Here is a 72,089-nt window from a genome sequence, read left to right on the forward strand (position 1 = left end):
ATAAATATAATCTATTAACATGTCTATTTTTGAAAGCATTCTTACTTTACAAAATTTTTTCACACCTACCTAAAACTTTTGCACAGTACTATATATATATATATATATATATATATATATATATATATATATATATATATATATATATATATATATATATACACAGTGGCTCTCAAAAATATTCACCCCCCTTGGACTTTTCCACATTTTATTGTGTTACAACATGGAATCAAAATGGATTTAATTAGGAGTTTTTGCCACTGATCAACACAAAAAAAGTCCATAATGTCAAAGTGAAAAATAAAATCTACAAATTGTTCTAAATTAATTACAAATACAAAACAGAAAATAATTGATTGCATAAGTATTCACCCCCTTGAGTCAATATTTGGAAGAGGTACCTTTGGCAGCAATTACAGCCATGAGTCTATTTGGATAAGTCTCTACCAGCTTTGCACATCTGGACACTGCAATTTTTGCCCATTCTTCTTTGCAAAATTGCTCAAGCTCCGTCAAGTTGGATGGGGACCTTTGGTGAACAGCAATTTTCAACTCTTTCCACATATTCTCAATTGGATTGAGGTCCAGGCTTTGACTGGGCCACTCCAGGACATTGACCTTTTTGTTTTTAAGCCACTCCAGTGTGGCTTTGGCTGTATGTTTGGGGTCATTGTCCTGCTGGAAGATTAATCTTCTCCCAAGCCCCAGGTCTCTTGCAGACTTCAGCAGGTTTTCCTCCAGGATTTCTCTGTACTTTGCTGCATCCATTTTGCCCTCTATCTTCACAAGCTTTCCAGGCCCTAATGCAGAGAAGCATCCACATAGCTTGATGCTGCCACCACCATGCTTCACGGTAAGGATGGTGTTCTCAGGATGATGTGCGGTGTTAGACTTGCGCCAAACATAGCGCTTAGCGTTGAGGCCAAAAAGCTCTATTTTGGTCTCATCAGACCATAGAATCTTCTTCCACTTGGTCTCAGAGTCTCCCACGTGCCTTCTGGTAAACTCTAGCTGAAATTTGATGTGAGTTTTTTTCAAAAATGGCTTTCTTTTTGCCACTCTCCCATAAAGGCCAGTTTTGTGAAACACCCGGGCTATTGTTGCCATATGCACAGTGTCTCCCAGCTCAGCCGTGGAAGACTGTAACTCCTTTAGAGTTGCCATAGGCCTCTTGGTGGCCTCCCTGTCTAGTGCCCTTCTCGCCTGGATACTCACTTTTTGAGGACGGCCTGTTCTAGACAGATTCACAGTTGTGCCATATTCTCTCCATTTCTTAATAGTGGACTTTACTGTGCTCCGGGGGATATTCAATGCCTTGGAAATGTTCTTATATCCTAGCCCTGATTGGTGCTTTTGAAGAACCTTATTCCAGATTTGCTTTGAATGTTCCTTCGTCTTCATGATGTTGTTTTTGTTAGGAAATGTACTAACCAACTGTGGGACCTCCCAGAGACAGGTGTATTTAACCTTAATTGCACACAGGTGGACTCCATTCAACTAATTATGTGACTTCTAAAGACAATTGGTTGCACCAGAGCTTATTTAGGTGTGTCATAGCAAAGGGGGTGAATACTTATGCAATCAATTATTTTCTGTTTTATATTTGTAATTAATTTAGAACAATTTGTAGATTTTATTTTTCACTTTGACATTATGGACTTTTTTGTGTTGATCAGTGACAAAAACTCCTAATTAAATCCATTTTGATTCCATGTTGTAACACAATAAAATGTGGAAAAGTCCAAGGGGGGTGAATACTTTTGAGAGCCACTGTATATATATATATATATAATATATATATATATATATATATATATATATATATATATATACATAATTGGAGCCTGTTCAGTAAATTCTGTATACTGCTGACAGGAAGAATTACTGTTCTGTCAATGATGTGCTTCTTGAAGCTCTTGTGTGCCTGTTATTTCTTTCTTTTTCTTTTTTTTCTACAACAATGAAGAGTCTCAACAATCATCTTTAAGGAGCTAAACAACATGTGACATGTGACGCACAAATGTACATATCCTCAGGAATTAGCAATATCAAGGAAGAACTTAAATTACATGCTAAGTAGGGGAACCATCAGCAAAATAAGAAAAGCCTTTGTATCTAATGTGCTGACACTCACTAAGAGAGACTGTTACTAAAGTGAGGTTATAGGAAATAAAAAAAGAGTAGATATTTATCAAGTTTTCTTTTTCTATTATTAATAATTGCGAAGATAAAAGCAAAACCTGTAATAAAAACAACAAAAAAGGGTTTGCAGGCGCGTACCGTCCATTGAGGCTGCCGAGGCGGCTTCCTCGGTAAAAATCGGCTCAATTCTTAATTGTGTAGACGAAAAAAAAGGTAAAAAAAAACCAAAATGTACCCCCTTTATTTTTTAAGAGTGTAAAATTGAGATATATAAAATATTATTTTTAATTTATTCACATTACTGTGATCTCGGGCTGTACTGACACTGGGGTATGTCAAATTCGCGCCACAAAGACGTTTCTCATTAGTCAGTTTCCCAAGTTACTCTGTACTCTGGTTTACAGTGCAGCACTAACATGAAATGAAGAAAAAACCAACCAATTACACATTTCTTTCTAAAGAAGCCAAATCTTGGTAAGAATCAATGTTAAGTCATTTATATTGTTGTTTTACCCCTGCGCAAGTTTAGCTGCAATACGTTTTGATAAATCTTTTTTTTTTTTTTTTTTTCATGTAGAATGTTTTAACGCCAGCACAGCAAAAATCCAAGTACCTGTTTTTATGATGACATTAAATGTGTAGCTAAACCGGGATAGCTGGCTGTATGGTGTTTTTTTTTTCTCGTCACTTTAACTGGACAGTCAGCTCGTCCAAGTATCACCCTACCTGCCATAGCATAGCATTTTATTATAGCATAGTGGCTGTGTACTTGCATCTATTGACCCGGCCTGTGCGCTAGGCAGCACCAGGACCTCTGCGACCGGTTTCCCCCGCCTGAAGTACTGTACTACTTCCTATCGTCGATTTATATTGACAAAAGAATATAGAATTGAGTGAGAAACTGTGTAAACGTTCAAAGGAGATCTAGCGTTCAGAGGTGGGAACATCACATTATTATTATTATTATTAATAATAATAATAATAATAATAATAATAATAATAACAATAATATCATTGGTGAATACCTTGTCAAAGTACTATAGTCATACAAATATTGTACGCGAACACCAGTCCCAGTGTCAACACCAGTCCCAGCAGTCCCAGCACCAGTCCCAGTGTCAGCACCAGTCCCAGCAGTGTCAGCACCAGTCCCAGTGTCAGCACCAGCCCCAGCAGTGTCAGCACCAGTCCCAGTGTCAGCACCAGTCCCAGCAGTGTCAGCACGTCCCAGCAGTGTCAGCACCAGTCCCAGCAGTGTCAGCACCAGTCCCAGTGTCAGCACCAGTCCCAGCAGTGTCAGCACCAGTCCCAGTGTCAGCACCAGTCCCAGCAGTGTCAGCACCAGTCCCAGCAGTGTCAGCACGTCCCAGTGTCAGCACCAGTCCCAGCAGTGTCAGCACCAGTCACAGCAGTGTCAGCACCAGTCCCAGCAGTGTCAGCACCAGTCCCAGCAGTGTCAGCACCAGTCCCAGCAGTGTCAGCACGTCCCAGTGTCAGCACCAGTCCCAGCAGTGTCAGCACCAGTCACAGTGTCAGCACCAGTCACAGCAGTATCAGCACCAGTTTTACCAGTCAGCAGCAGTTACCAGTCCCAGCAGTGTAAGGCAACTTAAGTAGCAGTGAACCAAATGCATGTCAATAAAGGTACTTATTAATATTGATTTTATATTCTTGTCCTTTTAAAATCATATATTTCTTACAGTATGAATATGGTCATTTTAAGTTGCTGTGGTTTTGCTGGGAGACAATTAGTTTTAATCTTTGAAATAATATGGATCACATTTTAACATTAACATCATCATCCAAGGGACTTAATATTGCTTTGCTGTTTGCAAAAAGTCTTCAGGCTTTATAAGATGATAACTTTTTCCTTTGTAACATGAACAGGATCTGCAAGAGGTTTGTTCAACTTTTTTTTTTTTTTTTTGCCTTAGTAAAAATCTAATCCTAGCTACGCCCCTGGTTTGTAACCTCTGTATTCTTTACACGTGGTAAAAAACTCAATTTGTATTAAAAATGACAAGTTAATGCATTACTCTAATCTTCGATATCACAGACATCAATATATAAATTCAAGCTTATCATTTTTCACTGTTATCACTCATGATGAATTCAGAAGAAACCCTTATTTGATACTGAAATGTCATCATTCATTTTGTTCTTTTCTGCTTGGATATAGACAGGCATTTTTTATTGTTCACTCACACTTAAAATATAAGGTTTTCCTTTTGTTCCTAAAACCTGTGTGGATGCTTGAACTGTGATCAAAATGACTCCTTATGGGGCTGTCTTCAAGTCTCACTGCTGTAGGGGCACTAAGTCGAAATTGTCTTGTTTCATTTATTTGAGCACCCCTCTCATGGAAGAGGGTGGTCCCGGTTTGCTGTACTAAATGTTTTATACAAATTAAAAGGTCAACTCGACACGACCCCATGTATTTTTCCAAAAGGATTCTGGGAAGCCAACACCCATAAGTGCTGTAAATATGTACTGAAAATGTGAGGCGAGTACCAAAATAGGAAAAAGAAAGTTTATAGTTGATAAGGGGAGCACAATTCAGGTAAGATAAATATAACATATGAGACTTCCCCTCAAAGGCTTCAATTTAAAAGTAATCATCAAAAAGGCAACAGCATTCATTAAATGTGTTGAAATTCAGCTTCAGTAAATATGAAAGTAAAATACAAAACACAATGAAAATAAAAACAATGCCTGTGAATAGTAAAAACAAAAACAAAAAAATGCTGCATATTTATAAGAATTAAGTATTAACACAATTCACATACCATTTGAATTTCTTCTGGTGAAAGCTCATCCTCCACTTTCCCACCTTCCCAGAGGCCAAAACCGGTGTCTTGCACATCTGTAATGTTTTTGTCTAGGAGATGATCATGAAACAATTTAAGGGACCATTACCCCTCAAATTGCTTTGAAAAAAACAAATTGTTATGAAGGAGACTTTCTGAAAAGAAAATAGGAATAGTATCTATTCAACAGCCCATAGGCACAGATGGTATTTCAATGCATCACATTTTAAAGATATTCCAACAAACTGCTCAAATATAATTTTGCTTTAGATCTTCAGTTTTAGTCTATATGGTTGTTTTAGCTGTAAACACTGAAGCTTTCCAGCCCCTGGAAACCAGATTGTCACTATGTGAGGATTCTCCAGGAACTACTTATAACAGTAGGGGTTTGGAAAGTAACACACAAATACAATTACACTGTCATTTTTGCCACAAAATTCTACTGCAAAGATTTGTATTTTGTCTAAATAAATACAGTATCCACCACTTACACCGTACAGGGTTATTTTGGGCAGCCGTTTATTTCGGACAAACGCGTTTCCCGTTTACCATCCCCATTGATTTCAATACCAAAGGCATCGTGTTAAGCACACCGTGTATTTTGGGCAAACTCAGCTGTTTGTATCTCGTTATGAGCCATTCACATAGATTTAAATAACAAATGCACTGCTTATTACTGCAGGAATCGCTCTTAATGATCCACCAATCAGCTGTTTTCACCTTGTTACCTTGACATTCACATAGATTTCAATACAAGAGGCAGCACTTTACTGTTTTAAAAGCTTGACAGATCGATCAATCAGCTTTGCACCTCTGTACTGTACCATGGCTATTTAATCCCTGTACACAGTGTCAGGTTTTTATACTTTGAAAAAAAAACAGCACTTACTGCAACAGCAAGCATGGCTGGAAAGAGAAAAGTGATGCGCATCAGCACGAAAATTCAGTGTAAATAAAATTACACTGTGCTAAAGCATGCCTGGAACTCTTTCAGTCAGCCAGCAAACAGAGTTAATTCAAGTGACTGACCTGCTTTAGTACGTGGATTTGTTGCTGCTTGCAGTCGGAAGGAAGAAAATAGTGATTTGGTAAGTAACTTTTGAATGCTTGTTTGCTGAGGTAACTGCATCAGCTGGTTAAAGTAATTTAATTTTCTAAAGTGTTCAGAGCTGTGGTAGATTGAAGTGAATTTTGATAGCATGTAAACTGGACCAACTCTAGACCTGCAGGACAGTATAAATTGGCGAACAGTGTCTTAGAACGCCAGCCATTCTAAGCGCCAGCCAGTCGAAGGGCCACTTGTTCAAGGGCAGTCTGATCTGTGGCAGTCAGAGCGAGGACAGGTAGAATGAGGACCTTTTCCAAATCTCTCCCAATGGCTACTAGAGGCCTCATTCCTACCTTGACACCTAACGTCTGGATCCCTCTTTGACAAACCTCGCCTCACTGGCCAAGGCGGGGGCAAGGCTCTTATTGCTAATTCTGGCTTGCTTCCACAGTTCTTTCTTTGTCTGCCTTTTCTTCATTTGAGCATCTCGCCATCAAGCTTCCCTCTCCCATGTCCCTCACCCTTGCTGTTATCTACCGTCCACCTAAGAGCAACTCTGCTTTTATTGCTGAGTTTTCAGAATTCCTCTCCCTCGTCTGCACTTCTAATGACAAAATCCTACTCCTAGGTGACTTCAACATTCATGTTGACTTGCCTTCTCCCCTAGTGACCGACTTCAACACACTTCTGGACTGTCTTGGGCTCTCTCAATCTGTCAATGTCCCCCACTCACACCCAAGGACACAACCTGGATCTGCTCATCACCAAGGGTCTTGACCCCTCAAATCTCTCAGTCTCAGATATCTCTCTTTCTCTGACCATTTCTCAATCACTGCTAATATTAATCCCCCTGCTCCTTCCTCCGCTACTGATACTGTTATCTCCTTCTGTCCCAAGAATCTGCTGAATCCTCTGAAACTCTCTACTAACTGGTACTCTCCCATCCTCAGTTGACGATGTGGTTACCCTCTACAATTCCACTCTTACTCATATCATCAACACTTTTGCCCTACTTACAACCAGAACTGTCAAGAAAGATCAACACTGCCCATGGTACACCCTCGAACTTTGACTGCTTAAGTCTGCCTGCCGCAAGCTTGAGCGCAAGTGGTGGTCATTTGGACGAACGGTTCACAGAGAGATCCGGACCGTCCATCTCGGTTGCTACAGGCATGCGCTCGCCACTGCCAGGGTGAAGTACTTCTCAGAAATCATAACTTTGGGATACAGTAAACCCAATGTTCTCTTTAAGACCATTGACCAAATCCTACATCCAGCCACCGACAGATCCATCTCGCGTTCATCCTCCTCTCTTACCTGTCATGATTTCTCCTCTTTCTTTCTGAACAAAACTGACAACATCTATTCTACGCTCTCCCACCACAAACCCAGTTTACTACTTGACCACCTTGACTCTCCTCCGGTTGCCCCTCCCGCCCTCTCCTCTCTCCATTGCTGATGTCTCTGGCTTACTGTTGAAATCAACTACTGCCACGTGCCCCCTGGACCCCTGGCCGACTAACCTTGTCCATCTCGGTGCTTCTGATCTTGCTCCCTCCATTATGCACACTCTCAACCTGTGCCTGGACTCTGTTCCTGCTGCCCTTAAGCTTGCCCGAGTTACGCCGGTACTCAAAAAACCCTCCCTCGCACCGGCTGACTTATCTAATTTCTGTCCCATATCCAATCTCCCTTTTTTCTTCAAAACTCTTGAAAGGGCTGTAGCCAGTCAGCTGATGAAACATCTCACGGATAACAATCTGCTTGAATCTCTACAGTCTGGCTTCCGGCCGCATTACAGTACAAAAACTGTAATTGTTTGAAACAATGCAACGTTGCTTCAAAAAGCCGGGGTTTCTGTAGCTGAGGAGGAGACTGGGGAAGGGGATGGGAGTTGTCTGTAAATAATGTGTGTTTGTAAACTGTGTTATTCGTGTTCAGATCTGTTAGCGTTCTCTGTGTGTTTTGGTGCTTGTGTGACTTTGAGCTGAAAGACTGCCTGTGTGTGAGTGCATCACTTAGGTGGGTGGGAGCAAGTCTGACACGACCAGTCAGAGATAGGAAGTGTTGGACCAACGAATAAGGAAAGGGGAGGGACTTGGGTGTGTGTGTGGAGATGACAGTTTGAAAGAGAGAAGCGGGATCTGGTGTCGGGAGAATTGAGAGAGAGAGTTAAGAGAGGTTGAGTTTGCGAGTGAGAGGAGAGGAATGAGACCCATTGTTCACCAACAGCTAAAAAAAAAAAAATAAATACAGTGGTTTCCTGCTTTGAACCGCAACTGTTGTCTGTCTCATTATATCCTGGAAACCAGGCAGCTCAGCGCTACAATATGTAAATAAATCATGTTCGCCTGTGGGGTGTATCAACTTCAACCTCCGGCTCAATCTCCTGCCTGTCACTCAGCAGCGAATGCACGCATACTCACACGGCAGACGGGTACTCTGTCACAAGCATTAATACCCTATATCTTTCTAAACAAGGGATTTATGGGGAGCTCCCTAATAAAAGCTGAAAAACAATAATAATATAGTACAGTAATTCTTACATCAGTGTATAATGGTATTTAAAACAGGGTTCATTTATCCACCTTTTTACATACCCGCCCTTACTCTGGTCCCATCACAGTCGGATACACGACAGATTACTGTATTTATTTACTAAAATCATTAATACATCTTTTTTATTTATTAATGTAATGAGTGTAAAGATTTTTAACCGCATACACACTTGTTTGTTTTGATTACTGTACTGGTGACTGGTGGACATTTTGAATGTCAGGTTATTGTGTGGGAGTTTATACCGTCCATCGCTTACTGCAGGTGATTCACGTTAACACAAACAAGCCTGTTCTAAGCAGTGGCGTAACTGTCAGGACTGCCAAGTAAACCGTCAAGACTGTAAAAGACACTAAAAATAAAACACAATACAACAAACTATAAATCAAAGGTGCCGTGAAAACGGCAGGCCTTGGAGCAGCCCCGATCATAGTGATCTCTATGTTTTCATACTGACGCTCCGCTGAGACACGCCCACCTGCCTGCTGGAACAGCTCATTTCTTTCAGCTGCTGCTCCATGCAGACAGGTAATCGTCCCCGGCAGAGCGCCACAGCAGTTAAACAATTAATTAAATCAATTTACAACAAGTAACGCAAAAATATACAATAAAACTACATATTTCCCCATGTGTAGGGCTTCCACCCTGCCACACGACTGTACTTTAAAAATATGGTCCCTTTGAAAATATAGGATTTCCAGGTTCAGTAGAATTGCATGTGCATGGTGTTCATGCATTGGTGGATTGTTTGAAGGAATAGGAGCCCTACATGGATGGGCTCCTGTTAACACCTTGTTTTACATTAAATAAGTACATTTTTGCAGCATTATCAAGCACAAATTTAGAATAATCCTGTATTCAGATATGTTAATCATAGTGGCCAATAAATAACCCAAGAGAGTAGCAGGGCGGCAGTGTTTTAATCAGCCACAGTTTAGAGACAGTATCAAGTCAAATGTGGGCCTCCGATAAACTTCTGCACCATTGTATAAACTTTATATATTCCATTTCACCCATGGATACAAAACTGTTCAGATTTTTAAAGAACAACACTGCCAAGCATTTTCTGATATACATTTCTCGCCTCAGAAAGTCTTCACCTTGAATTGTTCGGAAGCTGCTTACTGCTGCTTTCATCTTTCATGACCCTTTCATCTACCTGCTCTGTGAAGGTCTGTGTGGTTCTTTTGGGAGTTGTGGAAGCCAACTGTTTGTTATTTTGCTCAGATTCAAGTTTTGATCTAGAAGAAAGGACTGTATTTGTTGGTGTGTGCATTTTTTAAATATCACTCAAAATCCAAACAGGAGAAGAATCAAATAATTTAAATCCTTTTATGCACAGGTTTATTAAACTTTTAAGCTGTCAGGCAGGCTTTGTGACTATCAACAGAGCAATCCGAAAAACAAACAAACAGGACTTTAAAGCACTTGAACTGTAAGGTCGACCATCCTTTTCATGAAATTATTCTTTTGAAAGCAATTCACTGGCTTATTTCAATTCAAGTAGCTTTCCATCTGAATGGTATAAAAAAACACAGTTCTATTCACCCAAGCATAGCCTGCATTCTGCGGTAAAGAGGAATTCAATGATTACATACAGCGAGTTGGTTCTGATTTACATAAATTTAAAAATTCAGCCATATTTTTTCAGTTTATGGTTTTTCTAGCAGGTATTTAGAATGAAATACTTTCATTTTACTTTCTGTCTGTGTTTTTATTTGATAGGAATCTACTTTAACTTGGATGATGATGAAATACTAAATTGAAGATTATCGGCTAAAAATGATAGGGTGTTAACTCCCATTAATTAATTTCTCTCAGTAGTTTCTTTTTTTAAAATAAGGCCATATATTCTGATGCTCAGTTAATTATGTGGAACTGCTAAACTACAGAAGCACACAGGTACATTGTCTCACAGTGTATAGGAAACATGGTTACATTGTAAATGAAAGAGGGCAAAATAACCACAAATCTTCATTTGAATTTAATGTTATATTCTTTTAATGATTCTTTAAATGCATTATTAATTACTGTTCACAGAGAAAAACGACAGGAAAGCTTAACTTGGATGGTTCTGTCCATTACCCAGTTCTTTCTAAACAAAAATTACATGAGAAAATGTTTCTTTAAAACAATTAAGAGCTTGACTTCATTGTGTTCCTTTTGTTGCCTTCCTGGGTTTATAGAGCTACTGCAGCACAGTATTTCCCAATTACAATACTTACAATCTATAAGACATCAATGTGTGGGTGCTGAAGTTACTGTAACAAAACCACATCCAAGCATACTAAAAAGAGGTGAGCCGAGGACACCCTGGCCGACCCCCCCCGGGCGGCGCTCGGCCAATTGTGCACCGCCCCCTGGGAACTCCCATCCACAGTTGGCAGTGGAATAGCCTGGACTCGAACCAGCCGACCTCCAGGCTACAGGGTGCATCCTGCACTCCACACAGAGCACCTTTACCGGATGCGCCACTTGGGAGCCCCAGATTCAAATGTAATTTGATGTAAAATGGATATGTAAAAAATGTATGATCTGTATACTTGATGTTAAAACAATGTGAAGTAAAACAATGTGTAATTAGATTCATTTTTAATGGACAACACCTGTAATGTAACACTAAATGTAAACAATAATTCAAAGTGTATGGTCTATACAGCAGAAATACGAGACATCACAACTCAATACGACATTTAGCATTCATGCAAATATGAAATCAGTGCAGCACACTAAATGGTCTTTCAGTTATGATATATGCTTTGGAAAATGAGGCAAATATTTAAAAGTGTTATTTCATCCGGAATACAAAAAGTCATGTCTATAATATGGCAGCCACCTTGGGTTGATTTAGTGCTATATTTGATGTGGAGATTTGAATGCTGTTACTTTGTCAAGAGCCAGAATACATTCTATTTGAAAAAAAACTAGCAATAAAAAGGAACATCTGACAAGGTCAAACATCTTTGTCATCTTCCATTTTTCATACAAAAGCTGTCATCTGGCACAACTGCAATGTAGTCTTAATATAACCAGCATTTTAATAACTTGTCCAGGGAAGAAGTTTTTTTCTGCAGTATAATTAAACCGATAAACATAAAATACAGAATATACTGTATATGGAATATGGGGTTCGACAAAAAAAAAATGTGATATAATACAGTGACACCGAGGTTCTTGGTGGATGAGGAGGGAGAGAGGGTGGTGGATTCAAGAGGAATAGAGATAAAGAGATCAGCAGTGGGGGAGGAAGAGGGGAAAAAAGGAGGTCTGATTTGGAGAGGTTGAGTTTAAGATGATGCAAGTGCATCCAGGGTTTTAGAGGGGAACGGGAGAAGGGAGACAAGACGGTAGTTCTGGAGGGATGATGGATAAAGGAAGGGTTTTTTAAGATGGGGGTGATGCAGGCCTGTTTGAAGGCAGAGGGGAAACAGCCAGAGAGCAGAGATGTTTTGAGAAGAGAGGAAATGAAAGGGAGTAGAGCAGGGGCAGCAGCCTGGTAAAGGTGAGTGGGGAGGAGGTCCAGAACACACATGGTGGGTTTGTGGCCCTGGAGCAGGGAGCAAAGTTCAGAGTGGGGCAAGGGAGGAAAAGGAGGGTCAAAGCTCGAAGTTAATGTATGTTTGGTAGCATTTTGCTAGCCAAAACTCTTAATTTGCTACTATTTTTTTTAATGCAGTAGCATTTTCTGATACCTTATGCTGCAGTTTATATGACCGATCCTGAGCGAACATGTACATAATTACTGGTATTCGGTTTTTTTCTTTTTTTAAACACTTACATTATTATTATCTTTCATAAAGCAGGAAACCATTGCTAATAGAGCTTCACGATTTGTAGATGGCTGACGTTTGTCCCGTCCCATGTAGATATGCACGAGGCCCACAATGCAAATCTTACTGGACAGTGGAGTACAAATACCTACAGTACCAGAACAACATGGATACAATTTCAAAAGTAAAATTAAATAACTGTTAAAAACACTATGATTTTATAAGATAAAAGGCAATGACATAACAGGATATTAAGTTTATTTAGTGTCTATAAAATGCTAATTTAATCTGCCATGGAGAATCATTTTCATTTTCAAAAGTACCCAACTTTCTCTCTCTTTTTATTTTTGTCTGTGTTTATTATTACACAAAGACAATGCCTATTACTGTCTAGTATACTGCCTTTATGTTCTGCTATATAAAACAAAACATAATTGTTAGCAAAAAATAATTGTATTGTACTACTAATTGCTTTTATGTTTTACACTAAATACAAACTAAAACAGTTAACACAAATATATAGTATACTGCACTGCATATTACCTTAGATTCTACACTTAAATCACTTATCACCAGTTGTTTTAAACACTAGCATTTTATGTATGTTGAGTTGAAGGGACTTTTACAATGCCCTTCGTTCAAGTATCACAAAAGTATTTTACTAAATAAGTATATAACTGTAGAACTATGAAAGAATCAGGGCATAGACATGCTTACTGCAGCACACAAAGCCCCCCCCCCAAGCTACTTAAATTATGCAGTTCATCTTTCTTTTTTTCTGAGAGTTAATACCAGCTGCACTCTGCTGCAATACAGTGACTGACAGCAAAGTCTCATACAGGTAAAATGTGTATATAAATACATGTCTGTTTTACCAGTGGGTCTTACACATTTAAGAATACAATGTTACAAATACTAACAGGCTTTTCCTGTAAAAGGCTACATGGTAAAATTCACGGTATTCAACTATTACAACTGTAAGCAGTAGATGGACAATGCCTCACAGAGAGACACAATGGGAAGTAGGTTTTAAGTGGAAGGAAGTTTGAAAATAACTGGGTAATGTAAACAATTAGTACTGTCAAAGCAGAGTCCATGAACTACGGATGCCACAGTTCCATGACCAAGTTTCTCGTCATTGACAATGAAAAGATTACTCAACTCTGTTTAGCACTTTAACTAGGGGTGTGCAGGACTCAGAAGTAGGTGGGGATAATCAGATAAGGGCATGGTTTAAACTAGGCAGGGCCAACTTGTGTTTTTGTGTGAAAACTAGTTTCTGATCAATAACCCGTGTTGTTAACCCTCCTATTAGGTTTCAGGTCTATTTGACCCGACTCTAGTTTCCAATTAGCTTAAACGCTATTTTTCATTTCATTTTCTGTATAATATTTTATGACTTTTCCTAAGTTGGGGTCATGAACTTATACACAGAAAACAGAACCTTTGAGATGTTTATTTTTTTAGAACAGTTCATGTATACAAATAAGATGTTTCGGGTCACTGTGACCCGTGGCATTTATCTATGTAGATTTGTATGCAGGAATTAAACAAACTTCTTTAATTTGTTATTTTATTATTATTATATTTGTATTATTATTTCTGGAAATGGCTGTACCTGTCTGGAGATATTTATAAACAAAAAACAAACAATATATAGCTACAAGGTAGAGCCTAATTTTCTCTGTCAGTATTGCAACAGCATCTCACTGGTAAAGACATTCCCAGGTTGGCAGTCAAAGAAGTTTTATCACAGCTCCTGGACTAAAAGAGCTTAAAAGAGCAAAACCTTTGCAAATAAAAACATTTAATCAATTTAAGGCTGTTTAAATTGGTTTGAAATTGCATCAGGTCAATATGACCCAAAACATAACAAATGTACCTAAATTCCGAACATAACAGGAGGGTTAAACAACTTCCAATTTTGATATGACGAACTCCAATTCTGGTTGGCACTGCCCATTTCTGAATCCAGCACACCACTACTGTATCTTTAATGTCATACTTGTTTTCCACTAAAAGTTTTATACGATGAAAATTGTTCAATAAACTGAGTTTATTCTTCTGAGCTTTTTTTCTAACAAAAGCCCAGTTTGTTACAGTCAGTTTACCAATGATCCTACAGCACTTTCCAGCATCCCTTTAATGTAAAGGAATTTGTCATGAAAGGACTAGAGAAAATGTCAAAGCAGTCATTTGTAATGATGTAAACCTTTCCTTTTCATATAGTACAAATACACTGGCAGGCAGGAGTTTGTAGATGGCAAAATAATCTAAAATGTACTTTGAACTGTGTACTTCATGATACCTGTATGACTGGTGTTTTGAGAACTTTAAATAAAATAAATGTCTGTGGTAGGAACCTTAAAAAAAAACAAAAAAACACCAAGTCTGCATAAGAACATGCATATTTCATGTCTTTCTTGTTATTAAAAAGGTTTGAAAACACAATTTATATACTATATAGCAGTACAGGAGTGAAATCAAGAAAGATTTGCAGAACAGAAAGATATATTAAAGACACACCCTGTAGCTCTCCCTCCTCTCACTTTAAAACCTAATGCTCAGTCAAAAACCAAATGCAATGAATCACTCTAGATGACAGCCAGGTAATAAGATAAGTAGCAGATAGTAATGGACAGGAGAAAGCAAAATTTATTGGCAAATTCACAGACACATTAGAACAAACCTTGGTTTTAATAATTTTTTAAACCAACAGTGCCCTCTTGTTAGCAACTGCAGTATTACTACCGGTCGTATCTTGTCTTTATTGACCATGTGAGTGTGTAACACTGAATGTTCTATCAAACTGTTCTCCCAAACATTACCACAACACAGGTAAGTTCCATTGAGGAGTGTCCAAGTTCAGGAGAAAAATACTGCATTTTGATAATTCCCGTAAGCTCCATTGTAAGGCAGATACGCTTATTTATATACAGAACCCTATTATGCTATTCATGAAAAACATATTCCTAAAAGCTTTGAAATGCGGGAAACAATTAATTTCAGAATCATACTGTATCTTTAAAAATGCTCTTATAAGTAACAGAGTGACATTTAATAGAGAAAAGTATAAGGTACTGCACGCAGGCAACAAAAATGTGCACTATAAATATCATATGGGAGATACTGAAATTGAAGAAGGAATCTATGAAAAAGACCTAGGAGTTTATGTTGACTCGGAAATGTCTTCATCTAGACAATGTGGGGAAGATATAAAAAAGGCCAACAAGATGCTCGGAAATATTGTGAAAAGTGTTGAAATCAAGGGAAGTAATGTTAAAACTTTACAATGCATTAGTAAGACCTCATCTAGAATATTGTGTTCAGTTCTGGTCACCTCGTTGCAAAAAGGATATTGCTGCTCTAAAAACAGTACAAAAGAGCAACCAGAATTATCCCGGGTTTAAAAGGCATGTCGTATGCAGACAGGCTAAAAGAATTGTATCTAATTAGTCTTGAACAAAGAAGACTACACAATTCTAAAAGGTATTGACAATGTCGACCCAGGGGACTTTTTCGACCTGAAAAAAGAAACAAGGACCAGGGGTCACAAATGGAGATTAGAAAAAGGGGCATTCAGAACAGAAAATAGGAGGCACTTTTTTACACAGAAAATTGTGAGGGTCTGGAACCAACTCCCCAGTAATGTTGTTGAAGCTGACACCCTGGGATCCTTCAAGAAGCTGCTTGATGAGATTCTGGGATCAATAAGCTACTAACAACCAAACAAGCAAGATGGGCCGAATGGCCTCCTCTCGTTTGTAAACTTGCTTATGTTCTTATGTTCTTATGTTCTTACTGACTTTTGTTCCAACTGCTACAGAAGATCCAGTAAAAAGAGCAATTTCAAAGCCAGTGAGTCATATTTAAATGCAGAGAGTAAGCTAGTTTCCTTGATGCAGCTTTGAGAGAATGCTATGAAAGGTCTAAATATGATCATGTTACCTTCCAGCATTGATGTAATCTTTCCGGTGCTCCAAGAGAAAATCTTTCAATTTAGTGATGTTGGCAATCTGAAAACATAAAATGCATTTACGTAAAAAAAATAATTAAAAAAATCTAAGATAAGCATTAGAGGACCAGAAGAAAATGATTGCTTCTTAAAATATTTCATATTGTTTACAGTTTCAGAAACCTTATGGCACCACACTACAAGATTAGCAGATACCACCTTTAAAAATAACACATAAGATACCCTCTAATAACATTGCTAAAGATTTTTTTAATTATTATTTTGTCTACTCTTTATAGCGTTACATATCTTCATGTGTTGCTACGACTATTGAAATAACATACCAGTAATGTTAGCAACCCGACAACGTTTTACAGGCTGTTTCAAAGCTCTTTTCAAAATGTCCGCTCTAAAGCACTGACAGTGTAAGGATTATTGCCCACATTGTCAAACAGGTAACACAGCAATAACAATCCATGATGTGGTACGGAACAGAAAAGCTAGAGCACAGGATATGCTTTTTACATTTTTTTGTATTGCTCTTCCTGCACTACAGTGGCCATTTTGAAAAGAGCTTTGAAACATACTTTAAAGTTATAAGTGTAAAAAGAAAAACAATGAAAAGAACAATAAAGGTACTAAAGCAGTTGTAGCAACACATGGGGACTTATACCACCAACAAAAAGTTTCTTGTTTGCTCATAAAAACTGTGAAGATACTTTGGGTTTTAAAGCAAGTTATATTTTCCAGATTCAGGTGAACTGTCTTGTGTATTCTAGTTAACGTTAAGAGATCTGGAACACAATAAGGGGATTATATGAGGCAGTTAACATGGGAAATGCTGTGTATATATATATATATATATATATATATATATATATATATATATATATATATATATATATAATTATTTACTGTTTCTGCTGTACAAAAATTGGTAAAATTACAGATACAGTAGGAAGCCCAAACTGACCACATCTGTAAAGTTTAACAGCATAAAGCTTTGAGAAGTATCACAATGCACCTTGTTTTTTTCTTTCAAATGGTGAGTGTAATCTGTTTTAATTGCTGTCTGCTTGCTGCCTGTATCTTCCCTTGGGCACTCAAACACTACACACTCATAAATAAGAGGCACTCATAATAAACACAATTCTTTTCCTCTCAAGAGGCTCCTCTGGTAAATCATCTAAAATAAACCCATACTTCAAATGGAAACATTCCTGACGTACCCCATGGTCTGATGTTTGAACCAAAATTCTCATTGAATTATCCTTTTTTGAGAGATATCCAAGGGCTGTTGGTGTTTTTCAAACAGATCAGGTTGTGAAAGAGACTTTTCCTGGCAATTAGATTTACACCTTTAATCACATTTTATAAACCAGTACCAGCAATTCCTTAGTGTATTTTACATTCATTGCTCATTTGGTATGAAAACAGAAACTCCCTGACATTTCTTGAAAGGATGTGAAACCTATTTGCACAGCATTTTTCTAAAGGCAAATAAAAATAAAAAATAAAACCCTCTCTATGCTGTAAAAATCTTTCTAACTGTAAGAAAGATCACCTTGTGAGAAAGAACATTAAAACATTTTCTTCAATGCAAAGGATATGTTCCACAACTTAAAATTTATCTTGGACAGAACAGACAAAAATCTTGGCAGGAAAGCCAGCAAGTTTCTTAATTATGTTTTTAAAATTAAGCCAATACAGTTTTTGTCCATAAGATGGTGCTAGAATAAAGTCTACTGCTTTGAGATACATTACAAAACACAGTCTATAAAACAGAAAGTATGTTCACAGAACTAAATTCTTTGAAAAAGTCTTAAAAATAATAACAGCATACTTACTATAGAGGAATTTTCACTTTTGCTATGATTAAAAGCACACCACACCCATACAAGACACCTCTACAGTAAAACGCTGTGAATCCTCTATAATAAAGCAATTGAAATATCTCTTTATCCTAATTACTGTAATCACGCAATTGCTGCAGCTATGAAGTAACCCCCCGTTTGTAATATGAATTCCTACGATTTCAATAGGATTTGTGTAGGTCTTCTATGTTATTTGAAGGAGGAAACAGCTGACTGTACGGTATAACAAGTCTTTGTTACTAAGAAGACCACAAGCGTGGGATTCAGTTTATATATACAGTCGGCGCCGCTTTATAGGGACTCCTCGGGAGAAGTAAAGATCTCGAATAAGCGGCTGTCCTAATTAAACGAGAGGCATTTGAGACGACCTTAGTCACACTTTTTTGCTTTCAAATGAAAAGAAAAAGAATGAAAACACATCACATTATGATTAAATATTAAATACAGTATTTAAAATACGAGTCAATTGTTTTGTTTTTTATTTTTTTATTCCTAAACAAAATGAATCGCTGCTTTTTATTTCTACATGAAATTAAAAAGAATGAAATCACATTTTATCTCAAGGTGAGGCACCTGCAATATTGACACTGCAACTTTCTTTGCAACAGCAGCCTGAGAAACCACAGGAGACTCCCGCTCCTTCAAGAGTTCAATGTGGTTTAGGCAATCTACGCAAGTCATAGCTTAATCACGTACTCACTGCGCTGTGCTACGCGAACCTGCCTTGCTCTGAAAAGAGATCTCCATTCATCATTTGAAAATACTGTATCCCAATTAAACGAATTTATTTCCCAATTAAATAGCATTGGGAAGAACCGTCTCCCAGAGTTGTATCCCATTTAAGCAGAAATCCCGATTATGAGTATCCCGATTAGGCGGCGCCAACTGTATACATATAATTAGGATCCCAACAACCAAAAATGTTATTGAGTCAAACAAAAAATGCAACCGTTCTGAGGCAGTATCTAATCTAATAATTTCAGCACAACTACAACAAAGCTGTTTCATTAAACACAGTTAGATACAGTGAAACCTGACTCATGGGACTGAAGATGATTACATATTGTCTTAGTCGTTGTGCAACACAGATTAAACTTGCAACACTTTGGGGTCAAGGGAGAATATGTCTCCATGTCCATCTTTCTGCAAAGGCACCCAATGTGCCCAATGGTAGTTTTGTGATCTGACCACTGAGGGCTAAGGGCTATCAAACTTATTTCACTTCAAAACATGGTCAGCAACTATCTCCTTTTAATCCCCATCCTTGAGTCACTGTCACAACCCCTCTTTGGTGTTTCCACACGTTCAAATACTGAGCAGGCCCAACCTGTCTTCAGGGATCATGTTCAAAGGCTTATGTGTGTTTACTAATGAGTAAGGCCAGTTTATTCAAAGCTTCAGCGATCTGATGAGATAAGGACACCAAAATTCTGTCCAATTACAGTAGTGTGTTCATTCAAACAAACAAAATCGTGTAACTACAGTATTAAATGAACACACGTACACAAATCTGAAAGGTAAGGCAGACAGATTTGTAGAAGGGAAGACTTCCTTTACCTTCTAAAGTTGCGTTGTCGCCCAAGAGACTTACAATTGCCAGAGGGAGATGTTTCATACAACAGGGAGATCAAGATAAACTAAAAAGGGCATTTGTATTTCCATGCCTTACTAAATATACCGTAGTAGTATAAGATTATCCAAAACCTGAAAGTAAAACACAAACCCCTAATTTTAACCCATTCAGATTTTTCTGACTCTGGATAATGTTTACTGAACTAGACCATGTTTTAATTGTCTGTCTGCAGAGCTGTAACTGCAGGAAGATAATTCAACCCTCCTGTCATGCCTCAATCTCAGTAGATGATGCTGGGTGTGCTCCTCTCAAAGGCAGCCCTTTCAAAATGTCAAGTGCCTGGTTCTCAGTTGATTTGTCTCCTGTGTGTAGACATTTCGGCTCGATTTTCCTCTGCAACTATGAAGGCCTTACATTAGGTCACAGGGATCAATTGCTCTTGTAATTTAAGATCCTAAAGAGCAAGTAATACCTAAACAATGAAGTAGGGGTGGCCTTGTGCTTAAGGGGGAGCTGAAATTCAGGAGACAGTCAGCCTGGCTACATCTAATCTCATCATCGAAAACACTTGCCTTTTCAGTTTCTGTTTTTTTTATCACCAGCTACAACAAAGCAAAACAAGAACAACTGTGTATAAACTCTTATAAAAATTAAAATATGCGTTTAACTGGAGGGTCCACTATTAAGTGGCTGTGCCATAGCATTTTGCAAGCCAGTTCAGACGCTTTCATTAAGATCTCTGCTGCCTAATGTCTGTAATTAGGTTTCTAGGTTAGTCTAATTTAGATTCCCGGTTTGCTTTCGGTGAAACTGTTTTGAATAGAGATGAAAATTAGGCAGGCAAGATTTCTATTTTTTTTTTATTGAAGTAAATAAATTATGCAAATGATTTGTTTGATCCAATTCATAAACTTTTGTTGTTATATATATATATATATATATATATATATATATATATATATATATATATATATATATACACACAGGGTCATTAGAAAGTAAGTTTACCACAGCAACACAATATATCTCATGTTCTGTTTTGGTTTAAATACACGTTTAAAAATGCAAAACTAGTATTGATGCCAAACACTGAAAATGCAATTTTCATATTTGTATAACATTAATTTCTTTTCATGTGAAATAAAGACTATAGTAGTAAACTTATTAATCTATGTTTTGTTGATCAGTGTAAAATTTAAAATCTGTTGAACTGTATAATATTTTAATGAAAATCTACAAAAAAAAGATGATTTTATTTTAAGTTGAGGTTAAGGTGGTTAACATTACCCCAATTTGCAATTAATTAAAACGTCTACGCATTGATATTATTACTTTTGTATTTATTTCAAATTGTACAATAATTTATATATTTTGTATTAAAAGTACAACATTTAATGACAAAAATAAAATAAAATTAATTAATTATACCTACAATACAATACATTTTCAGTGAAACATTTATTGAAGTAGCATGGCATTTAAGATTTTTATTTTAGTTAAATTATTATATTAAAACTTGGGGAATACATTTTAAAAAAAGCACTTAAAAACAAATGACCATAACCTAAAACCATTGAGCCAACCTCAAATTCAGCAAAATGCCAGTTTGATATGCAATGATCTTTAATTTAATATAAAGATTATTCCATGGCTGAGCAATCTAAAGGATTTTTGTCCAGTGGCACTTTTGACCATTGAAACCACATAGTTCAGATAATGTGTGGATCGCAATCTATAATGGCCAAGGGGTTGTAACAAGCAGCAGTACTTTACATTTTTAAAACATCTGTTAAAATAACTGAAAACATCAATACAATGGCACAAATCACAATGTAAATTACTTTCTTTATGAACATAAAAATCTACAATAAAACAGTGAAATATAGCTTTGAAGGTCAACCCAACGCTGTGTGGTGCATCTTTTGAGATCTGTTTATATCTAGAAGGGTTTTATGAATACACAGAAATACACACACCTGAAATAAACTGCTTTGCTACCTGCAGTGTAGTAGTAAAGAAGTAAACTACTGCAGGAGTAAAGCAGTAAGCATAAACTGAGCATGTCATAATCATTTTCATTTGTCTCAAACTTGTATTTACTTGTCAAAAACGAAATATAAAAGTTAAAATGCTAAATAAATACTTTTTTGTCATTCAAACTTGCACAAATCCAGTGCTTTAAAAGTCACTTTTGGCTGATTTAACTAGACAACATTATATTTTAAGGAAAACAATGTTTGGCATGGATCAAAATTTAGGAAAGAATTCCTTGCAAATTGATTCCAAAGTAAGACAAAATAATCTATTTATTGCAAATGGATTTTTAGTGGCATGTGTATCAAACTTTAAAAGAAATTAGGGTTTGATTATTGGATTAAAGGCATGTCGGGGGGGTGGGGGGGTGGGGGGGGGGGGGGGGTAGAACTATTATCTTACTGTTATAGGGCATATGGAGCTGATCACAACACGGTAGTCTGATAATATCATTACTACATGACCTGCAATTTCTTGACCCCTACACTGAACCTTGCTGCAGGCAGAATTGTGTCTATAGTTTAGTACAATACGCATTAGACTGTTTAAATAAAAGTACATAAACATCTATAAACATCGAGTTGTGATCTTAAAGGATTCATTTTTTGTGAATTTGTTGGTAAATGCCCTCTTTCTTTTGTTGCCTAATCTTCTCAGTATTTCGTAAGTGCATGCTTCTGCAAATTACACTGATGAAAGGATGAATTCCTATAATGTCAACAACCTTACAGAACTACAGTTTTTACTTAATGTTAGGAATGCTGGAAACTAGTATTTGGGAAGTCATAGCAACCTTCACCACAATTGTATAGAAAATAAATATTATTATTATTATTATTTATTTCTTAGCTGACGCCCTTATCCAGGGCGACTTACAATTGTTACAAGATATCACATTATTTTTACATACAATTACCCATTTATACAGTTGGGTTTTTTTTTTTTACTGGAGCAATCTAGGTAAAGTACCTTGCTCAAGGTTACAGCAGCAGTGTCCCCACCGGGATTTGAACCTACAACCCTCCGGTCAAGAGTCCAGAGCCTTAACCGCTACTCCACACTGCTATTGAAAGATAAACCAAATAATAAGTAAATAAATGCATACATAAACAAACAAACTAGCACACATCTAATGTCAATTCATATTACAGCAAGGCAAACCAGTTGGTTACTTTGAATTACGCTATTTTCACTTTTTCTAGTTCAATAAAACAAGTCAAATAATGTATATTCATTACAAAAAAACATTACAAAAATAGTTATGGGTTAAGCTTAAAGCCACAGAAGTCAGGACATTAAAAAATGACAATTTAATGCTGCAGCTCGAAGCCTCAAAAGTCAGGGAGTCCCATTCCACCCATAACTCAGTGGGATCCATTAGACTTAGCATAGATACTGAGATGTGAGATACCTTCGCAACACCTTAAACAAGGAAAAGTTCAACTATCAATGATAAGGGGAGCAGTGAAAATACATATTCAACTACATTTTCACTGCTCCCCTGATCATCTGCTGTTGCACATTGCTGATATGCTTTATTAAGCATGGTTTTTAAATTAATTTTGCCACCTCACTAGCTTTAGTAACATTTCCATTTAAACTTCCCCCTGCTAGCAGGGATACAGGGGAGGCGCCTGTATGTTTGTTTTAGTATACATTAAGAATCGCTCATTCAGTTGTGAGGAAACTTGTTATGGGCATTCATTAACACAAGTGCTTGGGAGTATCTAAATCTCTATCACTGTGACCTATGTTTCATGAGTTCTGGCTTCTGATTAGTTGGGCTAGTGAAGACTATAGAAACATTTGCCCAGATCTGATTAAACGTTGCATGGTCACGTTACAAGAAGTTATTCCATACACTGTGTGAGTGTAGCTACACTACTGACACCAGATTGGCTGACCTATTGATAAATCTTTGTATTGACTTTTACTGCAGCAATTTATTCCACATACTTTGAATATAGCTCTCTTTGATATACTTCTTCACAGTTTTGACACCTGACAAGCTGAGATATTGAAGGATATATCTTGGCAACTGCTTGCTATAATTTGATTACATTTTGCATCTGGCATTTATTATGATATATTGTACATGCTGTGGATGTTGGTCACTTATTAAATATACCGATACCTGTAATGTTATTTGCATCCTTGATAGGGATACCTGGTCATTATTGCTTCATTGAACTTTTCATTCTGTTGCTAAAGATTTCAAAAATATTTTCCTTATTAAAAGGTGTTGTTGCAAAGGTTTTAAAATACATGCTCTTACCTCTGCCATTTTCACTGATGCTACCCTGCCCATCACATCTCAGCATCTATGCTAAAAGTCTAACCAGGATGCAGCAGAGTTATGGTTGGTATGGCATTTCCTGACTTTTGTGGCTTCAAGCTGCACCATTGAAACTTGATTCATTGTGATTTTTTTAATGAGTTTCTTGACTTTTGTTGCTTCAAGCTTAAACCCTAACAACATTTTGGTGTAATGAATGTCCTGACTTTTTTAAACGCATACTGTACTGTACCGATTAGGGTTAAAGGGTTTAAATAAGAAACTGCTGCTAATAAATTAACATTTATAAACAGCAAAGCGCTACTCCAGTTCTGAACTGTGACTTTATATTTACTAGGTGGGCCAATTCAAATTAAAACAAATCACTACAGTATATCACTTGGTTTAATTATGTTGTTTTACTACAACAAAATTACATTCAAAGCGTGTATCTTTTTTCACCTCATTTGTACTGCAGTACTGATGATTTTGTGAATACTGTAACATATTGCAATGAGTTTTATTTTTTAAGATATTCTACATCCAGCTTTAATTACCCCTAAAGCTGCTGTAAGCCTATTTCTTACATTTGCAGGAAATCCACTGATTAAAGAATGCTCAGATGTCAAATGACTTCATCAGCATTTAAAGGGGTTGCATGTTTTCAGTAAATAAAGGGTACATTATTGGAGTTATGAAAAACATACCACTTGTGATACAAATACTGATAAGCAGCCAAAGGCAAGTTCAAGTACCATTCACTGAGCTTTCAATAAAATTCAAAGTAGAGTTACAATATGTGACTGGCACATCAACTATGAGAATCTACAAAGCCTGAAGAGCCCAATAACTTTTCTATTAGGAACAGTCAGCAGTGACAACAGGAAATTAATCTGAAGTTTGTCAGGACAAAAAAAAAAAGTGTGTGACAGTATTTACTTTTTTAAAATATCATTTTTAACTATGTGTATACAGTATATACTATAAGCAAGTAAAACCTTTTTTTTCTTTTTTTTTTTTAAATCTCCCACTTCAAAATGTAATTTTGGGGAAGCTTCTCAGCAATGTTTGCATAGTACATAACTTAAGGATTCAATGATACTATAAACCATAAAAATGATTCCTGTGTAAAGGACTACATCAACTAGAAAAAAAAAAGAAATTGCATTTTGGTAAGTTAGAGGGATACGCCACTTGAAATTTAAATGTAGGTGGACCATCACAGGTAACACAACAAGCATTGCAGCACACCAAGCCAGTCAAGTAAGAGAATATCTGATGGAAAATCATGAAAACATTCATCTTTTATCTCTGCCACAGGACACCTCTATGATGTTACTGTACATCTCAGTTAGTTTTCTCCTCTATAAATATACTAAATAAATAAAACAAATCAGTGAAATATCTATCTTTATCTTTAGGGGCTGTTTCTTGAATGTATTTTTTTCATACACTTTTAGACCATTTTACATTTAGGTATCGATAAACTGTTAATTTTATTAAAAAAAAGAAAAAAAAGAAAAAAAAAAGATGTTTTCCATTTCTACTAGAAAGATAATGAGGACCCTCCCAATTGGTGTGCTTTTTGGAAGATCCTTATTAAAATAAAGGCATTTTTTTAAAGACTATGACAAATATACTACAATGCATTGCTTTTGCCATAAAGATTAATTTGTGACTCTAAAATGCAACTGCTGGTAATAACTGGCAATTTCTAAACACTTTTGTTTTCTTCTTTCAGCATTTGAATACCACTGATGTATGCTAACTGATCAATGATCATGTACAGTAAAAGAAAACTGCCCACAGCTGTCATAAAGGCTTAGTCATTTCTCGAGCGTTTCACAGGCCAAATTTAACATTAAAAAACATTTACTGATGCAACAACAGTTTCCCACGGGGTACTCAATTGTGGTAACAGAATTAAATTGCAGGTCACCATTCCAGAAGACTATTTTCCTAACTACTGTATTTAGAGGCCTCCACATCAGAAAAGCTACAGTACAACAAAATCCAAGAATCCTTTAAATAAAAAAAATTAGGTAATCTTCAATTTGGAATTTGAAAAAGTGACCCATGACTGCAGCAGATACAAATTCAGCTTTTCTTGATGGGCACATTGCCTATTTTATAGGTTTAATATCTTGCAGTATCATAAGTTTGATGAACTATAATGACTCTCATGGAAGGTATTATAAAAATTATATTTGTTTATTCTTTTAGCAGGACCCCTAAAACAATGGTTGATGGAATAATGTTGACGATTGCAAACTCCAAAATGCTGATTGTGACTAAAAATACTAAAACCATTACAAAACCACAAAAGGATTGTTATAGTAATAAACACTATGGGGTAGATGTATTAAGATGGTCCAGTCGCAGGGCAAACAAACCACAATTTGCATTTTCGTTGCGACAATTCACAAAGTAGGCCTATACATTTGTATGTACTAAAAGAAAATATGCTAATTAAAAGAGCCGCAAAATACTAATTTAAATATTTGTTGCGTCTTCTTGGTGAGGTCTCTAGCATACATTGTGAGAGTCATGCGACATTGTTCAAATAAATAGTGGGAGTTGAGTTAAGTTGAGTTGAGTTGTGATTTGCTGCAGCAGAGGATGCCTGAAGGATAACGTTTATACATGCAAGGGTTCAAGAATCAAAATAACATTGTTTTTGTTAAATGTAAATTTCAGCTGTACAATGCATTCTGTTCTGTCTTCATTTTACCTATTTTAATACTGTTATATATATAAATAAAAGGCAGTTTACCCCCATCACATTCTATAGTGGGGCCCCAACCTTCAACCCCAAAACGCTTTTCATAATCATAGAGTAGCCCCTTGCTAAATTGGACATGTTTGTTTATTTTATTTATTTATTTATTTATTTAGCAGACACCTTTATCCAAGGTGACTTACAGAGACTAGGGTGTGTGAACGATGCATCAGCTGCAGAGTCACTTACAATTACATCTCACCCGAAAGACGGAGCACAAGGAGGTTAAGTGACTTGCACAGGGTCACACAATGAGTCAGTGGCTGAGGTGGGATTTGAACCGGGGACCTCCTGGTTACAAGCCTGATTCTTTAACCACTGGACCACACAAGGAGGTGTCGGGTTTAAAAACAATACAATAAAACCGCACACACATACATTTACAGTTCTCGATGTATTTTAAACATAAATCATTGCGCTGAAATGTTTTGGGTAGGCTACACATTACATTAAGTGAAAATATGAATCTGTACAGTAGGCCTATACAGTATACAGTACAGTAGTAAAATCAATTGAATACCTAGCGCACTTTTTTATTTTACTTTAGCCTACTGGTAACACAAAATAAATCATGCTGCTGCATTTTACACATTGGTGTACAATGTGAATAAAAGATTATTTTAAATTGAAACTAAATGTTTTTAGGGTTTTTTATTTTATTTTAATTACTATTATTTTTAACTTGGCCTACTTAGTAACCTAGACAATTAACACACAATAGATCATGGTCATATACAGATGCTCAGAATGAGCTGGAGGGGTTAGTGGCACATGTGTGAAGTCCACTGCTCCCAACACGCTCTGAAAACCAGAAATGTCATAGAAATTTGTTTTCAAGGCTTGTAAGTACACCCTGACTTTAGTGAAAATTAGGTACTTGGGTGTTCGCCTCAAAAATGCATTGAGCATAACTGGCGACACACGAGAAAAAGCAGACTGGGAAATGCCAGCAACAATTGCTTTCAAAAGTTCTTAACAAATTGATACAATTGTAAGTGTCGCAATTGTCTGCAGCTTTAGTACATCTCATTATAATATTTGTGAACCCTCATTTGCACTATCGCCGCCACCTTTTTGCGAATTTATGCAGGAACGCCCATAATTACATATTCATCTAAGGCTGAACCGCAAAGAAAAAACGCTGCCGCAAAGCATGCCCTAAAAAGTCGCTAACAGCATTGCGCATGTTTAGTACATTTCACCCTAGACTTCCGACTCATTTGCAACTGGTTTACGACTATTGAGACAGCCACAACACTTTAGTACATCTACCCCTGTGTTGTTAAGCTGCAATCAGGAAAAGTCAACTACTACACACAAAATGCTTAAACTGTTTAGTATAAACTTGATAGATCACCTTAGCCAATCAGGTTCTGGGTAGAGTGGTCATTATCCCAGTTGTAGATTCTCTAATAGCCAACATGACTTTAGAGCTTAGTTTAAAGCACAACATGAATTTGAAGCAACCTACAGGAAGCCCTCCATATCCAAATATAACATAAAAACGTCTTCATACACAAAAACATTTTTTCTGTTTATAATATCTTTAATATACTCTTTAGCAGTCATTACCTGTAAAGAACTGACCTTGTCTTTCGATGTGTTTCCACAGTCAATAACCCTTACAAAATCGGACATTAATGCTTAATTGGACACAGCTACAGCTGATGCTCTTCATAATTCTATTTACATAAATGACGTAAAGGGAAATGTAAAGGGGATATAGGACCTTACTCACAGAGATGTAACTCTGTGTTACGTAAAGACCTGTTCTTGGTGTCGTTAACAAAAGTGTAAAGCTGTTTCAAGAATTATTTGGGGAAAACAATTGTCTTCAAATAAGCTCATGAGTTAAATATTTGCGCTCATATAAGAACATATTACTACATATACACTGCCATAAGATTCAGATGATACAGGCTATAAAGGAATAATATGAAAAACATTAACATTTTAAAAACAAGAAAAGTTACCCTGACGTGGTTTTCATTATAATCATGTGACTATGTCCAGAAACATTACAGAATTATTATACTGGAAAGCTTTAGGCTTCCATGAAACCCAGCCATGTGTTACTTATTTGATGCATGTTTATTTTGTGCTTCTTAGTAAAATCCATTTGACCAAATATTGGGCCACATGTTATCATATGCAAAAATTAATTACTGTACCTATTTCAGCATAATGTAGCAAATCTATAAAACTACCAGGTCATATTTACATAGTACAACCCAGGGTTAAATTTATTACATGTTTTTACTTTATATAACACTAAGTAACATATTAGACATCTTATTAGTAATGTAATTAATACATTATTAATTGCTGGTCTGTTTACTAGGTCCTAAGTCTTTTTTAAAAAAAAACCTTTTCAAGTCTTAACTCACAATAAAAATCACAATAAAACCCACCCTTACCAAAAACAGGGTACATATTAAAAAGGATGGTGTTCTCCTTTTTTTAATGTTTACAGGGTTTACACAACTTAACTTTCTGTTTCTGTTGACTGGTATGTTCCTAAATTAATGTTCCAATGTATCAAATTCACAACTGCACATGTAATGTTAAAGCGGTTTTAAAGACGTCACAATAAAACAGAAAATACGATTACACACTCTGGAGCAAATGCAAGTGAATCTTTAAAACGAGTGAAAATGGAGACTGTGATGATAAAGCTGTATGGAGTAGCGAAACATGTCAAACACTGCAGAATAGTACGCTGTTCAAAAACTATTAAACCTATCAAATACAGGAGAAAAAAATAACAACATTAGAAATACATTTTTAACTTTAGACTGTGGTCAATTTGTTGTCTAGACAAAACCCTAAATGTGTGCACTGCCCAGTCTCCAGTCTGCTCCAAGTTTGAAAAGGTAATTGAACTCTGTCTATAATTACTGGATTAGACACAGATGGACTGTGTGTACTTCAGGGGGGAAAAAAGAACTGTTTTGATTCATTTTTATGATTGCCTGTAAGGTCAGACTTTTCAAAATGTACTTTCATCTGTTTAATGGTTTCTTGATTCCCAAGGGTATGTCTTTAGTAATTGTGATGTTTTTTAGCAATTTGGAACAATTGGACCCTACCTTTTTAGTATAAAGTTAGTCATTTTAAAAAACTAAATAAAATAAAACTGCAAACAGGTTAAGGGTTTCATCTTCTTTTTATATAAAATTAAGAAAAGCTTAGGTTGTACAAATGATGTTTGTGTTTACTGTATCGTCAAGAGACTCCAGTGTCTTCAGGGAGACGTCAATTAAAAAATACACAGTACTGTAAATAGCTGAATAGTTAAACATGACAACAAAAAGAAAACTTTTGCTTGACTTCCGTAGCCTTTTACAATTCAAGCTATTCAGATGTTCTTTTCGGATATACAAATCTTGAATGTAAGCATCCCTCAAAAGCACATATAAAAAATACAATATAAAACACACAGGTCCACCTTGACAATAAAAAAAAGAAATAATAATAAAAAAAAATAATACAAAGAAAACTTCATCAAAATCCTATTTAAAAAAAAAAATCTAATTGTCATGAAAAAAATACAATTATAATTAGCTATAAACAAAAGAAGAAGAACATAATTCAACAAAATAGTTATTAATGTAAAAAATGAAAATGAAATGACCAAAAGCAATATGCAAATAAGCCTGCAGCTACAGGCCAATGCCTGAATGCCCAACCAGAGTAGTATAATACTGATCCATTGCAACTGTTTTCTACATGTGCTTTATGTATATTACCTGTTCTGCCTAATTACAGTTCAACACTGTTTTTAATAATATGAATACAATTACAGAAAAATAAAAATAAACCTTGAATGGAAATATTCCAAGCTTAAAACACTTCTCTTGTTGTGTATCTCAACACCACAGTGATCGACTAAATCCATACTGAATTCTTCTCTAGACCTTTCCTCTCCCATAGCTACGGGACTAAGAAGCTAACCCAAGTTCTCGTGTATTTGTGTGACCAAATAATAATGTGGACCAAGGTTACTGTGTGACCATTCATAGGGCTAGTACAACAATGAATTAAACCACAGCTCCCTTGTTAAGCAGGACGCTACTGTACAGTGCAGAGATATTACTAGAGGAAGTACCATCATGCCTTCCAAATTAAAAGCACTACTATAATCAACTACGCTTAAAGTGGTATTGGAAGCACGGCCAAGTGTATTTAGTAACAGTACACATTAAGCTACATCCCTTTATCCATTTATACCTTTCCAAAGATCAACAGCAGCTCAGGCAGGGTGGGACACATCACTTTGTGTGCTGGTGGCCATGTGACCACTAGCTTTCAAAACGTGGTTGGCAAGTGAGCTTTTATGCTGGCCAAAATTTTCAAATGGGGACAATATGAGGAGACATGTATATTTTGCACACACATTGCTTTTGCATGCTTTGTTTTCTATTAACTTTAATTGTGGGAGGGGAACTATATACAATTGATGTGCCAGGGAACTAACTACATACATTTCCAGTGAACTATTTACATAAAATGCCAGGAAATATAACTATATTAATCTAAAGTCATGGAAGATAACTATATCAAAATGCCATGGAAGTAAACACATTTCTTTATTTTGCTGTTACTGTCACATTTGTTATAACTCCCCAAATGCCAGGTAAGCAACACAAAATCTGATTCCTAAAAAACAAAACCAATGCAATTTATAGCAGATGTTACTTCAGCTCACTTTGCTTGAAATTTAAATTGACCTTATTATTTTAACCGCCTCAGATGGGGCTCGAGTCCCAGATTCTCTCTCTCTCTCCTCCCCCCAAAACCTAGCAACTTCTCCAACTGCAAAAAGGCATGTTTTTTTAATTTCTTGTGCAGTCTAAAGCCCTTTTCACACTGGCACTGCAACCCGGGTCCCAACCCAGGTTCTGGCTACCCGAGTCACAATCCCGCGTAGTGTGAAACCACGTATCCAGGTCAAGCGAGACAAAATGCATGATGGGCGCTTGTAAGCAGAGGAAGTAACAAACAGCAACATAAGCGTGAAGGTTTCACTTCCGCAAGGAAATTACGAGACATTTCTGTTTATTCACGGTTTGTTGATTTAAACAGACCATGAGCCAGATTGCTATAGGGATGGCGTGGAGCTATGAAAAAACATTTGTTCTAATCAACATTTTGGATAGACGATTCAATCCAGAGAAGCTTAGATGGAAGCATCTGTAACAAGGACTTTTTCCAAGCAATTTGAGGGGTTGGCCGAAGTTGGATTTCACAGGACGCCAGTTCAGTGCAGGGACAGATTAACAAACTCATTTGTCCCTTGTGTTAACCTACTTCTGAACTGCAGATAAAGCAGAATGAATTCGGAAAGATCATTCATGCTTTTAACTGAACTTGACTGGCTGGTGCTCGTTACTATGGAAGCAAGAAAAGGGGATTGGTATCATGAGTTCAGAAGGACTGGCTCTGGCTCAGATTCGGCCAGTTTTGAAGCAGAAAGACGTTTTATTATAGAACCGAAATTCTGTTGTATATACAGTAAATGCTTAGTCGCCAACGTGGCAAGTTTACAGTAACATTTTGCGACCTGGGGACCTGATTGGACACACCCTGAGCTCAGGACTCATAAAATAGTTCAGGTTTGTACCTCTTTAGTTGTTTGCTGTTCAACTTGACCCTAAGTGAAGGTGTGGAGCTTACAGTAGCTCTGTGAGTGTCTAGAGCCCCTTTCACACTGGCATGCTCTACCCGGGTCAGGACCTGGTATCATGTGGGTAGGCTATGTGATTTCACACTGCTTTTGATAAAGCAGGGTTGACCTGGGTGACAGACGCAAGTGCACAATGTGTGTACCAAAGCCCCAGAAGCAGCTTGTTACAGACGCTTCGATCCAAGCTTCTCTGAACCGTAGGCCCAAATGTTGATTAGAGCAAATGTTTCTTCATCCCTGCTGCAATCAGGCTCACGCTGTGTCTCAAGCAACACAAATATGGCTAAACAGAATAAACAGAAATGTTCCTTGTGAAAGTGAAATCTTCACGCAGGCGTGGCTGTTTGTTATTCCGTCGGCTTCCGAATGGCCGTCATGCATTTTGTCTCGCTCAACCCGGGCCAAAGCGTGTCGACCCACATCCCAGGTACGTGGTTTCACACTAATCAGGATTGTGACCCGGGTAGCCAGAACCCAGGTCCGGACCCGGGTAGGAGTGCCAGTGTGAAAGGGGCTTAATTCACGACAGTAAAAGAGGGGTGACACACTAATATTTTTTATATAAATACAGTGTACATATTTTAGATGCTGTAAATACAAGTTTTAAGAAGAAACCAGGTTAAACAGTGGAGTTGATATGTAACATCTTTTTAAAGAGAGACTGTCAGCCAATGAACTGCCCCAAAGATCTGCACATCTCTTGGTTCAAGATCTGTTTAATCTATGTGAAGAACACAAACATAGAAAACACACACAATCTATACATAATCATTTTTACTATCAGAATCTGTAACTGTCACCCAGCACGAAGGAATACAACCCTTTAGAAGAGCACATCTGTTTAGCATTCCAAGCAAACCATCAACATTGTTACTGAAGTCTTACTTTCATATTTTCCCTTTTTATGTTCCACCTTTAATCACTGCCTCGCGAGAGTATCGACTTTCTTAAAGAAACTGTTAAGTTAAGAAACTGTTATTGCAGCATGTTTATGAAATCACAGTTCGAAGGATTTTTTTTAAAAACCTAACCGCAACATAATTGTCTGCAGGACATTCCAATCTCACAATTTCAAGTTCCAGTTCTTAAGCAATTTCAAACAATATCTACTGTCTGCAGGACGTTGGGTACATGGAATACCACAAAGAGGTTATATTTCCAAAAGTCAGCATCAAGACTGTTAGACACGGTTTTTATTTTCATTTAACAATATTTGCTTTCCACGAATGGTTAAAAGGTTTTTATCACCATAATGTGTTTCTCTTTAATGTGAAATTGACTATTTTAGAATTGTGTTATTAAGGATTTACTTAAGAGTATGGTGTGAAGTGAGTACTGTATATTCACAAACCACAGGAATATGAGAGTTTAAACCACAGCACGGACTCCAGGATCGGAGCCAGTTAACAACATTACACAGTCATACAACAGGGAAAAACTCAAATGTGTTTTTTATTAAAGATTTAATACAAGTTTTTTTTTCTCTCCTCTGTTTTTCTGGTAATCTCAAAGGGTTAACTCAAATATGGAAAATATGGGTTTTACAAAACTGTGACACTATCCAATACAAGCTTTTACAAGATGTGCACTTCTTAGGGTTTCTCTGAAATTGTTGTTAGTTGTACTTATTTGGGGATCAGTGCAATTTACATGCAGGCACTTGATTCTGTAACTGGAACCATTCAAATATCTATAAATTGTTTAAAAATACAATGATAAAAATGCAGGGCCCTCACTGTTTGTGTGGTTGTTCAAATATATATTATATTATACATACAGTAACAGGGCTCAAATTTGCAAGCTATCTTTGTCTCTGTGATCATATGTTAATTTGCGCTCGCCATCGGCTACTGTGAGGGGTGTGGAGGTTGATACACAATTCAAATGTATTTTTGCCGTGGAAAAAGACTCCTCTTGTACATAGCGCTGCCGTGAAACACTAACAGCACTCTCTATATCACGTTCTCATCGCCATGTTTCATCATGTGAGCATCTAAAACTGAGGACACATCATGTGACTAGGAGTGCGGGTTGTTTAAACAGAACCAGCGAAAATAGCGTCAAAACCAATTTATGTATTTTTTTTTTTTTTTTTAAAGAACAAATGACACAGAGAGCGAAAATGCACCACCAAGCCAACTGAATCCAAAAAAGCAATGCTCTAAATCTGAAAAACACAAATATTGGCTGAAAAATGAGGAACGATCCGATGGCCCTGTTCTCCTATGTAACCTGTACATATCCACTGGTGAAAAGACCGCTGGTAAATCTGATATGCTTACCGGCTGCATTACATTTAAAAAGATATTCTTGACAAACATAACAGCAACAAGGACAGAGCTGCTGTTGATTTTTTTTTTTACATGGAAACAGCAAGGTCTATAATAAAAGCAGTCGAGAAAGCTGCCAACACAATTGGTGACAGAACACTTGCTGACCTAAAAGCCTACACAATAGCCAAAAATGAGGCATTTACTAAATTTGTACCATGGCTGAAAACTCAGAAGAAAAACAGGGTACCTATTAGCATGAACTACATGTCTGATGTGAAATCTGCAGTTTATTTCGACAATAGCAGAATTACTGGAAACACAGTGAAGAAATCATTTTGAAACAACGTTACTTATCTGTACCTGCTAATGGGGGGATGGATGAGGGCATTACGAATGAAGTGGTCTGTGCAAGATCTGTTAATGCCGATGGCCAAACTGTAAACAAACTATAATACAAGCAAATGTGGATAGGATTTTTTTTTTTTTTTAGCTCCATAGAAGAGACATTTTTTGTCGCTGAGCAAAGGTACTATTAACTTGATGGAAAAACTTGGTAACTTGGTGGCATTCTCTGTTGATGGCGTGTCTATTAACATGGGATCGAAAGCAGGTGTACATGCTAAATTCAAAGAGAAAGCCAGTCACATAATGGATTTCTGGTGTATGTCCCTGTGACAGGGTGGACGAGTGGTGACGTCAGGCCAGAAGCAGAAAACGACAAACTGACACCAGGTAGTACTGCAGATTCAAAACAAACGCGGCGTGCACCGTTTATTTAAATACAAAAATAAATCAAATATTTAAACACAAAAGCAAAATAAAACAGTTAAACAAAAGCAAAATCTCGAACGAATACCATCAGGCTGGGCAGTAGCCTTTACTGATCCTATACGTTTTATTAATTTTCTCTCTTGCTCGCTCGCTCTCGTTCCTCCTCTGAACACCCACCTTGAGTACAGAGAGCTGCAGGCTTTTATGCAGGTGACCATCTCCCGATTAGCAACAATTACACCACTAATTAAACTCGGGAGATGGTCACCTTCTGCACAAGGTTTTTAAATTGTTCCTGGCAGAGGACGAGCACCAATCTCGCCTCTGCCAGAACACGTGGTTTAAAATAAAAACAAAACCAGCTGCGATTCACCGTCATAAAATACATAAATCTTAACAATACAACAAAACAAATACAAAACAATAAACTGCACAGGGGCGGAGAGGGAGACCCCGTTCTAAAAATAAATAAACAAATCCATGTACAGGGCTCCTCGCCCTGTTACAGTCCCACAGGCTTTAACTGGCAGTATCCGAAATCTTAACATTGTTTTGTCTTGCTACAACAATCGTTATTGAAATGATGGACTTGATATACAAGACATATCACTTTTCTTGCAAGAGCTGCAGAGAGTTGAAGTCAGTGGCTACATAACTTGGTGTTCAGGCTGTGTATATTCACACACAGGTGAAGAGAACTAGGTGGGTACCTCATGTCAGACAAGCTCTGGATGTGCTGTTGCACAGTAATGAGGCAAACATGCTAAATTACGCGGGACAATTTGCTGCTATTATAACACATACGGAGCACCTTGCATAAATGTATCAAGAGCAAAAATGGTGAGTTTTAACTTCTTATATATAATTCACCCTGAACCAGATGTAAAACTGTGGTTGAAAAACTATGATTGAAAAACTCTAAAAGGGCAAGAAAATGCAATTACATGGTAATTGGTGTATGGTACTATGGGAGGATGAGCAGATTCAAGAGTAGCATTTAGCATCAAGCTATATTATGTGCAGGGGTACCTCGAAGACAAGGTCAAGGGATGTGCAATAATATGTTAATGTATTATTGTCTAATCAACTGTATGTTTAATATATATTCTTAATCTATTGCACATTTAGCATTCTATCTAATCAGATAAATGTCTGGTTGTTAGAGTTAGTACATTTTATATAAGTGCATTCATTGTATCTGTTTCTTTTAATACCAGAGAAAAATGTATTATTAAATAGCTGGAGTTATAGAACTAAGAATATTTCACTCGGCCCCTAAATTTTTAATTGGCTACCAAATCTTGAAGTCTAGGAGCCTGATGCTCCTAAGGATTTTGGCAAACTTTGAGTCCTGAGTAGGGTGCAAAAAAAAAATAGACTAACAGGTACCATATAAAACAAACTTAGTCTACAAATGTTCTTTGTCTAAGTCAAGTTAATGAGTTGTAAAATAAATTATAACAAACACATGCTAAAAAATGTGTTAAACATTCGAAGAGAAGCTTGTGACAGGGTGAGGTGTCCCCCGTTACTTTAATAATGCAAATAATATGTAGTCAAGTCAAATCAAGTGAGTGAGGATCATTGTTTGTTTGTGGGTGTGGGTGTGTGTACATTTTGTATTGTAATTACAATGTGTGTTCAATCGGTAAATGGTTTAGCCGTCCGATTAATAGATTATAGGCTAAATCCAAAGTGTAGTCAGTGTGCCAAAGATGAGTTAGGTTTTGTTTTGTTTATTTTGTTTGTGTCTATAAAGGAATAAAAACACAGACACCGCCCTGTTCAAACCACACTTACTGTTTGGAGTCTTTTCTTACTCTAGATTGAAGACGGTGACAACACGTCCCAAATGTGGCAAGCAAACTCCACTTTGCCACACACACACACATATATAGGTTGATAACAAGAAAGACTATTTAAAAAATAAAATAATAATAATGTACACAAAAAGTTTAAATGATTAAAAAATAATTTATTTCAGGCAAAATCCCTTCTTCAGCTGTGTAGAAAGAAAAGTCACACAGTGCAGTAAACTTGTTGATTTTCAAAAATTCTGAGGATGATGTTAAGATGATGTCAGAATAGAATGTTCATTCCAAGAGGCTCCAAGGTTCCAAGTCTGAAGATAAGCTCACGTTCTCTTTGCTTTCGAGTATAATTTGTACCAAAACACTGACTGATTCCACAGATGGTGATGTCTTCAGCAGTGTGATTATTGCTGTTGAAGTGTCGGGCTACTGGAAATGTCAAGGTGTTGATTCGAACGCTTTGTAAATGTTCCACAAACCGATCTGCTAAACGTCTTTTGGTTTCCCCAATGTATAATTGGTTGCATTTTGTGCAAATGATGCAGTACACTACTCCTTTAGAAGTACATGTACAGGGCTGGTGGATGTGGAGTGATGATTTAGGGCTCCTGATCTCAGTTTGGGAGTAAATATATTTGCATGTTGTACATCGTGGTCTGTTACATTGGACTGTGCCTTTTAAAGGTTCTGCACAAAAGCGAATTTCACTGTGGACCATGTATTCTTTTAGATTCTTGTCTCTTCTATAGGACATTAGTGGATGATTTTTAAAAATAGGTGCTGTAGATGGATCTTCCTGTAGAGAATATATTATATACATATGGACTGGAGAGTAACAATAGTCTTCCCGAGGTGCATTTAATTTTCTTCTAGGAGCTGAGTCTGCAGTACATATTTAATATATGAATCATACAAAATAATAAGTGAGGCAAGGTTGGATAGTAAATATGACTTTATATATTTTGTTTAAATATAGCTGATACAGCATAAGTAAATAAATAAATACCAGAAATAACAGAAAATGTATTTGAAGTTCATACCGCATAGTTATCAAAGTTTTTCTGGCATACAGCTCTCTGCTGGTTTGCTGACTGCTGCATAATACTTTGCATTTAGATCGTGGCCGTTATATTTCTTTACATCGCCAAGTAGAATTTGTTTGAATTTCAGCAAGTCGGAAAACAGTGATAGTGACATTTTAATCACCATTTTAGTGTTTGGAGCATCTTTCTTTTGAAGTACGTTTTGTAATTCATTATCTGTTAAGTCACAGAATCGCTTTTCACCAGATTTTTCATTCAGCCATTTTCTCTTGTTAGGAGTAGAGGTGGAGGGTGTTCCTTTAAAAAGGGGTGGGACTGACAGTGATGTGAACCAATCACATGTCAGAGGGAGACTATTGCCTGGTGGTGTGAGGATGTTAGGGCAATAGTTCAATCTATTTTTGCTCTATGATGAGGTTTTAACCAATCACAGGCCAAAATTTCCAAGCACTGATCTATGTGTGTGTGTGTGTGTGTGTTATGGTTTGGGTTGGCTAGGCTTAAAAAAAACCCTATCCCTGTATGGCAATTGTCTCCCTGGCTCATGTGAGAATGTAGCTGGAATGAAGGAAATTGGAGCCCTAATTAGTTATCCAATCAATTAAACAATTTGGTTGATTCATGTAGGCAGGTTGGATATAAAAAGGCTCCAGGAAGCCTAGTCAGGGTGGTAGGCTGTTGGAGCAGCTGGTTGAGCACTGTTATACAGTAATCTCTACTAGAGGTGCTTATGAAAAAATACTGACTGCTGAAGCTATATTAGAGCTCGGAAGCTGGAGAGTATGTTTGTATCTTTGTCTGGGATAGCTGTGTCTTCCCTTTTAAAGAGCTCAAGACTGTGAATAAATTAAAAGCAGATGAATTACATACTGAATTCACTTAGCAACTGATATCACTGAGTTTAGTTTAAACGTTGTGACCAGAGACATGGTTTGGTCACGAATCGTAAATATGTGGGCCCTAGCATGCTACGGTATACAAGACCGGGGCACTGGAAAGTGCCGGATTGAGCATAAAAAGACTGCATCTCCCAAGAGACAATGCGGGTTGTAGTTAATAGGGCCTTCAAAAATGGCTGCCACCAACTAAACTACAAGGCCAGGAACGCAAGGGGTTTTAATTCAAGTAAACCAGCACAGCTGCAGGTGATTAACAGGTGTTAGTTTTAGAAGTGGCTGTGCTGGTTAACAATAAAAGAAAATTGATTATTTTGTTTGGGGTCGATCTGGGGGAGGCTAATGGTGTTGGCGGTTAGTCATGGAGGGTGAAGGTGAGTTGGAAAAATAAAGAGAGTATTAGTAAAACAGTTTAAAAACTGGTAAGTAGCTTAGCTACCCACTGGGTGAGATAGGGAAAATGATTCTGGGTCAAAGTAAGCTCTCCGAAGGGAGATAGGTTTTGTTGTTTGTTTATGTGTATTATTATTTGCATTGTGAAGAAGATCACGATAATACCTGAAATAACAATACTCTCAATAAAAGTACAGGTACCTCCCTGTTTTCAAATCAGTAACCTTGGTTCTGTATCATTACCATCCTTGCTGACCAGGAGAAAGTTCCCCACGTGACGAGCACAGGCGATCGACCAGGTATATGGCTGTCACAACGTTTAGTGATTGGATAAATATCTAGTAGTCGCAGTAAAATAAACTGAAGCTTTTACATGTTGACAACACATAATTCCAGCATTCTTTTTTTTGCCCAGTTGAGTATTTAATAAAATCATCTCATGTAATTTAAGCAAACACTGCTTCTAAACAATTAGAAATACACATGGTTATGAAGTACAATAACAAAGAATGCATGCAGACTAAATGAAAATGTTAGATACATTCACTATTATTTACTTTGTCAAATCGTAATGCTAACAATAATCATGCTCTTAAGGAATGCGTGTAAAACTTATTTGGAGTTTTTGGTCAGTACCACTTTCCCAGGAGTATCTATAGTACAATATACCTCAGCTAAAGAAATAAAAATACTGTATGCATTGTTTTAAAATTACACATAATGCAAAAGTACTGTCAATAGTATCTAATTTAATCTGTATTTAAATTATTTTTGGGCTTATATAGACGCACACATATTGTGGGCATTCTTTTCAAGAGCTTAAAAATTATGAACAATAGTTATAAGAACTGAGAAATTATATGTTAGGCTGTAAAGACATGTAAAGAAACACACAAATGACTTAACTGGTGTCATTTTAAATTACTTAAAATGTTTACAGAATGTGTTTTGGAATATTTCACTTCAAACCTTGAGGAAAGAGTCTAATAATAGTATACTGCAGCTAAAAACAATAAAAATTGTGAGAACTACATGTAGAGTTTCTGGTTTTCCACAGGCCTGTTGCGAGGAGTGTTTCTCAAACCTTTCAAATCTGGACGCCTAGATTCAAACGTGTCTTCATGATACAAATTACATTTGTGTTGCTTGTTGTCCCTGAGAATGTGTAAACAATACATCATATTTCTTTATTTGCTGAAAATATAAAATGCCCTACGCACATATGGTTCTTCCGAACCAACAAATCAAGTAACTTGGAAATGAACTACAGTACACTGCAGTGGTTTCACAATGCTCATTCTGTTTAATGCTGATGATGTGCAGACTCTTACATCTCTGATCTTGCATGCTGTAAAGCAAGAAATCATGTCACTTCTGAGAGCCAGACTGTTCCATTCATGTATCTGTGGAGTAGCGGTACATATGGCTTGGGTTAACTGGTTTAATAACTTCAGAGGCAGGCTGGGCAGGTATGTTTGTGTATTCCAATAAATGTTTTTCTAAACACTCAGGTTACTAGTAACGTAGACACTTTAGCAAACGTAAGGCCTCTGCAGTATCTGTTCAGGGGTGGTGGGTTGTGGTAGGCCCATGAACCATGATTTTTATGAAACATGACAAAATGTAGCATCTACAGCTAAACCAAGATTTTCACAACAGCTTTTGGTTCCAGTACAGGGAATATTAATATTGATTTTATTTTTTGTTTTATTTAATAGGAAAATTGTCAAAAAAAATGAGATATGTCCTACAAGTCACAGCCAAAAAAGAAATATTTACAATGGAAATCACCTTAATGGAACTAGAAAGGGGACAGAATATTTGAAGAAATTATAAAATTAAGATTCTTATTTTGTATGTGTATCAAATCATATGTAAGCCCACTTGTGCAACTGTATTCTATCTAAAGTAAACGTAGCTAACAAAATAATTGAATACATATGATCTGTTTTGCACTTTCATTAGCGAAATAGTTCTCAAATATTCAGTTCTGAAAAAAAAAACATGTTACAGTACATTTTCATTTTAAAACATATTTGGTAATACTTTAGATTAAAGGAAGTGCTAAGTTTTTATGCCTTATTCTCAGGTTATCTGTTTGCACTTGCACTTCCTGGGTTATTTCACCTCAGCAATGTATTCTGGGTCAAAGCATGTTACTGGATGAAAGCATGTCGGTCAACAGGGGAAGCAGCTGATTGGTTATTGACAGGAAACAAGCCAGTGAAGGCGTGGGGACAATTTCACCCTGCAGATGAATGGACACAGGAAGTGCAAAACAGTCTAAAAGCATGGCTTGCAAACAGAGATTTTTTTGTTTTGTTTTGTTTTAAATCTAGTAATAACCAGATATCATGTTTAAATTGAAAACACTTGTTTCTTTCAACACTACACATTTGAAACCAATATGAATGAATGCACGGCAGTGAAAATGTATTAACTTAACTATTGTATTAACTTAACTAATGTATAAACTTAACTATTGTACTATATAAGACCATAAGAACATAAGAAAGTTTACAAACGAGAGGAGGCCATTCAGCCCATCTTGCTCGTTTGGTTGTTAGTAGCTTATTGATCCCAGAATCTCATCAAGCAGCTTCTTGAAGGATCCCAGGGTGTCAGCTTCAACAACGTTACTGGGGAGTTGGTTCCAGACCCTCACAATTCTCTGTGTAAAAAAGTGCCTCCTATTTTCTGTTCTGAATGCCCCTTTATCTAATCTCCATTTATGACCCCTGGTCCTTGTTTCTTTTTTCAAGTCAAAAAGTCCCCCGGGTTGACATTGTCTATACCTTTTAGTATTTTGAATGTTTGAATCAGATCGCCGCGTAGTCTTCTTTGTTCAAGACTGAATAGGTTCAATTCTTTTAGCCTGTCTGCATACGACATGCCTTTTAAACCGGGGATAATTCTGGTTGCTCTTCTTTGCACTCTTTCTAGAGCAGCAATATCCTTTTTGTAACGAGGTGACCAGAACTGAACACAATATTCTAGGTGAGGTCTTACTAATGCATTGTAGAGTTTTAACATTACTTCCCTTGATTTAAATTCAACACTTCTCACAATATATCCAAGCATCTTGTTAGCCTTTTTTATAGCTTCCCCACATTGTCTAGATGAAGACATTTCTGAGTCAACATAAACTCCTAGGTCTTTTTCATAGTTCCCTTCTTCAATTTCACTATCTCCCATATGATATTTATAATACACCTTTTTTTTGCCCGCATGCAATACTTTACACTTTTCTCTATTAAATTTCATTTGCCATGTGTCTGCCCAATTCTGAATGCCGTCTAGATCATTTTGAATGACCTTTGCTGCTTCAACAGTGTTTGCCACTCCTCCTATTTTTGTGTCGTCTGCAAATTTAACGAGTTTGCTTACTATACCAGAATCTAAATCATTAATGTAGATTAGGAAGCAGAGGACCTAATCCTGATCCCTGTGGTACTCCACTGGTTACCTCACTCCATTTTGAGGTTTCTCCTCTAATCAGTACTATAGGGGTGCACCGATAATCGGTAGCCTATCGACATGGCACTGATAGAAGGGAAAAAAACACAATCGCCTATCGGCAGTTTTTGTTATTTTAGCCAATAATGTACATTGATATTCATGCTTATTCATGCTTGAATTTCTTCCAGCACAGAATTTAATGTTTGGTCAGACGTGCTTACTAATGACACAAGAACACTAAGACACTAATTTTCCCAGTGCTGTGTAAAGTGTGATCATCCTGCAGTAAATAAGACTCAAAAGAACGGTGTTTGGATATTTTTTTAAATATCTGAAGACAACAATAGGATAGCGAGTTGTGTGCAGCAGAACAGACTTGATGCTACATTAACAACGATGAACTGTGAGTAGAATATTATTCTGATGCTTTTATAAAAAAAAAAAAAAAAAAAAAAAAATAGAATACTTGAAGCCTAAATAACATTGATGGTTTAAGTTATTATTATTATTATTATTACACAATGTACTTCAAAATTACCTTTTGTAATTTGTGTTTAACTTGCTTAATCTGCATTGGCTGCAGGTGTATTCAACTGCATTTTGAAACAGGAATTGATTACTGTGCCGTCTTTTGTTAAGTAACAAATTCAAGTTTGAATTTAAGTGAACAATTTAAGTTGGGCTGCATTTTTAAGCAGTGTATGCTTACAATAAGAATGTAACGAACATTGCTGTAGTTGACATTGCGTAGGCTACATTTCTTTTCTACTGTACAGTATAGGTAGAAGTTATAATACGCAATGTTTGACAGTAAGTGGCTATAAATGTTTGTCACATTATATATATTTTTCTACTGAGTGTTTTTACTAGTACAAATGCAAAGTATTATTTTTTGTGTAACTGTTGTAAAACAAATGTATAAACTGCTGTCAAGCACACAATATAATACTATGTTCTTCTTTGTATTTATTTTCTGAAGTCAATGCAACAAATAAACAATACCTGTTCATTTGTCATAAATACAAGTAAACAATATCTCTTAGTTTTTTAGCATATATCATTATAAAAACAATTGAAATATAGGCCCTATCTCTTGTTCTAGTAGTTTACAATAGCTTACCTGCACTGTATTATTATCAGAATCCTGTCAGTATAGGGGTCATTCTTCCAATAGGGTGCCTTTTGGACCTTGTGAAAAAAATGAAAATCAGTGTGTATTTGGGGAAATAAACATTTTTTATCATAAACAGAACATTTAAAATGAACCAAAAAAAACTTTTGCCAAGCTTAACAACAGAAAATCTGTAAATTAAAAGCCATAAATTCCTGTTTAAACTATATTTTGTGTCAACTCTGTTACGGACACATAAGTAACTCTCTGAAAAAGTGTTTAAGCTGTACACATTTCAATTCAAACATTTTTAGACAAATACTATGTCCCTAAATGCAATTCTTGAAGCATAAAAAAATAATTATCAAAGAATTCCATTTTTAGTCTCAATAATATTACGGAATCTACAAATAGAACTTTTAAGCACTGACATTTTTACATAAAAGTGTCAGATACCAGCTTAATTTTCACAAAACATTTAGGGTGGTTCTTTTTCTTAACTTTTGCTATTGGATAAATCAAGTTAGTTTACTACAAAGGACAAAATTAAATATTCTGGAGTAATATATTTGCAAGTAACATAGTTGACAACATAGTAACAGTATTGACAAAAGTAACATAATTGACAGGACAGTATGTGCAGTGGTTATTTTGTTTATTTTTAACAGGCTTTCACAGATATAGAAGTCACAAATGTCATTGTAATACAGTCCTAAAAATATTTGCATTTATAATTTGCAATAAACAGACTGTTGTCTTACATTAGTAACCACTGATTTTTGGAAACTACGCCAAGACCTGTATAATTATGCAACTGCAATAGAACAAGGTAAGTTTTTTTGGTTAGGTTGTTTTTAATATGGAACTATAATGTTTTTAAATGTACATATTATCATTGTTGATGTAAAAATACAAACTTTATAATAACAGTACACAACAGCGCTGTAAGAATTCAATTTGAAAACATAACATTTTTAATGTAAACAAAATGATTTAAACGAAGACAGGCCCTTTCAAATGTAAGCAAGATGTAACATCATACTGTACAAATTAACAATATTTTACTGTTATCAAAGTGGAAGAGCTGAACAATGTATTTAACAATTATGGACATCTTTTTAAAAATCTGTTCTAGGTTTTTCTAGAATGTGTGTTTACACAGCTAATTTGGACCATATTTCTTTGGAGATCTCCACATGGCGGGCAGTCACAGGCCGTGGAGGTGGAATCACACTTATGACATCATCATGCAAGTACCATAAAATGTCCTCGCGATTTGGCCAGAAGAATCTGTTGGACCCCACACGATGCATGCATTTTACTTGTGCGTGTGTTTCATCGGTTGCAAGAATGATTCCTGGGTACAGATCCTCGTCATATTTGAGAACACACCATTTTCCAAGAACATTAGGATTGTGCCACTGAATTTGCTGAACAGTGGTACTTGGACATGCAGCTGCCGGTCCATTTGTGAAGTCGAAATGTTGTGTGTTGTAGCACTGACAATCAAGGTTTTTCTCAGTTGAACACAAGCAGCTAACATCCCGATATATTAGCTTTCCTGGTGAGAGTGTGACCAACTGATGGATCCTCATGGTTGAAGGAACAACAGGAATATTTAGTGGCATTTGATCTGTGGCTTTGTCTACAGCTTCACTGTCCACATAAAACAACTTGATAGTTGTATCTACCTCAGATAAAGATCTGAAGAGATCAGACGCATTCGTTATATCTTTCCCTTTGCTGACTAACATGTCAGCAGTTCTTTTCAGAACTGCTCCAACTCCATCAGGCGCACCTTTACCATGACTTGCTTCAAAAAAATTCCAGGTTCCGGCTGCAAATCCTTTCTTGTGCAATTCTGTACTGAACAAATAGAAATTCCCCTTCTGTCGGTACTGTGTACATGGGCCATCACTGAATAAGTGCAGAACCGATACAGAGGGATATTTGGTTTTCACATGATCCAGAATAGGATTGAGATGCTCCCATATTGCTGGAGGTGCCTTTTGTTTTGATGGTGAAATCGAGCTAAAGCACACAGGGTCTGCTTTTGCGCCAAGATACAAAACTCCAGTGTGTAGTGTTGCTTGCTGGTGGGAGGAAGCAAAGTGTACAGCTTGAATTTCACTGCTGTATTTGCAGGAATAGTTTTCAGAAAAGTCAACATGTAGAAGACACTCGTTTGGAGACAGACTTTTCTTCAATTCACGGCAGTAAGCAAATTGTTGCTTTATGTTGAAGCTGTGCCTTCTGAATTTATTAAGAAGGCTGTTGAACACCACAATGAGCTCCTTCATAGTGCTTTCCACTTCCTTCTTTATAGTGATCTTCACAGGTGCCTTTTCTTTTTCTTTATCTTTCTTTGGTTTTTCCTTTTCTACTGTCTGGGTTACCCACTGACAATAGGAAACACTGGTCAATACATCATAAGAGCTATTCAATGGAAGTTCTGTCTCCTTGCACTTGGTACATTCCCCATACATGCATGATTTGGAAGGAGGACTACAGCAGATCTTTTCTGCCAAGCTTTCAAGGTCAGAGTCATTAATGAGCTTCAGTTGATGTAGCTTTTCTACAACAAAACCAAGGTTTTCATGGAGTTTGCAGAGACAGGTGTCTCTGTCTGAAATAGTGGGGTGCACAGCCCAAAATGGTCTAAGGTGGCAGAAAAGTGAATAGGACATCGATGTATTTGGATTCTCCAATAGATACTTTCGATGAAGATTCTTCATGGTGTCAGTCAGAAATCTCTTCTGCATTTTTCTTTTGTTCTGAGTAATAGTTTGCTTCTTTCCCGTAGTAATTCGGCTCACGTCATCTCTGACATAAAAGGAGGCCACATTATTTTTAATCTCATCTGTGACTCTGCTTACTTTTCTTCTTACAAATGTGAAGGATTCATTTTCACTTGTCTGTTTGTTACTCTGCCATCGCTTCTTTGAAAACCCAAATGAATCCTGAGCAAATTTCTGCAGTCGATATTTTTTCACGATTTTGCCAGTAACAATTTTTGATAGAATCTGCTTCTCTCTCTCTTTCCTGGAAGTGTGATATTTTAATTTTATGTCTTCGATCAAAGAATGATGGAAAAGAAGGGTTTTCCGAACTGCATCTTCTGCAGGAAAGCTCTTCAGCAACCTGTTTGTTTTAGCTCTAGGCGATTCACTTTTCTTCAGCAAGCGTTGGTACCGCTTTTTATATTTGTCCAAAACTTTCTTTTGCTGTTTGAAAGAAACCTTTAGATCTTCCAATTCTTGAAGTATCATTTTTTTCTTTTGAGATGTTCTTCTTCTTCGATTGCGTTGCCTATAAAAAAAAAGTACGATAAAAATAAATACATATTTTGTTCATAGATTAATGTATTTTTAAGCATACATTATGCCAACAATATATTAAATACATATGTAAAGCCAGTTTCTCAATCTGTAGCCTAACTCTAACCTTGAAGGTCCTGGCTGATGGACCTCATCTGGGCTTTCTGGAGGTGTTGCCAAGGAGTCTATTGCTGCTTTCTTTTCCCTACACTTCTGCTGAGCTTTTCTCCAGTATTTCCTTTTGCTACGCTTCTCTCTTTCGCCAAGTTCTGACACTGACTTCACCTTCCCTGCTTCTTTCCTTGCTTTCCATGTCTGCCGTTCTTTTTTCAAATACTCTTGTCTTTTTGATGGATCTGCATCACGGCGTGCACGATAGCGCCGTTGTTTTTCTGCAGCAGTAAGTGCCATTTAACTAAATCTACCTGTAAATAAACATATTTATGTTTTTAATCAATTTTAACATTTAAATGTAATTAAATATAATTAAATTATGAGCAACAACCACGTCATAGTAATTTCTTACATCAACACTGTTACCTTAAGTCAACTCTGTTACTCTAACATGTAACAGAGTTGACCAGTAACAGGGTTGACTTACATAACAAAGTTTGCCCTTTATTTCCAATGTGGTAAAGCACATGGCTGCACATGGTGTGCTTCTGGTGAAGGCTTTATTGGAGTTTATTAAACTAATTATACATTTTTGTATATATATTTTTTTTCTACTTAACTTTGCATAACATAGTTGACATTTATAAAGTACCTTAGGAACCCAGACAAAGTAGCTTTAAAAAAATATATGAAAAACTACTTAGACACATACCTGAAGTTGCTTCCTGTGTCTTCCTCCTTTATTATGATGTCATATGCTGAAGATCATGTGACTTGTGGAATAATTCATTGTTCTGCAGGGGGTTTATCTCCGGTAACAGGGTTGACAGTGGATTCAGGGACAGCACTAAATAGTTCAATTTATATTAATAAATATATATTGATTGTACAGATTTATAGTTGAAAAACAATGTACTAAGTTGTGTTTTGTAATACTGGTTAGATTTTAAAAATACAAAGGAATTAACTATTTTTCAAAACATTATGCTGGAGCAATTTATCACATTTATAGCACATACTTTGCATACAGTTGACAAAAAGCACTGACAACTTTTAGCCACCTTTAACATAGATACATTGTCATGCATGTGTGGACATCCTATCCAAGGCTAATGAGCATCGCAAGCCAATCCATGATGTCAAATAGTACTGTACTATGAAGGTGGCCAACCTGACTGGTATTTGCATGTGTATCACAAGAAGACATTGTAATGACTAGGGGTGGGTATTGTAGGGCCCTATGAAATCCGTTTTATTATTTTGAATTTTCAGGATTTATTTTTTCCTGATTTGGGATTTTTCGGTTTAAAAAAATCTGTATGTTAGTTAGTTTGTTTTTTATAACCACAAGTGTCTGATACATTGACAGCAATGATGACGCTAGAAATGCATGAAAAAATATGACAAAAAAAAAAAACTTTCTAAAACGTTTTAATCAACGTGCTTTCAGAAAAAGGGGTACAAATTGGCACAATTTAATAGAAACAAACTAGGAACGTTGTAAATTAAAATAAAATCAAAATGTAGGCATTTTTAGTAGTTTTTCTTTCAACACAAGCTGAACTATAACATTTCAAATTAGATTTAATGTTTTCATTAATAATTAATGACAAACAATGTAAATAAAAGCCTACATTTTTTGATTTATTCTAATTTAATAAAAAGGCACTTAGTAATATCTCCCTGAGAACTATGGAGAAAAAAATACAGCAACTAGAGACTACATTCTGCAGTAGTCACTGCAAACTTTCTGCTCAGAATAACTTATAGATCAAAATAAATCTGAATATATAAACTGGGCTTTTTGTCATTTTAAAGTATTAGAATGTAATTGGACACATTAAACTCTCATATGAAATGCCCAGGAAGTCATTTTTGTTGTATCCTCTAAAGTATGTGCATGTGCTCCCCATCTGAAAAATAGAAAAAACAGTGCTGGTTTGAAAGCCATTTAAAATTCTCTAAAAACATTGATTTTAAAATGCATTTTTTTAATTATTAGAAATAATACATTTATTTTCATTTTATATTAAACATGTTTTTCAAAAGTGCATCCTACGACTGTGGTGGCCATAAACACGGGTTTAAAGCTGCTTTATATATCGGTTAGTGTAGAGACCCAGGGTTTGGAATTAATGACTGACCTTGTAAGTAATGTTATAAACTATTTATTTATATATCTGGTTTGCTTGTTTTTTTCTCACAACTTACAGTACCAGAAGCACTGTTATGTTATCTGATGAGCTCTAATGAGGCAGGTCCAGATAAAAAAAAAGATATTCAGAATATCGTGTAAAATGACATTGTCCAGAACAGACGGCAGATAGTCTTTAAAAATAAATCTAAAAACAATTAAAATTACACTGATACAGTTCTTACATTGGTGATGAATAAAAAATAACTGAGCGTTTGTGTAATTCGTAATTTTGGATGCAGAACTCCAGAAAACATACGGGGGGGAGAGGACGTGATATATTATACAGGGCATCATGGTGACTGAAGTTCTGCGCTGCCTGGAGATGACCTCATAATCAAAATGAACAGAACAAAACATGCATGACAAAAATAGCCAAAAAATAACCAAACCACCATAGACAACTGTGATGAGTCAAAGGGGTTTCGGTCTGTAATTCAGCCTCCCAACAGTAGAAGGCATCAAACCAACTCGGGACTTCCCTTACCAAGGTCTCGTGACCATGACGAAAGTCATCTTTATGAGGGGCGGCACCTTGGTGAGGGGCGGAAGTACGAGTATGTAAATTCCAGCCATTGGAGTCAAGTGAGTTATAAGGACTTGTCAGTTGGGGATTGGTGTTCCACTGACTACAGAGGCGGGGTGTTGCATACTAAAGGGAACGTACTACTGTGTTCGGGGTTGGTCCGAAGGGAAAATAGGCAGAGTAACGAGGCAGAGGAAGAGACGAAAGTTTGGCGGTGGTTTTTGAATTTTGGAGATACGAGGTCGGAAAACTACTAATATTTTCTTTTCTGTTTTATCCCCTCTGTTTTATGTCCGGGGACTCCGTGAAGACAACTAAGGACGTTTTCACTTCTCTTCTTTTTGATTATTACTCCAGCACCCCCTCCCTCACGTCGTCCTTTTTTCTTTGTTGCTTGTTTTTTTTTTTTGTGTAGAGATTAATAATAAACCTGTTTATTCTTCTACATGTAAATTACTGTCTGGGCATTCCATTTTGACTCACACGCCTCACAACAACATTTACCCACTAGATGCTTTCAAAACAAGCCAAATTTGTCTAGAAAACTGCCAGTCTGGCAGTGCTGATCAAGGGGGAGTAGCCTAAAAGTCACATGCGAGACGCATGCATTACCTATTAGATGTTACCTCAAGTTCAATGTACAAATAAAACATTAATTCATATAATTAGTTTTAGAAATATTTTAATTGGTGTTCTGGTAATTAGATGTAGGACTACACCGCAGTATATAAGTGTGTGGGTACCAGCAGCATATTTTACTTCAGCCTTCCATAAACAACATACCACAATGTTTGATGCTATGCAGCCATCCTTTTTAGATTGTTTTATTAGAAAATGATCCCACACATGTGAATTTGCTTTACAGAATTTAAGCAGCTCAAAATCTCTGTGTGCTTTTACCGTAGTTTCTTTGTGTTCGCACAGCTCAGATTCCGAGTTCTCCTGGGAAGTGATTATCCCGCGAGAGAACAACCGACATTTCCCTGAATCAGTTTAACCAAAATACAGGTATTGTTGTTCAAATACCGGTTATTGTATAACCTGATAAATATATACCGGTATATCGGTATTATCGTGCACCCCTAGTAATAACTATGCTACAAATGTCAACATTTCATTGTAACATACTGAATGTTCTAGCCCTCTCAAGGCAACAGTATCCTCCTACATGTACAGAGATGTTTCTGTTGCAAAGCTACAGTAGCTGTAATTCTCTCAATGTCCACCACTGGGGATGTATTTTCAGCAAAGGGGAAATAGTAATGGAGGCAGAAGCCACACTTTACAGTTTTGCATATTTGTTGAGTATTATAATCTGGAGTACTTGAGACTGTCTGTACCGTATATCACACTTATAATATAGACTACTGGTTCTTGGTACTTTCTCACTGTAGGTCTGTTTCACTCGCAGTTTGGCTGTAACCCAGTAAATGTCATATCATTTTCTCAGCTTTCATTGAAAAAGTTTATTTATTTATTTATTTATTTTTTAAATAAAGTTTTATATTTTCCGTTTTGGGTAGTTTTATATGTATGTTTTGTAAGACCTGGCAAGTGTAAGTAGTATACTTGGTTTTCTGTTCCCATTCCATTCCTGTGTTTCTGGTATCCCACATTTGGGAGCAAGATTTTCAAATGCAAAACAATTAAGAACTTTTGGGAATATGCTGAGAATATAAATGTTTTTACACTCTTGTTTATTACACATAAACAAACTTTAAATACACAAGGACGAGGAACCGCGTGCTCGCAAGATCTTTAAATCGATACATGACAGTGAAAAAAAGCCATCATTCCGACTGTTCTCATATGGTTGCTGGTGCATGAAACTGATGTCATTGCGGCTCCACCAAAGACTTGAGAATCATAGAACTATGGAGAAGCTGGCGCCAACATGGCGAATGCAGAAACGCAGTTTCATAATATTAAACTAACTGTAAGCAGGTGTGACAGCTACCGTACAATAGTTTAATTGCAATTATTTTAAAGATATGCATTAGCGCTCAGCTGTTGCTAATTTACAGTACATTACAATGAATTAAACCCGAGCCCTCAGTTTGCTATACTAGTAATACTTATCATATACTAAATCCCTTTAAAAACAATATTAGCTGGGGTTTTAGTTGTATGTAGATAGCATGTAAAATATCTTATTTTGATTAGGCCTGACGTTTCTGTGCATGCACTGTCTGGCGAGCTTGTACAGTACTAGTAATGTTAATATGCACAGTTCAGCACTGCTCACCACTAGTTCTGCTGGAGAAATCACCCTTTGGTCTGCTTTTCTTTAAGATGTCGTCTTTTGCTGAATCGAAGCAAGCCCCGATTGCTTTGTTTTTTGTTTTTACAGTCTTTACGCTGGCTTTGAACAATAAAGTAATATCAACAACCATGTTTTTACCAATATTTCCAAGATGTTAAAAACCAATGTAGAAAAATAGCCTTCTGCTTGCTGTCAATACGGACACGTCGCCAACTGATTACATCATCCAACCGCGACGAATAAGTAATACACGTGGGTTTAAACTACACAACAGTATCAGAGAATTGCGAGCTGGAGCATGTTGTAGTGTGTCATATGTTAAGTTATATATTTCCCCCCCCCCCAAGGCGTTTGATTTATTTCATCTCTAAATAAATAAAAACACTTATAATATACAGTAATTCATAGGGCATCCCTCCACACAGTCTTTGGCAGAAGAAAGTTGATCCTATCTGGCTGCTCTGTGTGTGTATTACGCACTTCGACTCAGGATCAGTTATTTTATTTGACGAGGGCTGACGCAGTCAGTATATAGCAGCGGTTTTCAACCGGGGGTACATTCTATAAACCACTGTATAATTATTTAATCTCTGTTTAGTAGCGCATCACGTCCACACTGTACACATGCGCGATTTCGATTGCGTGGATTTCCACTGTGATATAGCCGACAGTGTTGCCAGATCAGAGGTTTCGTGTTTCTGCTCAGGGCAATCTGGAGGTAAGAAATGAGCAATTTTTTTTTTAAAAGTACATTGTTTAATTTTAGAGGATTTTCTAAAGTTTTTTTTTTGTTTGTTTGTTTTTTTTTTCTGTCTGAAAACATTTTGTTCCCTAAGATGTATATATAATTATTTATTTCTTAGCAGTCGCCCTTATCCAGGGTGACTTACAGTTGTTACAAAATATCACAATACAAAATATCACATTAAAGAAGCAGTTATAAAATAAAATAAAATCAGTAGAAAGAGCAAATTCAAATGAATGAAAATAAAAATGCAGTAAATAATTACGTTTGAGAGCGATTACGACTAAGAGCACTTAAACTTAAAAATATTTGGTTATAAGAGTAAATTCCATTAAGAGCAAGTAGTAAGTACAATAAATGGATAAGAACGATTTCAAATAAGAGCAATTACAAAAAAAAAAAACATGAGTACAGTTACCTTTAAGAGTAAAATCAAGTACAAGATACAGAAAATATAATAATTATTTAGAGCAGTAGTAGAATACAGCAAAGTGTGGAGCAGTTAAGTGCAAGTACAAGATTATGCATGTACTGATACAGTTGGGTGCCATATAGTCCAGTATAGTCGGGAGTTGTGAGGTTTACAGATGCTGTCTGAACAGGTGTGTCTTGGGGAGGTGCCAAAAGGTGGTCAGGGACTGAGCAGTCCTGATATCCATGTGTAGGTCGTTCCACCACTGAGGAGCAAGCGTGGAGAAGGAGCAGGAGGAGAGGGGAGAAAAAGAGGTCTAATTTGGAGAGGTTGAGTTTGAGATGATGCAAGTGCATCCAGGAGGAGATAGCCGAGAGACAGGTAGTGATACAGGAGGAGATATGGGGACCCAGGGAGCGAGTGTAGAGAGAAAACAGGAGGGGTCCCAGGACTAAGCCTTGGGGGACACCTGTAGAAAGAGAGCAAGGCAGAGGGTGGCTCCTTCCCCTCTGCTTGTTGCATCCTCAGAAAAAAATCAAGCAGGTTAGTTAGACACGGTCTCCCTTTCCTAAAACCATGCTGACTGTCTTCCAGGATATTGTTACCATGTAGGTCATTTTCCATTTTAGATCTTATTATAGTTTCCAAGTTTACATATAATAGAAGTCAGGCTTATTGGTCTGTAGTTACCCGGTTTGGTTTTGTCTCCCTTTTTGTGGATGGGTATTACGTTTGCAATGTTCCAGTCTGTCGGTACAACCCCTGTGTCAAGAGACGGTTGCATGATCTTGGTTAGCGGTTTGTAAATAACTTCTTTCATTTCTTTGAGTACTATTGGGAGGATCTCATCCGGCCCAGGGGATTTGTTTAGTTTAAGAGCTCCAAGTCCCTTTAACACTTCTGCCTCTGTTATGCTAAAGTTATTTAAAACTGGATAGGAACAGGTCGACATGTGGAGCATGTTTTCCGTGTCCTCTTTTGTAAAAACCTGTGAAAAGTAATCATTTAATATATTTGCTTTTTTTTCTTGTGTCTTTTAGACATTTAACATCCTCTTTGAATGTTCTCTTGCTGTTATAATATTGGAAAAACATTTTGGAATTGGTTTTAGCCCCCTTAGCAATATTGATTTCTATCGCTTGCTCTTTCTAACTTCCTTTTTGACTTGTGTTTGCAGTTCCAAGTACTCTTTTTGTGTACTTTGTTTTTGGTCCCTTTTAAACGCTCTGTAAAGTGCCTTTTTTCGCGGAATATTTTTTTTTAATTTATCTATTAAACCATTTTGGCCATTTTGTTTTAGATTTAGATTTGTCTACTTTTGGGATGTAATTGTTTTGCACCTGTAGTACTACATTTTTAAAAATAGAAGATGTGTGCGCAGCATCTCTGACATGCTTTCTGAAATTATACTGAAGTACCACTTGAAGAGGGAGGATATCCATCAGCTTTTTAACTTTTTTGATCTGTTCGCGAGCAGGCGAACAGACATCATGCCCTGTCTGCAGAGGTATAGGTATTAGTTACTTTAAGATTGCTTGCCAGCAGTTCATTTCAAAATGTATTGGGTGACACACTGGCGATGAGCAAGGCATCAGTGTGCCTCTGTATTAAAAATGTAACCACTGCCCTTAAAAACCACGCTTCACAGTACATTAAATAGCCAACTGTTCCAGAGCTACAATCCATCAAGGAAGGCTTTTACTCCATCAGAGGTTAGTTTTCCCAATGTTGTTGGGGCAGTAGATGGTACACATATTAAAATAAGGGTACAGAGTGACGCTGAATACCATAATGAAGGTCTCAAATAAAATATGCGACCACAGACACCTAATTACAAATGTGGTGGCAAAGCGTCCAGGCTCCACACATGATGCAGGTATCCGGGCAAATTGTGGTGTTAAAGACCTTGGAGAGGAGGGTGGCTTCCATGGTGACTGGCTGTTGGGGAACAGTGGATATCCCCTTCTTCCATTTCTCCTAACACCCATACACACACCAACATGGAGAGCAGAGGCTGCTAACCATGCAAGAACTAGACAGGTAATTGAAAGGTGCATAGGATACCTAAAAATGCTTTAGAGCACTCCACATATCTGGGGGTGCTCTTCAATATTCACATGTAAAGTGTGTGAAGATCATGATATCTGTATGTGTACTTCATAACATTGCCCAGCAGAGCAATACACCAATTGAAGATGCAGAAGATGATTAACCTGAACAAGAGGATCAGCCTGAACAAGCAGAACAAGTGCCTCAAAATATTTCAGGGCACCAAGTTTGTGATACATTGGGGCAGTTTACAAACAAAAACTGAAACGCGTGACAACAGATCTCTCGCGCTTTTTTGGTCATGACAGTTCTGCTTCCACGTTTACATGAGAGTTTATTTTAGAGAGAGAATTTAGTTGGCCAAATGCAAACAACCTAATTAATAATAAAATAATGGGAGGGTTTATTAAAATATCACCAAACACGCTGAAAAGAGATGCTGCGCAATAAAGGATATTGATCAAATAATACATAGGGGTTTACATGAGGCTTTATGCGCTAGGCAGAGATGAAGAGAAGGTTACCCCCCATCTGTCTAGAATGCAAAAGGCTTGCAGTTAAAACGGTTCATGCTGCCAAGAAGAAGAAGAAAATAATAATAGTTATTACTATTATTGTTTAGAATTAGTTGTTCTAGAAATGGTAGAAGTAGCATGTGTATAAAAACCGACAGCACTCACCAACTCCCATTACTGCTTTTCTTATGCTTCTTAGGCTACTGATGTCCTTTCACACATCCATATATATTAGTCTTAGCCAACTGCGTAACTGTTAATGTGCTAAACAAAAGAATTATGCATTCAATAATCACAAATATGCGTTAATGTGGAACAAATATATTAAAAACAACTCATGATGTGTTGGTTTCAAACACAGGTACTTTGTTGCAATATTAAAATTAATTATGCAGAAAATGTGGAAACTTACATAAATGCTGTTAATATAATAAATACATAATGTGTGTGTATTTGCTAATTAGTTATAAGGGCATATATAAAATCATAGGCCTACTTACAACGTAGTTGCGACAGAAATTGATGGATGGAGAAGACGCAGACAAACACTGGCTAGATTAAGTCTTGTATGGGAAGAACTCCTTCAGTCCCATGCAGTGGGTTTGCAGGAAAGAAATTGTATTGTGCACAGAAATTTGGCGTGCAACGCAACCACCTCTTGGTGCTGTTGATCAGCGTGGTCCAGCCTTTCCAAAAGTTGGCTGTATTGCAGATCCTGCCTGGCAGGATGCTCCTGGATCAGCAGCTACAGCGTTCAAACCAACTTTAATTTAAATAAGAACAGTTGTGAATTGCTTCACAGCTTTTGTTTTACATGTGAATCCTAAGAATAATATGTGAAAAGCAAAACATATTGCATATGCGCACACACTTAGCCCGACATGCGTAAAATGGCTTGATATCCCCAACCATTTGTTTTTTCACAAATTATTCTTAGGATTCACATGTAAAACAGAGACTGTGAAACAATTCACAATTGGTCTCCTTTAAATTAAAGTTGGTTTGAGCACTCTAGCTTCTGTGGTTGGCGAGATACAGCCATTTTCATTCATGTCGGGTTAGCCTGAGTCGAATATCAAACGTCAAGCTAACTTTACTGCGGTAGCATATTTTAGTTTAGAAAAGTAAATGATGGCTGGCGCAGTTACCATATTGTATTGATGGGGCTGGTATTTCACAGGACGTCTGGGAGGATGAGGATTCCAGCAAATGGTCCGATGCCACTGCCACTGGCCGGTCACCCATTAACCGGTGCATTTCCTCCCAGAACCGAAAATGGGACCTCGAGCTTTGACCGGAGGACTGCAGGCGTTTTCTCTCCTGCAGGTACAGATATTTCAGTTTCTTGAATTTATCTCGTACCTGCAGGAGCGTTCTATTTATACCAAGTTCAGCCAGAGCACCGGTAATACTGGTGAAAATGGTGGCATTTCCTTGGCAAGGTCGATCCAGTTCATCCATAACCCCCAGGTCCGCAATAATGTGGAGGAGGGAGCGAGTTTCCTCATCCGTCCAGCGGACCTGGTGTTGCGTGCTGTCAGAAGGGGTGGAAGCTTGAAACATCCTGCGGGAAAAAAGCTACATTATTCATAGTATTATTATTATGATAATAATGCTGGTCATAACGATCTAGTAGTTCTCATGCATCGTTCATAATACACCAAAATGAATAAATAATGGTATATATGAACATCTCTATATGCAATTTATATATAATTTAGCCGCGACCCTCATCAGGAGAAGCGGATAATGGATGGATGGATATTTAACTGATTTGTATTAGTAAGACTGGGATAAGGAAAATCTTACTTACGCTACAGAGGAGGACAGAAAGACTGTATCCCAGAGAAGAGCGTTCTTTTACATAGGGGAAGTGGAGGAGGTATCGTGTTATTTCATGAAAGTCTATCGTTAAGTATTTTGCACGACTGTGGAGTTTGTTGCTATGGGACTAATTAGGCCAATTAGCGCGCACTTTACCGTGCTTTACCAAAGTGTAATGACACTTGAGTCGCACACTTTTTTTGCTGTGCACTTTTGGAACTTGCACAATCATGCGTCATTTGCGCGTGACACGTCATGAATGCACTATAGTAGCGCGATTAAAACTTGCATGTAAACACCGCCATTGATTCAGGAAAGATTTGCTTAAGTTTTATACTAGCCCAAATACATGTTATATTTCTGTTAAATGAATGAAAAAATAAGTGAATGTTTTATTTTTTTATTTTATTCGTATTGCTGTAAATTAAAGCAAACTTTCTTCTGGGGGTGAAGTATAATATAAATAAACAAAAGAATGAATGACACTTCAAATGCTTTCAATAGTTTATTAATTTATAATAAGAATAAAATGGAAAAAAAAAAAAAAAAACATGTGGGCCACAATGAATTGGGTCCTTGTTGGTCAAGTCCATCATGAGGAAATGTATTTGCAAAAAAGATGAAAATACATAGTTATAAATAAAAAATACAAGATGTATATAATAATTTAGACAGATATGCTTATGTAAAAGTGTGGTCCTTCACCTGCCAGTATGTGTTGTCTGGTGGTCTTTCGGTACGAAGACAAAGGAAGGAACACAGCTAGTGATAACCCAAGTGCTAAGGAGGAAAAGTCTAGATATTGGACATACTGTGCCATGGGCTGGTCATTTGGGAAAGCATAAAACGCTTGCTTGAATTTCAGCTAGGTTTTATTGGCCTGGTCTATATGCTGAAGTGAGTGACTATATTAAATCATGCCCTGAGTGTCAATTAGCCTGTGTAGGGGGGAAGGTAGGAAAAGCTCTGTTGATATCCCTACCAATAACTCACATACCATTTAAGAACATAAGAACATAAGAAACTTTACAAACGAGAGGAGGCCATCCAGCCCATCTTGCTTGTTTGGTTGTTAGTAGCTTATTGATCCCAGAATCTCATCAAGCAGCTTCTTGAAGGATCCCAGGGTGTCAGCTTCAACAACATTATATGGGAGTTGGTTCCAGACCCTCACAATTCTCTGTGTAAAAAAGTGCCTCCTATCTTCTGTTCTGAATGCCCCTTTATCTAATCTCCATTTGTGACCCCTGGTCCTTGTTTCTTTTTTCAGGTCGAAAAAGTCCCCTGGGTCGACATTGTCTATACCTTTTAGGATTTTGAATGTTTGAATCAGATCGCCGCATAGTCTTCTTTGTTCAAGACTGAATCGATTCAATTCTTTTAGCCTGTCTGCATACGACATGCCTTTTAAATCCGGGATAATTCTGGTTGCTCTTCTTTGCACTCTTTCTAGAGCAGCAATATCCTTTTTTGTAACGAGGTGACCAGAACTGAACACAGTATTCTAGGTGAGGTCTTACTAATGCATTGTAAAGTTTTAACATTACTTCCCTTGATTTAAATTTAACACTTCTCACAATATATCCGAGCATCTTGTTGGCCTTTTTCTATTTGAGAGGATAGCTATGGTCGTGGTAGGACCCTTTGAGAAAAGTAAATCAGGTAACCGCTTTATACTGGAGGCTTTATAGAAGGCTGTGTGGTCCAGTGGTTAAAGAAACAGGCTTGTAACCAGAAGTCCCTGGTTCAAATCCCACCTCAACCACTGACTCATTGTGTGACCCTGAGCAAGTCACTTAACCTCCTTGTGCTCCGTCTTTCGGGTGAGATGTAATTGTAAGTGACTCTGCAGCTGATGCATAGTTCACACACCTTAGTCTCTGTAAGTCGCCTTGGATAAAAGGCGTCTGCTAAATAAACTAATAATAATAATAATAATACTGGTTATCTGTGATTATGCAACCAGAAAACCCAGTATGACAAGAAAGCACAATCTCGTTCTTTTAATCCAGGACAGAAAGTTTTACTATTATTAACAACTAAAGAGAGTAAGCTTTTAGCCAAGTGGCAAGATCCATTTGAAGTGATGGAGCAGAAAAGCCCAATGACTTATGAGATTTCAATGCCAGACTGCAGGAAATCAAGGCAGATGTTCCATATAAACCTGCTAAAAGAGTGGTATCCAAGACACGAGGAAGTGAGCCACGAGATGTGCATCAGAGTAGTTGAGGAGGAAGGGACTATACTTCCCTCAAACAGGTCAGACAGGGAGTTGTAAGTCATTTGACACAAGAACAACAAGGGGAGATAGTGCCTTGTTTCTGTCCTGAAGTGTTTCAAGAGAAACCTGGAATTACAAACCTGCTGCACCATCAAATCCAGCTAGAGGAGAATAGTCTGATTCATCAGTGGCCCTACCGAGTTACAGAACAATTGCTATCAGAACTGAAAGCCGAGGTGGAGTTAATTATATCTTTGGGGGTAATCGAAAAATCTAACAGCGAGTGGAGCAGTCCCATAGTGCTGGTTCCAAAAAAAGATGGCAGTCTGAGGTTATGTATCGACTTCAGAAGATCAACTTAATTTCCAAGTTTGATCCATACCCGATGCCCTGGATCGATGAGATGGTGAAAAAGCTGGGAAAGGCGCAGTACCTACAGTTAGTACTCTGGCAGGTACCGTTGGCACTTGAATCAAAGGAAATTACAGCTTTCCGGGCACCTATGGACATTTTCAATTCACTGTGATGCTTTAGGATTACAAGGAGCTCCTGCTACTTTCCAAAGGCTAATGAATCAAGTGCTAAGGGGAGCCGAGAACTTTGCAGCGGCTTACCTGGATGACATTGTGATATATAGCCAGAGCTGGGAAGATCATCTAGGCCACTTGAAGTGGGTCTTTCAGAGATTACAACAAGTAGGGTTGTCAGTTAACCCTCAGAAATGTGCTGTAGTGAAACAGGAGACCAAGTACTTGGGCTATCAGGTGGAGAAAGTGGAAGCAGTTATTCAGTGTCCTGCACGAGCAACTAAGAAGCAGGTGCGGTCTTTCTTGGCTTGGTTGACTGGTACCAACGTTTTATCCCTGACTTTTCAAGTAAAGCAGCAGTTTTGACTGAGCTTACAAAAAACGCCAGCCCCAACAAGGTGAGATGGACAGCACCTTGTGAAGAAGCTTTTAACCACTTAAAACAAGCTTTGTGTCAGGATCCTGTGCTTCAGAGCCCAGATTTTGATCAGCCATTTGTGTTGCATATGGATGCATCTGGAGTCGGATTGGGAGCAGCATTGTTGCAAGGAGAGCCAGAAAACTTGCGACCTATGCTGTATATCAGCAGGAAGTTGTTTGCTCGGGAAGTTAACTAATCGACTATAGAGAAAGAATGTTTGGCCATTCAGTGGGTGTTGGACTCACTCAGATATTACCTATTGGGCAGAACATTCACTTTAGAAACTGACCATCGAGCCTTGCAATGACTGGGAAAAATGAAAGACTATAACACAAGGATCACCAGGTGGTATTTGACTATGCAACCATTCTCTTTTGAGATCAAGTGTAGGGCTGGAGTACAAAACAAGACTGCAGACTTTCTCATATTCCAGAAGAACACGAGAAAGCTTAAGGAGAGGGTCCACGCCCGATCCCTTATAAAAATAAACTACTAATTTACTACCGTGCATAAGCTGAGTCATTGATTATACTGGGACTGTTTGTATTATTATTAAGAATGCAATAACAACAACAATATCGCTATATTACTATTTCATGTATTTATTTAAATGCACATGTATTGTTTTAAACTAGCGATAACACAAAGTATATTTATATAAAAAAAATACTGTATTTACCTGTGGTGTGGAGGGGTTGGTGCCGCAGTTGGAAGCCAGAATGGGGTAAAACAAAGAACAGAAACAAAAAGTGAATTAAAAGCGGTGCTATATGCTCAGTGCGTATCTCCCAGAGAAGGTGCACATTCTCAGAGAGATTGGTAGTTAGTTATTCAGCAACCAGAATTGTGTAAAAGTAAAACTAAAATAAATATGAAAAGAAAATACTTACCGGTTTGGTTTGTTAGATCAGTGTGGTGCCTGAGCGGCGCCATGTTTGTGCGAGCCCTGCGTTGCAGTGAGGCGCCGTGTTTGTGCGAGCCCTGCGTTGCAGTGAGGCTCCGTGTTTGTGCGAGCCCTGCGTTGCAGTGTGGCACCGTGTTTGTGCGAGCCCTGCGATGCAGTGAGGCGCCGTGTTTGTTCGAGCCCTGCGTTGCAGTGAGGCTCCGTGTTTGTGCGAGCCCTGCGTTGCAGTGAGGCGCCATGTTTGTGCGAGCCCTGCGTTGCAGTGAGGCGCCGTGTTTGTGCGAGCCCTGCGTTGCAGTGTGGCGCCGTGTTTGTGCGAGCCCTGCGTTGCAGTGAGGCTCCGTGTTTGTGCGAGCCCTGCGTTGCAGTGAGGCTCCGTGTTTGTGCGAGCCCTGCGTTGCAGTGAGGCTCCGTGTTTGTGCGAGCCCTGCGTTGCAGTGAGGCTCTGTGTTTGTGCGAGCCCTGCGTTGCAGTGAGGCTCTGTGTTTGTGCGAGCCCTGCGTTGCAGTGAGGCTCCGTGTTTGTGCGAGCCCTGCGTTGCAGTGTGGCACCGTGTTTGTGCGAGCCCTGCGATGCAGTGAGGCACCGTGTTTGTGCGAGCCCTGCGATGCAGTGAGGCGCCGTGTTTGTGCGAGCCCTGCGTTGCAGTGAGGCGCCGTGTTTGTGCAAGCCCTGCGTTGCAGTGAGGTGCCATGTTAACGAGGGGCATATGATCCCTCGCTTTTTCCATAAGTCCTGATTATTTGATATTTTCTATTTCACAATTTGAGCAAAATGATTTGCTAAAACACCGAAATAACCTTTCATTTCGTTCTTTGAAAATTTGTGAGTGCTCAAATCGTGAAATGGTTATTTTTGTCGGTCATTGACCGAATCCTGACTATGAGTGTAACATATATATACAGTTGTAGTCAAAAGTTTATGTACCCCAATGGAAATTTATAATTTCTAGAAATTAATCAAAAACAAAGAATTATAGGAAAAATCTTTTGTAGCAAAAGTTTTGCTTTTGTGGCTGAGGAAGCAAAATTACAAGAAATAGATGTGTATAATTATTTATTTCAGCACATTTTTTGGAAAACTAATAAATAAATAGCTAGTTAAGGCACCTTTAGCAATAATAACCTCTTTTAAATGATTAGGATATTTGTCAATGAGCTTTTAGCATGATTCTTTAGTGATTTTTGACCATTCTTCCAACACAAAATTGTTCTAGTTTATTCAAATTCATTCAGCCTTCTTCAACTCATACCAAAGATTCTCAATCGGATTTAGATCGGGACTTTGACTAGACCATTCCAGAACCTTGATTTGATTCTTCTTTAACCATTCTGAAGTAGATTTTGATGTGTGCTTTGGATCGTTGTTGTGTTGGAACGTTCAGTTGCACTTTAAACCAAGTTTTGTAATGGAGGGTTTCAAATGGTTGGCCAATATCTTTTGGTATGCTATGGAATCCATTTTATCATGTATTGGAACTAAATTTCCTGTGCCATTAGAGGAAAAACAGCCCCATAGAAGTATATTATCACCTCCATGCTTGACAGTAGGTATGGTTCTTTTCTTTGTACGTCTCACCAGACTTTCTCCAAACTTAATGACTGTCAGCGTGACCAAATAGCTTGATTTTTGTTTCATCACTCCACAAAACCTTTGACTAGAACTCATATCCATCATTCAAATGCCATTTTGCAAACTTTAAGCGATTGCCCTTGTGATGTTTTCCTAAGAGTGGCTTTTTCCTTGGCCTGCGACCATTGAGACCTTCACCATGCAATACTCAACCTATGGTTAAGATGGAAACCCCAGTCTCACTTGCAGCCAATTCACTTTGACTGTTTGGCAGTCAATCTCAGATTGTTATTAACCTTCCTCACAATTCTTCTACTTGTTCTTGGTGAAAGAACCTTATTTCTTCCAGACCAAGGGAGCTTTGTGACAGTACCATGAGTCTTGTACTTCTTGATAATAGAAACTATACTTGAAATTGGGATACTCAAATGCTTGGAAATCTTCTTGTATCCTTCTCCAACTTTATGACTATAAATAATTTTCTTCAGATATCTCTTCACTTTTTCCCATATTGACCTATTGGTAATGACAGCAATCAACCTATGCCTAACCCTTTTATACTCTAAGAATGTTCACCTACAAGCCAGGAATTTAGAATTTAGGAATTCTAGAATTTAGGTTATGGATTATCATATTGAAATTTCTAGCACCTTGTAGACAATGCTATCATAGCATCAACGGGTATGAATACTTTTTGAAGTTTTGCTAAAAATTGCTAATCTATTTCTTGTAACTTTTTTTCCTCATTCACAAAAGCAAAACTTTTGTTACAAAAGATTGTTCCTATAATTCTTTGTTTTCGAGAAATTTCTAGAAATTATAAATTTCCATTGGGGTATGTAAACTATATATATTGCATGGGCTAGTGTGTGAATTCATCTGTAGGTCATACTTTAATTAATCCAGTGGAAGTAAGTGATTTGGATCTACTTTACTGATAGCTCAATTAACAGCCATAGTTTATGCCACTTCTTTGAGCGAGCTGTTATAAAAATTGAGGAAATACAGTACTGAAAAAATCAGGGCCACAACATCAACCACTGCTGAGCGAAAGCTAGAGCTGTCGACAGCTGCAAGTCACACATGTTTCATGCCACAGGGTTGGTTGGTGTTGTCATTAACTATGGCACTGTGAAATTACATTTTTCATGTTTATTTATTTTATATATATATATATATATATATATATATATATATATATATATATATATATATATATATATATTTTTTTTTTTTCTCTGTACACTAACCTACTACTTTGACAAAATGTTTATTTAAAGATAAAGAATATCCTGATTCATTTCATACATAGCTCTTTATTAATGTTGAAAACACACATACTTTACAAATATTTTGTTTAAATGTGTGTGTGGTGGTGGAGCCCTATTTCACTGCTTTTTTGGAAGGCATACTGTAAAAATAAAAGCACTTGTTATATTATAGCCATATCTAGTACACATCAGTCTACTATAGTATAATTATTTTTCCAGGAAAATACATCTGGGGGAAAAAAACAAACAATTAATGCAATAAATAGAGCAATGTGGAGTACACTGTATAAAATGCAACAAAGGGTTAAGTCCGTACTTAGCCTAATTCCACACATCAAATCTGTCCCTACACCGATGGATGTGGCTACATAATAACTATAACGCCAACTCTTTTCTGATTGTTTTACCCCATCTTGATTATAAAGGGGGGGGGGGGGAAACAAAAACTCCAAATGTCCCGATTTTAGGCTGCGCTGTGCAGCCTGGTAAACTACATCGGTGTGTGACTTTCCAAATATTTCATGGAAGCTTGCTTATATTCCAGGGCCAAAGGCACTGTAAGTAGTTCTGTAAGCTACTGTGTTAACAGCATTAAGTGAAGTGGGGGTGTCTTAATTAGCCCGTGTCACCTAAACAGCACTATCATTAAAAAGTGATCACAAAGTACAGTGTGGAGCTTTAATGAACAAGTGCAGGAATGGACTTGTCTGCTAACTTCACCTGAAAACATTCACTTCAGATCCTTTTTAATGAACGGGTCATTTTCACTACATTAAATCTTTCATTACATCACTGTAATTAACACACAAAAAACAATAAGCAGTTGGTTCTTCTGTGGGTTTCTGTGCCCTAAAGGAGTGTAACCAATCTTGTCTTTGAGAATAGCCTTTGACCTGACAAGTTTATTATATGCTAGAAATCAGGGTCTTGACATGAAACATGATACAGTGGTAGAGCCGTGATTTATCCCCGCAACGATCACATCTTCAGGCCATAGCTACAAATGTGACCTTGTCAGTTAAATTTTGCAATTATCTGTTATACACATTGATTATACAGTGGTATGCATTAAATTTATAATCAGCCAAAAGTTTAGCATCACCTAGAAATATATATATATATATATGTGTAAACATAATTTAGATCTTTAAACTATATGAACATAATATAGGTATTTTATTCAACATCATGTAATCAAAGAAACTAAAAAATGATGTTGCAAAAGTATGCCAGAAGCCATAATAGTAGTACAGTATTTCACGTCACATTTTTTAAAGTGTTTTGTTAAGTATATGGAAAACTACAGAGCTGTATGTAATTCAATATGTTAACGTAACATTATTCAGCAGGTCTTCCCTTGACTTTATGAAGCAAAATTAGTTTATTCTAAAGGGTGACGCTAAATATTTGGCCATAGCTGTATATGTTGTGTATAACTTATTGTTGGTCAGCATTTAGTTTCCCCTCATTTATCTTTTTATCACAATTAAGCATTGCCATTGCTTTTGTACAGCCACCACTCGGATTTGGACCCTGAATTTCTCTGTTTATAGACAGCAGGGTTGGGGTCAATTCCTTTTATTTCAATTCCAGTTCCTTTTTAAAATAAATTCCAATTCCCTTTCCCTTTTAATCCATTCCACCAGTTCCAATTGCAAGTCCGTGAAAGGGATTCATTTGAAGGCCCTGGAATTGGAATTGATTAAAAGGGAATGGGAATTAGAAAAGGAATTGTTATTGACCCAAACCAAAACAGGCCAACAACCATTACTGTTTTTGGAATTGGCCAAAATGTTTTTGTTTTTTTTTTTACAATTACATTTGTTTGTCCTTAATTGCATCAATATATGATATTTTTTTGTTTTTTGTCAACCCTCATAAACCTTAATGCTGATAGAAATCCCTGTTTTATTACAGAAAGCTCAGCTGAAATGTGTTTGGTTACCATTTCCAGTTGTAAGTTACACAAATAGGTGGACTGAGTGACTTGGTGATTCACTGGTACATTGGAGGGGGGGGGGGTTGTTATGTCGAAATAACATTATTTCAGGATTTTGACGTGTCGAGATTGCAAGATAAACCTGAGATCAATTATATTGTGAATGAAATACAGAACTGTTTTAAATGTTTCGATCCTGAGATAATTTAGTTTATTATCTTAACCATTTTTTTTTTCATGTCCTCAATGAGCCACCTTAGAAATCTGCTAAGCAACACACTCCTGTGGCAGGAATCCAACAGAATACTACTTGTTTTGTTCAACAACCAGCAACTAACTGACAGGCAGGAAAAAGGACATATAAACAAACTAAACTGCCTGTAAAGTTAGCTGAAATACAGAACCTAAATATAATGTAAACTGATGGAAAACGACCTATGAAAATGCCTTTTTTTCCTCTTTCTTTGCATCTATTTGCAAACTAGCTAGATATGTTTGGTCTATTACATAAAATAAAATAACTTTATTTTGAACACAAATCTTGTAGTAAATTTCCGCTACTACTGCACTTTGTCTTGTAAAAAAGAGATGTAAAGATTTAGCTCCGAACTTGTGGTGGCGGCAGCTACAGTCCATTGAATTGCTTCTGCCATTCTAATAATTGTTGATATGTATAAATGCAACAATATGTATTCGTATTTGGGATTTATACATAAGCTTTGAAACTAGCTATCTCACTGTATATTTAAGTGTAATGCAATTGAAAAAGAAATGCCACGTACTTCTGTTGGCATTCTTAAATGTGCTAGCTGGAGTAATGAGGTGCCAACCATTTAACACATTAGAAATAAACTTTTCTTCCGTCTGAAGTCAATCTGCAAACCATAATTTAGAAAGCGATTTTTCCTTGGAATGACCCAGATAGCTATAATATTTTTTACTTGTACGTTGAGACAAAAATAATTATTGCTTAACTATTAGGGAGCTCTGTTCTGTGTTACAAGTGGAGTGCTGTTTTAAGCTAAAAGGTCTACGTCCAATATTCTTTTTTTCCCCTTTTAATAAGTAGAGTATAAACATGCAGACGACTTCAAGAGCTGTTCATGTTTTGGTCCGTGTCAAATGGACTTCATCAGGAAACTGTCAGCTCTCAGCAACATTTTAATCATGTTTATTCTCTGTACAAACTATTTATTTAATAGAATGCTACCTGTGACTTTGATTGATAGTGCTGGAAAGTGTTACATAGACATGTTTTATATACCTCATTTAAAAACGCTACTGTTCTATGTGCCTTTAAAAAAAAAAAAAAAAAAAAAATGAAGTATTTCTCTTGTAATGAAAGCTGACTCCTTCAAATTACAATCCCACCTTTATATTCTGTGCAGTAGCTGTTCTGACATATTCAAATTGAGTTTTTAAATATGCATGGATTACCAATCTTATTTATAACTGCTATACTTCACAAGGAATACATATTATAAAAGATATCTCTCTATGTGACATGTTCAGACACTTATTTTGTGCATATGTAAAAAAAAAAAAATATTGTTTGAAAATGATCATTTGATTAAAAACCCAGTTTACTTCTGCCAACATAAATACAACAATAATGTCCTGTCTAGACCTATATAGTCATTTGTACATAATAATACTTCTTATGAAGCTGTAAGTATGAAGTCCTTGGAACCATACCTATATTTTATAGTGTCATTTATATTGAGCATAACAGCCTGTTATTTGTGGCAGTTTGAAGTGTGGTTTTATCATTTCCTTTGTCGGTGCTACATTTGAAACCCTTGTCTGGTTTCCATAACTGCACCCTTCTCATCTGTACTGTTTTTTGCAGTTTCAGCACCCAAGGAGTACAGTTAGTGCATATCACTCTTACATCACTTTAAACCATAAAAGTCTGTTTTATTAATTGACAGGTTACAGTGCTCCCAAGTTTGTGGTAGCAATCTATGATGATGATAGCTTTTGACAACCAAGGAGTCGAAGGGCAATTATATCCTCAGACGACCCTACAAGCTGTCTGCAAATAACGCAATTGAATGCTTTTTGAAGTAATTTAGGTGTAAACATCTGTAATTTATGATTGGGGCTTCCTTTATTGCCGCTGTCTTTAGGGGAAATAAGTTAAATTTAGACATATTTACATTTTCTCTTCTAGACTTTTAACATCACAAGGCCTGATATTCCTGTAGTATTTGGTTTTCTATCAAACTATCTTGGGACATGTTTAATTTTGTGTTATGTTTAATTCGAAGTGCCTGATAATCCTTTCTGTGAACCAAAAGTAACCTCTGAAATCTTCACAGAATATTGCTGTTTGGCAAATGTATTGTTAACATGACAAACTATGAAGCCCAAATTTTGGGAACATGTTAAACACCCACTTTCTCTTCAGTAGCCTGCTATATGGAAATTCATTTCATACATTACAGTTGTATTTACTTCACCAGGTACATAATGGGCCAATAAAATAAATTTTTAAAAAAAAGGTCTTCAGGCATTCTGTACCACTGTTCAAATGCGGGGCTTGAAAAGGAGCCCAGTGTCTAGTTGGGTGTCAGCACTTCTTGCTGTGGTAGATGGCAGGATTAGATATTAGTTTTCCCATGACTTTGGCTGCAGACAGTTTTGTGCCAGCCAAGCAGGCAGACAATGCTGTGTGCGGGGCATCTGTGAGACCTAAACTCAAGTCTTAATCTGTGGGCATCCCTATTTAGTGTACCTAAATGATGTCATCCCTAGGTCAGAGCACTTTCAGGATCATTTCAATAATCACTGTGGTGCCAGACAGGTACTAGTCTCTACAGGAAAAACATGTTTTTTATTACTTTTTTTTTTTACAAACAGTGGTTAATCTCCACTTCCCATGTCGCTTTAGTTTGATCTTAATGAATGCTGCCTAGACTACACTATCTAATCAAGTATCATATCTATGGCTAGCTTAGGGGCTCATCAGACGTTTTTATGGGACCAATCAGTTGGTCCTTGTGGCTATTTCCTTTTCAGATCTCCAGTAGATGGCCAGTCTACTAAATAAAACTCACTTGAAATCTGGGGATCAATCCTAGGCCAGTATTAGTCCAGTCTGTCCACTGTACTCTCATATACTTTATTATAAATGGAAAAGCTTCATGTCTATGTCTGCATATCATTTTGAATCACCACTTTCCCCCATTTAACCAGGACAACAAGCTCATGTTGTTCCTAAACCATGGGTACTTTTAATTACCAGAAGACTGTCACCGTAGGTTATCACCTGCTATACGGTATATTTTGTATTCATGTCTGGAAAGTTATCAAAAATAACAAAAAAAAAAGTTTGAATGTTCACTGTATAAAGTAAGCTAACATTAGATACTAAAGAAGAAAAAAAAAACTTGGAAAAACTGCCTGCCTTACAAAAAAGTGTGCTACTGTTATTCCTGATATTTGGCATGCAATGCAAGCCATGATATTGTTGAACTGTTCCAGTAAAATTCATTTTGAGGTTTTGAAGGGAAAACTGTTTTATATTACTTTTATATAAGGGTATGGTTCAGCACAGCAATCCTAAGCTACATTGTACACTAGTTCCCATAGTATACTGTTGTATACTATGGGAACTAGTTTGTACCATGAAATTTACTGTTTCCAATATACTGTGTACAATTTTACTCTGTGATAGCCACATTGCGATACCACTTTACGAGTTCCAGTGTCTTCCAAGCAGAAGGTTACAAACATTATGCACATTACTACAAAATGAACAACATTTACTAAAGATGTGTTACACATTGTGATTCGGCTGGAGCTGGGTATATCTTGTCTATTCTCAAAAATCAAAAAATAAACTACAAATCACCTCTCTAACCGGTAACAAATTCTGCAGTCTGAATTAACCCAGACATGAAAACCCATAGAATGGATATGGCATAATATTCACAGGCACCTAAATGCAATGTCACATAATGTTAATTGATTGCCTGATTGATCTTTTGGAACTCTGGCAAAACCTGGCGCTATATATGTCATTTCTATCCTCCATGCATTTCAAGCACAGGCATCTTCGATACAGAACAGTGACAACATCAAAATATAGCAAAGTCTTTTATTTTGTGGATTATTGTTATTTTTGTTTTAATACACAATGCACAGAATATAATATAAAATATACAATTAAACAAGACACAGATGGTGCCAACTTGATTATTTTGGAAACATAGTTCTTCTGTATAAAGAGTCATTGTTGTTTTTTCACATTATATACTAATATATTTTTTCATACTTTTAAACAAAATGTTACATTGTCAGTTTATCTGGATATTAAATACATTACGCAATACTGCTATTGTTAGAAACAGTTCTCAGTTTGGTGATACATATATCTGCTTATGGGCATTTTGATGTTAGGGTTGTTTGGTTAACATTTTGACACAATAGCTCATAAAAGTTAATTATCGACACATTTGTTTTCATATTTCCAAATTAAACTGGAAAATACACTTTGAAATTATGAAACATGGCATACTGTTTGAAATAACAGTATAAGACACAGATGACAGCAAACGAAAAAGTTAACACAGACAAGTAATTAAATGCATGCCTACATATGGCAAATGATATGTCAACAAGTAAGCCTCTGTTTACTGTATGACCAGTACATGTAAACAGATATTTTACATAAAAATTTACATTGTCAAAAAATCCTGTGAAATAACTCAAGTACTGCTTTCTGAAAGCCTCTTCTAAACATGACTGTTGGTTGCAAAAACCAAAAATAAAATACAAAATGAGAAGTAATGGAAAAACTGACAGTTTGGCTGAGCAGACCAAACTGAGACAACATCCTTCATTGCAACCAGCAACCATTGCTGTTTTATTTGGTAGTTGCTAAGGAATCGTCTAAACCAACTGAGTGCTAGTGATGGGCCAGCAACGCCATAGGATTGGAAGATAGAGTATTTAATCCCCAGACACGACTGATATTTATGTTAAAAATGACTAAACAACTGTCCTAATTTTGCA

At 36.9% G+C, this 72,089-nt stretch overlaps 1 protein-coding gene across 1 annotated transcript; it reads right to left on the bottom strand.

The window, feature by feature from the left end:
- Positions 1 to 4,768: 4,768 nt before the first annotated feature.
- Positions 4,769 to 48,642, bottom strand: LOC117972307 (uncharacterized). Its single transcript, XM_059032839.1, has 3 exons — positions 48,400 to 48,642; positions 44,266 to 47,565; positions 4,769 to 5,020 (listed from the first exon to the last, which is right to left on the bottom strand). Exon 2 carries the CDS (start codon positions 47,523 to 47,525, stop codon positions 45,411 to 45,413), a length of 2,115 nt encoding a protein of 704 aa, XP_058888822.1. The 5' UTR covers positions 47,526 to 47,565; positions 48,400 to 48,642; the 3' UTR covers positions 4,769 to 5,020; positions 44,266 to 45,410.
- Positions 48,643 to 72,089: the final 23,447 nt, after the last annotated feature.

The sequence above is a fragment of the Acipenser ruthenus genome, chromosome 1 (assembly GCF_902713425.1).
Source record: "Acipenser ruthenus chromosome 1, fAciRut3.2 maternal haplotype, whole genome shotgun sequence".
Lineage (NCBI taxonomy): Eukaryota > Metazoa > Chordata > Actinopteri > Acipenseriformes > Acipenseridae > Acipenser > Acipenser ruthenus.

Coding starts and splice junctions, on each gene's coding strand:
- LOC117972307 (XM_059032839.1), bottom strand. CDS start 47,525: ATGATACTTCAAGAATTGGAAGATCTAAAGGTTTCTTTCAAACAGCAA.